General features: G+C 35.3%; 1 protein-coding gene and 1 pseudogene across 2 annotated transcripts; one reads left to right on the plus strand and one right to left on the minus strand.

The window, feature by feature from the left end:
* The first annotated feature begins 12,827 nt into the window (after positions 1 to 12,827).
* Positions 12,828 to 57,673, plus strand: ZC2HC1A (zinc finger C2HC-type containing 1A). 2 transcript variants are annotated; one of them, XM_045186153.2, is made up of 10 exons: positions 12,828 to 12,902; positions 21,301 to 21,374; positions 30,162 to 30,278; positions 34,511 to 34,652; positions 36,620 to 36,768; positions 40,562 to 40,661; positions 41,230 to 41,329; positions 49,255 to 49,371; positions 52,538 to 52,645; positions 54,876 to 57,673. In XM_045186153.2, the coding sequence occupies exons 1-10, from the start codon at positions 12,887 to 12,889 to the stop codon at positions 55,039 to 55,041; spliced, it is 1,089 nt and encodes a 362-aa protein (XP_045042088.1). In that variant the 5' UTR covers positions 12,828 to 12,886; the 3' UTR covers positions 55,042 to 57,673. The 2 variants fall into 2 exon arrangements, with proteins under 2 accessions (XP_045042088.1, XP_024434064.1); XM_024578296.3 differs by lacking the exon at positions 49,255 to 49,371.
* Positions 27,389 to 28,610, minus strand: LOC112320820 (BTB/POZ domain-containing protein KCTD20 pseudogene; annotated as a pseudogene).
* Positions 57,674 to 58,028: the final 355 nt, after the last annotated feature.

Raw genomic sequence — 58,028 nt, forward strand, 5'->3', positions numbered from 1 at the left:
CTATTGACAACTCTACATGTGATCTCCATCTCTATGGTTCTGTTCCTGTTCTAGTTGTTTGCCTAGTTTGCTCTTGTTTTTGTTTTAGGTGTGGTCATTAATAACTGTGAGTTTTCTGTCATTTTTACTGTTCATATTTTTAATCTTCTTTTTCTTAGGTAACTCCCTTTAACATTTCATATAATAAGGGCTTGGTGATGATGAACTCCTTGAACTTGACCTTATCTGAGAAGCACTTTATCTTCCCTTCCATTCTAAATGATAGCTTTGCTGGATACAGTAATCTTGGATGTAGGCCCTTGCCTTTCATGACTTGGAATACTCCTTGCCAGCCCCTTCTTGCCTGTAAGGTCTCCTTTGAGAAATCAGCTGACAGTCTTATGGGAAGACCTTTGTAGGTAACTGTGTCCTTTTCTCTTGCTGCTTCTAAGATTCCCTCCTTCTCTTTCATCTTGGGGAATGTAATTATTATGTGCCTTGGTGTGTTCCTCCTTGGGTCCAGCTTCTTTGGGACTCTCTGAGCTTCCTGGACTTCCTGGAAGTCTATTTCCTTTGCCAGACTGGGGAAGTTCTCCTTCATTATTTGTTCAAATAAGTTTTCAATTTTTTGTTCTTCCTCTCCTCCTTCTGGCACCCCTATAATTCGGATGTTGGAACATTTCAAGATGTCCTGGAGGTTCCTAAGCCTCTCCTCATTTTTCCAAATTCTTGTTTCTTCATTCTTTTCTGGTTGGATGTTTCTTTCTTCCTTCTGGTCCACACCATTGATTTGAGTCCCAGTTTCCTTGACATCACTATTGGTTCCCTGTACATTTTTCTTTGTTTCTCTTGGCATAGGCTTCATTTTTTCATCCAGTTTTTGACCAAATTCAACCAATTCTGTGAGCGTCTTAATAACCAGTGTTTTGAACTGTGCACCCGATAGGTTGGCTATCTCTTCCTTGCTTAGTTGTATTTTTTCTGGAGCTTTGAAGTGTTTTGCCATTTGGGCCTTTTTTTTTTTTTTTTTTTTGTCTTGGCGGGTCTGTTGCTTTAAGGGGTGAAGCCTTAGGTGTTCAGGGGGCTAACGCTGGTTGCTGGGCTGTGACACTGTACGTGGGGGAGGGGCCGAGAAGGAGCACTGGCGCCCGCTCCCCTCTCCACGGGACTCCAATCTTTCACTCTGCTACCCACAATCAAACTGGGCCCCTCTGGTGCTGGTTCCTGAGTGGGTGGGCCTGTGCATGCCCCAGGCCCCTGTGGGTCTCTCCAATGACCTCTCCCATGAGGCTGGGAGTCTCTCCTGCTAGGACCGCAACCCCCACGGGCGCTTTCATTTAGAAGTTTGAGGCTTTATTTCCCCGTGCTGGAGCCTTGGGTTGCCCGGTCTGCTTCACTCCCCGCCGTTTGACCCGTTTATCTGTGGGTGAATGTGGGGTCGCAGGGTGCTACCCGCCGCTCTGCCTGCCCTGCTCTCCACCACTCTGAGTCCGGCCCTCTCGGTTTATCTGTGTGCGAATGTCGGGCCGCAGGGTCTGCCAGCGGTCAGACTGCCTGCCCCATTTGTCCCACACTCCACTAGTCTCTGTCCCACCACCACCATGGAAGGCTTCTCCGCACCCCCCGCCCCCCCCCCCCCCCCGTGCCCATCTCCGCCCCTCTACTGGTCTGGATGAATGTTTATTTTTTATTTCCTTGGTGTCAGACTTCCTTGCTGTTTGATTTTCTGTCAGTTCTGGTTGTGTGAGGAGGCGCAGTGTGTCTACCTACGCTGCCATCTTGGTTCTCAACTCTCAAAGTAGAAATTTCCAATGATTAAGAAATGCTATTGCCTTGGCTGGTGTGGCTCAGTGGACTGAGTGTCCACCTGTACACCAAAGGGTTACCGGTTTGAATCCCAATCAGGGCACATGCCTGGGTTGCAGGCCAGGTCCCCATTAGGAAGGCACACTAGCGGGAGGAAACATTGATGTTTCTCTCTCTCTTCCTCCTTCCCTTCCTTCTCTAAAAAAAATCTTTAATATTTTAGTTTTTAAAGTGACCCACAGTGAGACATATATTTCAAATTGACATCCAGCACACATACACACAGATGTTAGCATGTCTGAAACAGAAGATTTTGGAAGCTTTTTTGTTTTCTACAAGTAATTCAATCTACTATTTTCTATTCTATTTTGTCTATTTCATGAAAAGAAAAATTTGATTCTACCCCACTAAGTTTATGCCTGAATCTACCAGTAGGGTGCAAACTATCATTGAAAAAAATTTAAGGAGGGATTTAGGAAGACAAGATCTTGTGATTTGAGATGTCTGTGCATGAGAATACTCTAGCACTTGCATCTAAATGAAAGTTTTCAGTCATTGTCTACACACTTGCTGAATTCATTAAAGAACTCAGTGCATCAGATAAAATGAGATAGGTAAAATTATAATTATCAACTTATTGCTTTTCTCTTTTTTATTACCTTATAACACATATTAGCCCTTAGGTCAAGTAGCTGAGCATGACTTCCATTTTCTTTCCATAGAGGTAAACAGAACCTCAGAAAGGAAAGGTGAATTGTTTACAATCTCCTAAATATCATAACATGGAAGAATGAAGATTCTACTGTATTGTTAAAATAAAGAACAATCACCATATTTTCTAAATACAGGCCCATCTTATTGGACTTGTTAACCTATCTTATCAGGTGTGTCATGGTCATATGTGCTGGGGAATGTGTGTACCTCTAATTATAAAACAATAAACAGAATAGACCCTAAAAAAAATTTTAGTTTTGAGTATCAAGATCAAAATTCGTGGTTTCAGAGTGTTATTCTTAAAGCTAAGGTTTCAAAAATCTATCCATGCAGATGTTTATGGGAATGACACTCAGGGAATTAAAGAGAAGAATCTCACTTCCACATCAGGGTCATTGAGACCAACCACCTGGGTAAAGTTGATAATTCAGTAGGATTATATCCTTGGAGCCAGATATGACCAAGAGAATTATAAAATCCATAAACTGGCAAAAATCCTAGACTTTCCACAGAAAAGAGTGTTAAATTTAAATAAACTCTCAAAAGATATATTGACTTCAGATAGGTCAATTCGGTTCCAATTTGTGTAAGAGCTCTGATGATGCATATCTGCAGTCAGACATCACAGGGTAATGGGGCCAAGGGCTCATTATTCATTTGGAGCACAAGAAGTAATTCTTTAATTTCACTCTGTTGTCTGTAAGGAAGAACTAGGAAGTGTTTCTTATGCAGATGCTTCACTCTGCATAAAGAAAACAAATAAAAGAAAATCCCAGCAAAAACATAGAGTGTCTCTAAATTTTTCCATCTGTAAGGTCCATTTGTAAAGGATAAATCATTTAAACCTCATAAAGTTTATTTTACTTTATAGTTCTTGGCTTTATTGGTACTAGTAGGATATCTTCATAAATGATAATAGTAGAAAGAATATATGAAACTTTTAACATTTAGATTTCTATGTGTATACTATCCATTCCAGTACAAAACCTCTCATGTTTACTTTTTTACTATGCTAAAATAGAAATTATAAAACCCAGAGTCATTATTTCAACTCTGGATGCAAAAATATATCTGAAGCCAGAATCTATAAGCTTCAGTTAAGAACTTAAGGTCTAATCTTGAAAAAATGAGAAACTACAGCCATAAATGTTTTTGAACAAATAGAGCCTTAAGCTAACCATTACATTATTGAATGTTTATAATTCCCAAATTAAAAACTGAGGTTATTGAAAGAGTCAACCTGCCAGACTGCTCATGTCCCAGTCAAACCATTTTTTCAACCCCTGGACTGCTTATGACTCAGTTACCCCAACTTAACTGGTAGCCTGCAGCTTACTCAAAACTCTCTCCCACCACCCACAATAGACATCTGACACCAGCCATAATGGCCACTGGTCAGACTGATCTTCCTGGACCTGGGAACAGCCCAGCCCTTTACCTCACCCCATTGTCCTGACTCACATCCTGAAACCTTGAGGCAACTGCCCAGAACAAGAGACAAACCCGTCCACCATTCCCCCAACAAATCCTTAACTTTTTCTTTTAAAACCCCCATTTTTTGCCACTCCCACCCCAAGGGTTGCAGTCTGTCCAGACTCGGCCCGCCTGTAAGCACAGCATCAAATAAAGGCACCTAGATTAGATCATCCGGTTCCTCCCCACTCTATTTCTTGTGCATTTCTAACAGTTATATCTATTATCATCTGTATTTCTTTCACTATTAAATTTTAGTCTACTGATCTACCATTTAATTTTTCTGTTTCTTTTGTTAAGAAAGTCAAGATGCTTTAAAAAACAGTGAAAATTTGATGTATAGTTCTAAGAAGTTCTTACTTACAAATTTGAAGCAATGACTGATATAGTAAACTACATTTGTTTTGGAAATGTGTATCTGTTCAGTGGATGTTGAATCCTTTGATATGAAAGGTGGTTAACTTTACGCACCAATCTTCTGAATATTATCTGATTATCATTGTCCCATAATATCCCACATACAGATGGTTTGACTTGTTAATCATCAAAACTTTTACTTCATATCTTGCTACAGAAATTTAGAAATATCTGTTGTATCCCAGAGTCAGTCAGTCACTGACTATGGGCTGCCCTCCTGATGATTAGGGCCATAACCTCAAGGGTTTGGAAGCACTCTTTATAAAAAGGGCAATTCTTTAGAGAAGGAAGTAGCTGTGGGTTATCAGGCAACATTCTCATCAGCTGGGCTGGATGTACCTTCCAGTAAAGGTAATTGGAGAAGGGCAATAGCCCTGTTATTGATATAGTCAATAGTATCAGTGACTACAAAGGGTCATTGATATTAATAACAGGCTCTGCAAAGGTGTTAAGAACTCTGAATAAGCCAGGAGGTGAGGGACAAATACCATATGATCTCACCTTTAACTGGAACGTAATCAACAAAAGAAAAAAGTGAACAAAATATAACCAGAGACATTGAAGTTAAGAACAATCTAACAATAGCCAGAGGGGAGTGGGGAGGGGACAGTGGGGAGAGGGGTTTACAGGAACTACTATAAAGGACACATGGACAAAATCAAGGGGGAGGTGGAGGCGGAGGAGGGAGGTGGGTTTGGCTGGGGTGGGGTGGAGGGATGGCGAGAAAAGGCAGACAATCGTAGTTGAATAACAATAAAAATTTAAAAAAGAACTGAATTTTCAAAGAAAGACTCACTGACATCCACTATAGTCTTTTATTAAAAAATTATTGTATTTTTTCCATTATTCTTTAACCCTCTTTAACTCCTCCCCTGCCCCCAGAGTCAGCACACTGTTGCCCATGTGATGTGGACTCCATCCAACGGAGACCATGTGTTGTGGCTGTGATGAACAAATTCACACAGACAACAGAAGTCCTGTGGAGAAAAGGGATGGCATGGCCACTCTCTAAGTGAGAGAGGGCCCCGACCCCTGCCTGGACAGGCTTGTATTGCTTTTCTGGGTACATTACATAGAGGATGGCCCTCATTTACTATGCACAGGTTTGCTTTAGGTGATTACCTTTTACAGATAACAAAGGAGAGTATGTTGCTAATTACTTCAAAGAAAAGGATGTTTGCAAATACAAGGGGAAAAGTGTTTGAACTGGTTACACTCCATACTTGGGAGGTTTAGCACAGATTTTAGGAAGTTACTTTAAAGATATGCTATAAATATTTGCTGCCTCAATTCAGGGTGAGGGAGTTTTAGCAAAAAGCAAGCCTCAAAGCAGCCTAGGTACTATGCAGGCCTGGTTCCCCATGGGAAAACTGATCCATGGGCCTGGGTCCTGTCTGCTGACTCACTCCTGCCGGTTTTCTGAATTGGAGCTGGGCTACATTGGCCACTGCCATGCGGATAGGTTCCCTATATTATGTCCATGAGTCCTCTTTCCATTCTGCTCAATCCCCCCACTCCTTAAACACCCCCGCCCCAATAGCTGTCATCCTGCTCTGTATCTACGAATCTGTCTCTACTTTGCTTGTAAGTTCAGTTTGTTCACTAGACTCTACATATAAGTGAAATCATATGGTATTTTTCTTTCTCTGACTGGCTTATTTCACTTAGCATAATGTTATCCAGGTTCATCCATGCTGTCACAAAGGGTAAATTTTTCTTTTTTATGGCCGAGCAGTATTCCATTGTGTAAATATGCCATAGTTGTTTTATCTACTTATCTACTGACCAACACTTGGGCTGCTTCAAAAAGAAAAAAGACAAATGGGACTACATCAAACTAAAAAGTTTATGCACAGGAAAGGAGACCAACAACAAAGTAAAAAGACAGCCCATGGAATGGGAGAACATAATTTGCCAACACATCTGATAAGGGGTTAATATCCAAAATTTACAAAGAACTTACAAAACTCAACACCAAAAAATCAAACAAACCAATTAAAAAATGGGCAAAGGACGAATAGGTACTTCTCCCAAGAGGACATACAGATGGCCAATACACATATGAAAAGATGATCCATGTCACTAATCATCAGAGAAATGTAAATTAAAACCACAATGAGATATCACTTCACACCTGTCAGAATGGCCATCATTAATACATTAACAAAAAAGTGCTGGCGAGGATGTGGAGAAAGGGGAACCCTTTTGCACTGTTGATGGGAATGCAGACTGTTATACCCACTGTGGAAAGAACTATGGAGATACCTCAAAAAATTAAAAATGGATTTGCCTTTTGACCCAGCCATCCCAGTTCTGGGAATATACCTGAAGGAATGCAAAACACGAATTCAAAAGAACATGAGCACTCCTATGCTCGTTGCAGTGTTTCTTGAATATATGTAAATTAAGTTTCTATGAATACTAATATTTTATCATCTGAGATTGCTCTTTCTTATAAAAATATAAACTTTATTACATTTGAAAATAGAGCCAGAGCAGACTCGTCTCTATTTTATTGATTATCTGTTAGCTGCTCAGAAACATAAATGTACATAGGCTTAATCAACTCTATGTTTATTGGAAACTGCAGGAAAACAATTGTTAGATTTATATGATAAGATTAGATAGAAATATACCAAATTTGTAATTTTGGTATACACTCTCACTAAGAAGGAAGTAAATAGAATTGTGTACTTTCAATGCAAAACTGCAAACAAGGAACATTTCTAGAAACACAGGTTTGCAAAAGTGGGCATTTGTATAAATAGTTAATGGAAGATAATTCTAAATGCATGTGCATCCACAATAAAAATTAGAGCGTTAATTTTTCACTTCCTATTTGTTGTTAAGGCAAAACCAAGTAATCAATTTTATTAGTAATGAGTGTGTGCTCATAGGATGAATTCTCATATAGCTGTTTCCGTTGAAAAGTAACTGCCAAAAGGTTAGGATTTAATAATTGTTTTTACAAACAGAGCCTTAAACCTTTTAAAATTATAAAAAACTGCCAAGACACTCATTTTAGTGATTTATAATGGGAGAATTTTTCTTCTTTGTCCTTAGTATAAATGCCCTCATGTCATCATCAGCATTGTACAACATTTCCTTGTGATGCTCACAACATGTTAAAGTAAATTCTTTTAAAGCCCTGGGAAGTGGCTGTGATTAATAATAAGGAGAAAGGGGGGAAAGGATTCTTGATTTTTTCTCTTTTTTTTTCTGCTTCTCTTTCTCCTGGGAGGAAATAAGCACCTGAAAACATTTGGCTTTTCTCAATAAAGCTAAAAATTCACAAGTTCTTAAAAAGTTCTGGACATTGGTTTCTATTTGAGTTTTTTAGATTTACCCAATAACATGAAAGAGAAATGTTTTTATTGTGCTTTTTGGTCTGTATCTAAATTATCTCTATTTTCTGAGGATCATGGTTTGGCTATAGTAATAGGAAAATGTGTAAGCAGATACCCTCATAATTTGGAAATGAAGAAAACTTTAAGGAAAGTTTTATTCCTTAAAGAAACAATTTTTTAAGGAAAGTATATTGATGGCTTATTAGAATTAAGTTAAGGATTTCTGTTTAATAAGAGGCATCAAAAACAAAGTTATCAGATATTGAACATACTGGAAAAATTAAATAATCAAAATTAGCAAGAGCCTAACATCTAGAATATACAAGAAATTTATAAACCCATAAAAAAGATGAGAATTCCAATATAAAATATGGATAAAACTATGCAATTCATTGAAAGCCAAATTTCAATTAGCATGTGTATGAAGAGATTCCCAACTCTTGACTTTCAAAAGATTGGCCAAAATTAGAGGTAAGCCAGCTATTAGTGAGATATAAGAAGATGGGCACTCTCGCACAATGTTGATAGGAGTATATGCTAGCACAGCCATTGTAGAGAACAATCTGGGCTTACTTACTGGAAATGAATGTGATCCAGTAATCCATTCCAGGGATACATCCCAAAGAAACTTGAGTCCAGGTTCAGAAGGGGACAGGCACAAAGATGTCCATTGTGGTAGCAGGTTAGAGGCAAGTGCGTGCCCATCACTGTGGGATAGGTAAATAAAATGTGGTGTATGCATACAGTAACATATTATCCAGCATTCAGAAGCAATAAACTAGTATTAGAGCAGCATCAGTGAATCTCTGAATGAATATTTACTTAAAAATTACAAACTGAATGAAGGTCATAGTAAAATGCTGTATATATAAATTAAAAATAGATGCACATATAAAACAGTACCACATATGTTTTAAGGAACTACATATATCCAGAGATAACTGTGAGCTTAGAGCTTAAATGAAATACAATGGTGCTTGCTGTGAGGAGATTGATAGAGTTAAAATGAAGGCTGAAGGGAAAAGTAATAAAATGGAAAAAAAAGAGATGCGTTTGCATGGACAGTTAATGCACTTGCTGTACACTAGAAAGTATGGTTAACTCACAGCAACCTGTACCTGAGATTAAAAATATATAAATTATGTAATTATGCCTGTACAACGTGAAGAAAAATATATATTCATACTCTCCTTATTTCTTTACTGACTGTCCCAGAATTTGCCAGTCTTGCATTATTTTCTTAGGGAGACTTAGGCTATTCTCAGTGATCTATACCTACCCATTGACACCATTCAAGACACAATTTAAATCTACATTTCTATAAAAACTTAAATTTTTTTCTACTCATGTAAATATCTTCCTGAAGCCAATTATTCTGCCTTAATAATGTATCGAATACATTGTTCTGTATTGCTCTGTATTATGTCTTCTCCAGGGGCTTTCACTACTAGCTGTTAACTTCCTAGGGGCTAGACAGACTTCTTTGGAGCTTCCTCTAGTGCCTAGAACATTGCTTGCATACACAGGAGTATCTCAGTTAAGTATTTGGATTCATAGAATTTCAATTGGAATTTGGAAGTGTGGTGGCAAGGTATGGCCAGATGAGATCATAAATGAAGGTTAAAAATCCCCTTTTGCCACTGAGGATTAGTTTTGAAAGTAGAGGAGGATGGATGTCCCTGAAATTCGAGTTCCTTTCCAAACTAGAGGAGAAAGAGATAGGATAATCCCTATCACATTGTGAGTGGAATAGCCCTCCAATCAGTGGAGGAGATGAACTTTGCTTTGGGTTCTGCTATTTTTCCTTCTCTTGGTGTTTCTTGTCTAGGACTATCAATAAATTTTCCTGGAGCATTTAAAAATTTTTGTTTTTACTTCAATTTACAAAATAAAGCTTGTAAGAGCCAACCAAGAATGTGCTTCCTCCATCTAGAATGCTGTTAAATAGCCCCTTCTCCCCATTTTTAAGGGAAAAATGCTTCTTTTATTTTTTGATGAAAATTATCATCTTATTATTATTATTAAATGTATGAACTCATTTTATATACTAAATTCTACTGGGTTATTCCTCTGTAAGCCGTGGAAGGAAGAAATACCCTACATAGCAGAGTTGATACACTTCTGTTAGATTCTCACTGAGATTCAAAATCTCACTTGGCTGCACTTTGCAAACAAGTTGAATAAGAGCCAAAGGTTGCCTCTGAAACGGAAATTGATCTCTGTGTAAGAACAACAGGAGGTTGGAACTTTGAAACAGACGATATATGCAGCTTGCTCAGCTCTTTGGAAGGTGCAGAAAAGATGTGGATTGGTTCCAGGGAGTGGTGACTGAATTGAAAGGAATGCAAAGCGGAAAGAACTGGGAATATGATGTAATAAGAAAAGGGTACAATATATATTTCATCTACTTGCTAGTCTTAGGATCTAGGTTGAGTCAGTAAACATCTCTGAACCTTTGCTTTCTTTTCTGTATAAAGAAAATGGGATGATCTCTGATGCGTATTCATTTATGAATGTTATCATCAGTTAAGATAACCTGGCAGCTAAAAAATATGAACAAACAGCTTAGGAACATAAGAGAAGAGACTGAGCTTCATTCATTTTAGTAACTGGCTAGAATGAAAGGGGTCTGAAACATAAGTATTCAATAAGTTTTTTGAATACATCAGAAAAATAGAATGAATCAGAGAGGAGGTAAAATCAAAAGAAAGTACCAAGACAAGAGAGACTCTCAGACCAGGAGGCAGAAGAAAGAATTTAGGACAGCAGATAAGAAACCATCCTCTTTACCCAGGGGTCAGGACCAGAGAAAAGCTTCAGAAGCCGGTGTAGCTGTACCTTAGAAGTGGTGAGAGCCCAGTCCGTCTAGAGATTAGCAGACATGTTTTAGAGAATTGAGACTGACAGTGGCAATGACTACCCAAATAGTATTCCTTAAAAACATAACTGAACATTTAGCTTTACATTTGAGGCAGGTAGAAGGCCAGGTGAGGAATCCCATGAAGTTGTCATAAGGTAGAATTGGAGAGATCAAAGTTTAAATCCAAGCTACCATTCACTAGCAGTATAAATACTGGTGAAAAATAGTATATAATCTCTCTGAGATATCTAGAAAATGAAATTTGTTATTGTAAAAAATTAAAATTATGGAATCCATTTGTAGTCTATTTTTAATATTAAATAAGAAAAAATATGAAAAAGATCTAAAACATGCCTAATGTAATTTTTAAAACTGTTATCATTATTATTGTTTTGTTGTTACTGTAATGTTTATGCCCAATAAGATGTACATCAGTCAACTCAAACTCTATCTTGACTTCAGTTAAGAACCTGTAATTTGTAAATTGCCTATTTATATTTAGGTTTTTTTCCATGTGTGCATTTTTCTTTAGTGCTCTTTTTAAAGTTGACCCTATCCCAATTCTAACTTTGTCTTAGCAATACTAGGAAAATAGACTTGCCACACGTAGGCCAGGGATAGAGGGTAGGTTACGTGGCAAGTATGACTGTGGTTTGGCCAACAGGACCAGGATCTCAGATCTCAGAAGAGCAGAAGAACCAGAGCAGGACCAAGGGCAGGGGCCCAGACAGGCAAAGAGGAAGTTTTCCCTTATATGACTGCATGTAAGAAATGGACCATGGTGCATTCAAATGCATTTAGAGGACCTTCCCAATAATAGCTGGTGTGCCCCTCAAGTGTGTGTTAATAATGCTTTCATTTGAATGCAGAGCTGGACTCTTGGAAAGGTTTTGTAAGACAAATACTTTTAACAGTAAAGAAGTTAGATATAAAGTCAAAAGTTTGCAACTGAACAGAGTAATGAGAAAACTAATGTAAGATTTGTTATGGAAATTACATTAAAACTTATAACTTGTCAGTAGATATATAAAGTTAACAAACAATATGGTTTGTTTATTACTGCCACATCAAATTTTCAAAGAAATTTAGTCCTGGCAAAATGTGGGAAGCTGTTAAGCAAAGGTTTCAGCTAGTTATGAAGTTATCTTTGTCAATAAAATGTTGCTGCCACCAAGCCATTGCCAAGAGATGTCCCCAATCTGGCATGCGGTAAAAGGAGAAACTTCATTCTCCTTTTTGATGAACAGTTTGCAAACTGAAGAAACACAGCCTCCTCAGCAGGGATACTTGCTAACTATCTCTGGGAACCCAGCTTCAGTGGCCTACCAGGCACAAATGGAAAGCTGTTATACAGAAAAAGTGCCAGCTCTGGTCCCTGATTGGTCCTCATTTATGCGATGAAGAAACTATATTTGCAGTTTGATTGGTCCAAATAACATTATCCTGATAGGTCAGAACCGCACATCCTGGCTGGTGTTATGAAGCCTGAGAGATAGGCTTCTGCACTGTCAGATAAAGTCCTCATCAGGGTCGACACCTTCATTCCCAATTGATTATGGCCGACAGAAACAGGCCTTATTTCGTCAGGTGTACATGATTTTCCCCTTTAACTTAGTATGGAGGTTACATTATTAGTGGGCAGGCCAGCAAGCTAACTGAGCTAAAGGGCAATAAAGTGGAGGGCCATGATGGGCCAAGAGAAGATGCAGGTGAGGAAACTTTTCAGTGCCGCGTTCCGGACAGAAAGTGTGATATCTAGGGGAAGGTGGCTTACTTCACAAAAGCTGTGTGAGAGGTACCATTTAGGGAATGCTCTCAGGTCAAGACTTGTGACCAAAGGGTGTAAAATGGAGATGGTGCCACCTTCAGGACATGCGTCTGGTTTGCCTGTTGGCTGACTCAGAGGGGCAGCCCAGAACACAAAACTGCAGACTGCTTGAGGGACGGGCAATCGGGAGCCCAGGCGGTACAGAGATTGGCTGAACACGGGAATGAGCTGTGAGGGTAACGTTGCTGGAGTGGAACAAAGGCTCACTAGGGAGGCGGAAAACCAGGGAGACAAGTAGGTTTACGGTGGGATCACCAGGACGCCAGCAGCAGGAAACCAGCGCGGCGGCGTCCCCCAGCGGCGCGCCTCTCCAGGCCCCGCCCCTTGCAGGCCCCGCCCCGCCCCAACCAATGGGAACCCGGGATGTTAGCGGGTGGGAGGTGCGGCCGCGTTGCTACTGTCGTAGCTGGACGGCTGTGGGCGCTGCCCGAGGAGTGTCCCGGAGTCGGAGGCGGTGGCGCAATGGAGGGACTGGAAGGTGAGGAGGTAAAGGGACGCAGGACGGGCGGCTGGACCGGGCCCGTAGCAGTTGCAGGGCCCTGGACACTGGTACCGAGGAGGCGAGGGCAGCGTCTGAGCGGCGGACCCCTCGGGTACCACTGGAGGCCCGGGCGGGAGGGTGGGAGCCCAACAGCTCCCAACGCCGTGGGTCTAAGGACCCTTAGACTGCCGCCTCGGATGGTCTTCAGCTGGGGTTCACCACCCGGCGTCTGATCTCCCTCTGGCACACGCCTCCAAGTCCCTTCCTGCAGTTTTCTAGTCTTGCCTGACTCCTGCTGTCCTACTGGTAATCACAGCCTCTGGCCAGATTTTATTTTCCTTGCAAAGTGAACGCTACATGAATGTCCACAGCCTCCCCACCTCCAGCGTCTGCTGGGGCCCTGGGGTGTGTCTCCAGCCTTGAGCTTCTGACACTTTCCTTGGCCAGTTTTCCTAGGTAACCGTTTTACCATTTCTACAGCATCTTCTATGGGAAGGATGCCAAGAGCATCTTCCAAGGAAGTGTCACTGGCCAGCTTTACAGCTAGGACAATAGATTAACAGAAGGATTTAAGGGCTTGTTCACGAGGACTGTGTACGAAGAGCCAGCTTTGATTCTTTATTTTTGGGTTTATCCTTGTGCTGTAACCATGACTTCTGATTTCGCTTTGTTCCCAATTCTTTCTCTTTTTGCTCTATTCCCTTTTACACATTTTATCTTCTGTAATATGGCATTCGCCTAAAAACAACAAAGAAAGAAAACACCCTACTAGCATTGGCAACACCAGTTTCAAGGTTCTTTTTCAAATTGTGGTTAATCCTTCTGATGAAGAATAAGCTTGTGGAATTCAAAGATACTGTTGTTTGGATTTAGCTCTTTTTTCCCCTCCTAATAGATTCAGGTAGAATTAAGAATAAGCGGAGGCATTGAGCCGCTAGGCATTATTGCATGTTGAAGAATAAATTATTTCAGATTGTGTTTTCAAGTGAAAAGTAGTAACTACAGTGACCTAAGCTCACAAAAAAGCAAATGTAATAATGAGCATGATCAATATTTCATGCTTTTGCTCTTAGGTGAAGTTCTTATAGTAAACACCTTAAGGACGATAATTAAGAATTATGATAATTGTCTATTTGTGGGCAACTGTGGTATATTATAAAAAATGAAGGTCTTGTTCTTAATTCATTTTAGTCAGGTCATTCAAGTTTCTATGAACTAGGAATTATAGTGATAGTACTTATTACTTTTAAGATACTTTTGTTTATAGGGTCCTAGGGGCAGCTTTTAAAAAAAAATTTAATGAACTTTAAAACATGATAGTATTATAGCATAATAGGATCTTGGGTTCTGGAATTCTCACAGGTTATAATACACATAATGTCCTTTAGAACACTTTCTCTACATATTTTTAATTTATTCCTTTGTAATTAAGGCAAAGGTCTTCATTTGATTTTTCTCTTATGTACACTAAGCACCTAAAACAGTGTCTGATACAAAGTAGGGATTCAGTAAATATTTGTTAGATAAATGACTTTGACTATGATAAGCATTACTGTAGGCCCTGGGATGCAGCCAAAAGTAAAAAAGTCCTGTTCTCATTAAGCCCACATTTTAGTGAACTTTGTATTTTAGCAGTGCCAAGGCATTATTACTGAAATCTTACTAAGAATGCTTTTAAAATGTAATGAAAACCTATTATATAATATTCAATTACATGAGTGGAGAAATACATGAATTCTGATGTATATAGTGTTGTGATGGACATGTTTAATGGGCCCAGCTTGTGATGTGTCATGTTAAACAGTATTTGCTCTTCCCTCTTTTTTTGATTTTGATTTTTTTTGGTCCTTTTTGTAGGGAAGGACTATTGAATATTCATAATTTCAAATGGTTTAAACTAATTAAAAAAGCTGAGTTTTTTGTTGAAGTTAGGACAGTGCCTTTCTTTCTCTTTTGTTCTTTTTAAAAATCAGTCCCTATTAAGTAACATTTTGCAAAGATCAAAACGTTTGTGTCTTAAGGGTACCATTCTGTAATTCATCTGTGTCTTCGATTAAGAAATGTTGATACAATGATAGATAATTTTTTTACCCTATTGGAAGTTAAAGTCTAACTTGTTGAAGTTATCTAATAAACATCATATTGCTGTATCCATTAGAAAATCTTTAGGAGTTTGTTTCACATGTCATAATAATTGGGCAAGTATTGCAATGTTTGGCATTAGACCCATGTTTCTGGCTGTGATCAGTTACCAGGCTAATCTTGATTGTAAAACCAAGTATATGAACCCCTGAAAAATTCTAATATCATATATTTTTTCTTATAACCTTATTTGCATGTTCATCTTTTACAACTTATATTATTTTTGGCTTTCCTGGACCTATATGTTTTTTAGATTGTCAAGAGATGAGGTATTAAGCTAAAAACACTGTATTTTAAAACCACATATCAACGATTTCTCATGATTTTGTATAAACTGTATCTGAGCACTTTTGCATTGTGTGGGTAATTAGAGCAAAGCCTTTAATGTCTTTTCACCTAAATATTGTGACCTAAGGTATAAGGTATATCTAAAGGCAATAGAGGTAGTTCTAGACTTGAGAGAGTTCCAGTCTCTCATAAGCTTTCATTGGTAAAATGGAGAGATGATGAACTCTATGCAGATTTTGTCCACATATACAGCATTGTCATTCCTTTTGTAGCACATTGATGAGAGGTTATTAACAGTTGTGACAGAGATCAGTCAAGCTGCCCATCCTTTATGGGCAGCTACACTTAGTAGGTCTTAGTGTACTGCCCCTAAAACCCAATGACAGATCTGATTGCTCTTCCCCAGTGTAGCCCTTAATCTACAAAAGACAGCCATCCTGTCCCATTAGAGCTTCTTCTTTGTTTTGTTTCTCCCTAAACACATTAGTTTACTGAGTAATTCTTCATCTTTATTAATGTATCTAGTATTTATTGTATTTGGTACTGAGACAGAGGCCAGGTGTTTTAATAACCAGTGTGCTGGAGAGGATCCTTGCTTTGTTTCTTTTCAGCTCTATGACTTGTGTAGTTAATCTGAATCTCAGTTAGCTATAAACAAATGGAGCAATTAAATACCAATCTGCCTGAAGTATATTAATTATTAACTGATGTAATATATAAAGTATTTAGCAAAGTGCCTAATACATAGGCCCCCTCAAGTTCAGGAAGTACTTTAGGAGCTTAAGAGTGGTTCAGTATAGATAAAACGGAGTGCTTGGAAGGGATTGGGGGGAAATCCCACTAGATAATCATAGCAGCAGGGTATTAGGAGAAGGGAGAGGCTGGAAATACATATGTGATGAGAATTTGAACTAAGGGGAAGGTAGCAGGAACTGAAAAGGGAAGATAGATTAGAAGACGTTTCTGAACTGGAAAGATGGGATGTCACTGCTGGATATGAAAAGGAAAAGGAATCAAAGATAAAGCAGTTTTCTAGCTTGGACTAAGAGGTAATATTAATATCTTTAACCAAGAGGAAGGCTAAGTTGGGGAGATGAGGTCATGAGTTTGGCTTCTGAAATGTGTTTGTGCGGTATTTCAGGGATATCTGGTAGAAAAGTCTCATAGGTACTTGGAAGTACCTCTGGAGCTTTTAGTTTAGTAGTTAGCAACATAGAAATGATAGCAAACGGATGCATTCTCCTGAAAGTTGTATTTAGCAAAATGAGAAAAGAAACTTGGGCAGAACAGATGCTGTAGGTTTGAGCACGACGAAATTGGAGTGTGTGTGTCCGTAGAGGGGATATTTAAGGAGATTTAACCACTGTCAGGAAAAATCAGTTGGAAAGAAACTAATATTTAGTATGTACCTGAAAAATACCCTATGGCCCCTGGTATTCCTAGAAGTTGTACTAACCAGATCAAACTCTGCTTAGCTCGAGATCTGAAAAACTTAGGCTTAGGAGAGACAAACATTGAAGCCAAGAGAGAAAGGATGTTAAAGGTGGAAGGATTGCTCAGCAGTGCCTAATGCTACAGAAAGGTCCGGTAGGATAAGGATTCAAAAGAGGCCTTTGAATTCGGCAATTAGTACACCACATGAATGGTGTTTCTTAAGGTCTCTACTCTAATGTCCACTAAGTAAAGGAGCTTTCCCTGATTCTGCCCTTTTCCCCAAATACAAACATACATAGCATTAAAACTGTCCTCCCTTCCTTTACGTTGCTCTATTTTTCTACATTGTGCTTATTACCACCTGACATTTTTTAGACTTAGTAAAAAAGACACTTTATTTAAAATTATTGCAAGGGAGATAAATAATTTTTATAATTCAATATTTACATATTTTTTCATAATGACATAACAATTTTAATAATTCTTTAATATTCCCTAATAGGTCCCGAGTTGGCATTTATCCGTCTCCCCATTAGTCTCCCCGCCCTACCCACCCCACATTTTTTTTCAATCCTCACCCGAGGACATGTTCTCATTGTGATTGGTTGCCTCCTGCACATACCCAGGCCAGAGATCAAACGCGCAACCTGGGTATGTGCCCTGACGGGGGAATCGAACCTGCAACGTTTTGGTTACAGGATGATGCCTCAACCAACTGAGCTATACCAGCCAGGGCCATTTTTTATATTTAATTGTTTTTGTTTATGTTTTTCCTATTAGAATAGTAGAAGCTTCAGAAGATCTGAGTCTTTGTTTTTATCATCTGAGTCTTTGTTTTTTGCCCACCTCTTAGAACATTTCCCACCTCATTGGTGCTCAGTAAGTAGTACTTGTTGAAGCCACAAATGGATCTATTTTAATACAGTGATTAGACCTAGTAAAGTTTGCCTGCAATTTAGATGGGGAGTGAATGAGAGGTAGTAGAGAGAAGCTAGTTAGTAAATGTATTTTCAAAAATGTCCTATTCGGGACATTGATCCTAAATATCTTGGCGGGGGGTTGGGATGAGGGACAGGGCAGAAAAGGTTTCTGTTGAGGAAATAACAGCTTACTGAATCTGTTTTTAAGACTGAAAAAGTCCTGTTTTAAGAAAACCCTTTTTTTTCATTTAGAATTTTTCATACATTTGATCGTGGAGAAAGGGCTATGAGGATGATTGGTCGAAGTAGTGGAAATGACTAGTCAGGTTCGGACTAGGTAGAAAGGGAAGTACAGCCAGAGGTCAGTTATCAAGAACACGCAATCACCCTGAGATCAAGAAGTAATTTACAGAGAGGTAGAAGTCTGTGATTGGAGACCTATGTATTTTGAGAGTCCAGAGGAGGACCCTTGGGTGTTTTGCTGAACTAAAGTGGAGTGGAGGGTGAAGGTATTGTGTTCAGCAGGCTAAGTGTGAATGTTGAAATCTAGGATGAGCTGACAAAGGGAAATCTTGTGAGATATTAAAGATTGTTGAACTGGAAGTAATTTGATTTTTAAAAGGAGCTGTAGGGAGAAAGTTGATATAACAAATGCCATTTGCTTCAAAAGAGAGGCTTGTTGAGTTTTAAAGGTTACATTCAGATGCTTAGGAAACAGACATGCTACACACAGAGGCCAGCTCAGCTCTTAATTTCCAGGATTTCTTTTCTTTTGTAAATGTTCTCTCCTATTTTTTAAATTTATACATTTTAGAATGTCATAACTATTTTAAATAACAGCATATTATTTCACATCACCTGTGTAATAGTATAAAGATACCATTTCAAGCCTTATTATCATGTAGGTTTCAAGTTGCTAAATACAGAAACTCCTGATGACTCAATAATGTATGCAGGATAAATATTGTAAGGAGACATTGACATCTTGATAGTTTTAGACTATTAAAGTACTTAATTACTTTGTTCTGTACATCAGTTTGAGTGCTTCTTTCCACAGTGTTTGCTCTCTGCTATACTAATCACCTCTCTGAATATGATCTCTGTACTGTATTCTTATAAGATGAAGAATTTGCTAGCTTTTCCTGTTCTGGAGAGATTAGTGGAGTTTGTCTGCATGCCCTGGAGAGCACTGTCTTTTTATATCATTTGTTGTGAAGCATTTTTATATGTAACATCTCAGTTGATCCTCTGAAATGTTAGAGTGAGCTGATGTTTTATCCTCGTTTAACTGAGGCTGCCTATATGATCAGTAATGACTTATAAAGCTATGCCCTAAGATCAGCTAATATGAGGAAATTATAAATTTATGTCTTTATTTTATTTATTTTGAATGGAGTAATTTTTTTTTATTTTTTGAGATAATTGTTTTTAAGTTAATTTTCATTAATACTATAACTCTTATGCCTTTTAGTGATCGTGATTTTCTTTTTCTTTTTCTTTAAAGACAATTTGAACATGTTTGATAATTTGTAGGAATTAATCCCAGGAGTTGTATTTTATTATATTATAGTTTTCTAGTTGCTGTTAAGTTTTGAGTTTTTGAATTAAAAAAAAAAGATGATTTGGTCCTTAGGTATATGAAGACGTGAATCATGTAGACTGTTGGTTTTATGAGAGCAGTGATTCTGTCATTCCAGCCTGTGTCACTGTTACTTGGCAGGCACGCGCCCAAGTACACACTCACATTATTTCCATATGTTGAGCTGATTTTTCTCAACAGCTAATTTTTATAAGATTTTGCCTTCTCTTCAACAAGGAGATACTGAAATGTACTTTGAAGCAAGTAAAATATGGGATACTTTTTGACATTTTGTTTTCATGAATTTTTATATCATGTGCTTAAAATTGAAAGGAATGAATGAAAACTATAAATAAGCAAGCCTAATAGATTATGCAGTATGTGATATCACTTTGACCATAATTTAAAGATGTTTTTATTTTAATGTACCTGATGTATTTCAGCAAGTGGAATTAAGTGATCCAGGTAAGTGGAGTTGTTTTACCAAAATAACTTTGCCTCTGGTATTGGAGAAGGACAAATCAGGCAAATCTTAGCTTTGTTTTTGTAGTGTCCACTCCCTAACTCCACCACAGACATTGCCTCCATCTGAAGTGACACATACTCACTACCTTCTACTAAAATAGGGCAGTAGAGTATTAGGAGAATGAGATGTCAAACAGTTCGTCTGTTACTGTTTGATTGTATTCCCACAAACGTCTGTTTTGATTTTCCTAATTAGTTTTCTGTGAACCTATTAAATAAATGCCTTAGAACAAATTATATGAAGCATAATTGTACTTAATGCACGAGTTTGTTACTTCTAAAAGAAAATGTTTTTCTATTTGTCTTTCATATGATAAAAGAATTGTAACAGTAAAATATTCAGCAGAAAATATGGTAAAGGTATAGGTTCAAGTATCATTTTTAGAAAATTGCAGGTATGGAAATAAATTTAGGTTTGATATTTTGCTTGATAATAAAATGACAAATTGACTCAGTTATGTAGAATCACAAAGAATATAGTTTTTATCATTTCCATAACAAATCTGTTGCATGAAAGTACATGATATACGTATTAATTTTTGATTGAGTAGAAGTTTCAGCTACTTCTAGCTTAATGAATTTGTGTCCATAAGGTCAGAATATCTCAACTTGCTAGACTATGAATGTTAATATAATATATATAAAATAATGAACAATTCACATAATATGTCTGTTTGCATAGTAAATAGATGGATCTTTTCCTTAAAGCATTATACTACCTATTATATGATGTTAAACAGAACAAGATTATTTTCCTTCAATCCATGAACATGGTATGTTTCCATTTGTTTGCGTCTTCCTTAATTTCTTTCTTCAGTGTTGTGGAGTTTTCTGAGTACAGGTCTTTTACCTCCTTGGTTAGGTTTATTCCTAGGTATTTTATTTTTCTTGTTGCTATATCAAATGGGAATTTTTTTCCTGATTTGTGATATTTCATTTTTGGTGTACAAAAATGCCTTTGATTTCTGAATATTGACATTGTATCCCACTGTTTTGCCAAATTCATTTATTAGGTCGAGTAGTTTTTTGGTGGAGTCTATAGGGTTTTCTCTGTACACTATCATGTCATCTTTTCATCCTAGATTATCTCAGGAAGCCACCTCACTGATCACTAGTGTTATTTCTTAGTGCTTTGAATATTAATAATATGTAATATTAACCTTAAGATAAATTTGATTTTTAAAGTTTAGTAATTTACAATAGACATATGCTGTAAATTAAGAGAATAAGATAAATTGATTTGGTTAAAAGTAAATAAGATACTTCCAACAAATCAGTTTGGTTATCTTTAAATCATGACTTCTGTATTTGGCGTGGCCTTTCTGACCACTGATAAACTCTGAGTCTGGTTCCCATTTAAATTGATGATGTCATTTATTTCAAATGAAAGAAGGCATTTTTCACAAGAACTGACAGTTTACATTTTGAAGTTAAGAGAGGACATTAAAAATGGGAAGTTTCACAATTTGAACATAGAATTTATTGACAAAAATCTTTTCTGTTTTAGAAAATGGAAGTGTCCAAGTTGGAGAATTATTACCTTGTAAGATTTGTGGAAGAACATTTTTTCCAGTGGCATTAGTGAGTACTCTTTTTCCTTTCGGTTTTGATAGATCAGTAATTGTTCATTTCTTTTGGACAACTCTCATGGAAAGAACGTCTGGAATAATTGGAAGAGATACTGTTCAGGGGTGTAAGTTCCATCAATGTCTTTCTTCCATGATGGTCTTTTTCCCTTCAGAGTTTGATTGGTCTTCAAAATTTCTCTATTAAAGTGTTAAAGTGTTCCGTTCGTTGTGGGGATAGTAACAAAAACAAACAAAACTATTAGAAATACACACTGTATTTAAAGGTACAGAATGACATATAATGTATGGTATTTGCTTTAAAGTACTTCAGGAAAAATGCCCTGCCTGGTGTTGCTCAGTGGATGGAGCACTGGCCTGCAAACAAAAAGGTCTCTGGTTTGATTCCTGGTCAGGGCACACATTTGGATTGTGGGTCAGGTACCCAGTTGGGGGTGTGCAAGAGGCAACTGGTCAATGTATCTCTCCCACTTTTTCTCCCTCCTTTACCAACTCTCTAAAAATAAATAAATAAAATCTTTAAAAAGTAAAGTACTTCAGGAAAAACTGGGATAGACAAAACAAGATTGCTAAAATGTTTGTAATTATTGAAGCAGAGTGATGAATAACAGGGAGTTCATTGCACTATTTTCTTAATAGTTATATATGTTTGAAATAGTCCAAAGAAAAATTGTTTTCAATTAAAAGTGCACCTGAAATATATTAAGCATTCTCTGGATACTTTTTGATACTTAGTATATACAAATAAAAGCACTTTTAACTGATTTTAATATAAAATGCCCATCTAAATAGAGAATAAGAAAAATGCCTATGTACTTTACATATTTTTTGTACCTTCAAATATAAATGGACATCTATTAACATTTTGATGTAAAGATTTTCTTTGAATATGGATCCTTTGATTAGAATTCTGCTATATAGCACTTTTTATACTCTTAATATTTCCAGTTTTTTTCTTTAAAGCAAAGTGAGGGATTAATGATCCATAACTGTCAATCTGACTACAGAGTCCTCTCTTTTTTCAAATGATAGTATTTTATTATTAAAAAAGCATGCCAAGGATTTTGTAAACACTGTTAGGTGAACATGCGCAACTTTAAATACAAAGTAAAGAGGCAAAACTGAAGACATTTTGCCTTTAAGAGGAAATGTTCTGCAGAGGTGGTCCCAACCAAGGCATGAATGTGGCTCCATCTCCCATGAAAGCATCAGGTTTGCTTTCTGAACTCACTATGTCCACGTTAACAGTTTCAGAGTGATTGCAAGAAGTGGTATTGAATAAATCACTCCCACCCCTTTTTTCTACTTTTACTCGATAAAAAGGGCTCCATATCACACTGACAGTTTGAATTAAAGTTTGTTTTCTGATTGTTTTTACTTACACAAGGACCTCTCGGAACACCATTTGCAAATATCCTTCCTGGTCTTCTTTCTTTCTTTTTTTAAATATATTTTATTGATTATGCTATCACAGTTGTCCAAATTTTTTTCTCCCCTTTATCCCCACTCTGCCCTATACCCCCCCCCCAACATCATTCTGCCTCTCCCTTAGTTCATGTCCATGGGTTGTACATATAAATTGTTTGGCTTCTGTGTTTCCCGTACTATTCTTAACCTCCCCCTGTCTTATTTATGCCTACCAGTTATGCTTCTTATTCCCTGTACCTTTCCCCCTCAACCATTCTTCCCCTCCCCGCTGTTAACCCTTCATGTGAACTTCATTCTGTGGTTCTGTTCCTGTTGTATTTGTTTGCTTAGTTTTTGTTTTTGTTTTTTAGATTCAGTTGTTGATACTTATAAGTTTGTTGTCATTTTACTGTTCATAGTTTTTGATCTTCTTCTAATTCTTAGATAAGTTCCTTTAACATTTCATGTAATAAGGGGTTGGTAATGATGAACTCTGTTAACTTGACCTTATCTGGGAAGCATTTTATCTGCCCTTCCATTCTTAATGATAGCTTTGCTGGATACAGTAATCTTGGATGTAGGTCCTTGTCTTTCATGACTTCGAATATTTCTTTCCAGCCCCTTCTTGCCCACAAGGTTTCTTTTGAGTAATCAGCTGACAGTCTTATGGGAACTCCTTTGTATGTAACTCTCTCCTTTCCTCTTGCTGCTTTTAAGATTCTCTCTTTATCTTTAATCTTGGGTAACTTAATGATGGTGTGCCTTGGTGTGTTCCTCTTTGGGTCCAATTTCTTTGGGACTCTCTGGGCTTCCTGGACTTCCTAGAAGTCTATTTTCTTCTGCAGATTGGGGAAGTTTTCCTTCATTATTTTTTTCAAATAAGTTTCCAATTTCTTGCTCTCGTTCTTCTTCTGGCACCCCTGTGATTCAGATGTTGGAATGTTTATAGTTGTCTCAGGTTCCTAAGCCTCTCCTCATTTTTCTGAATTTTTGTTTCTTCATTCCGTCCTGGTTGGATGTTTATTTCTTCTTTTTGTTCCAAATTGTTGATTTGAGTCCTAGTTTTCTTCCCTTCGCTGTTGGTTCCCTGTATATTTTGCTTTACTTCACTTTGCATAGCCTTCATTTCTTCCTTCATTTTGCGACCAGGCTCTATCAGTTCTGTGAGCATCCTGATTACCAGTGTTTTGAACTCTGCATCAGATAGGTTGTCTATCTCCTAGTCACTTAGCTCTTTTTTTCTGGAGTTTTGATCTGTTTTTCATTTGGGCCATTATTTCTTTGTCTCGGCGCACCTGTTATGTTGTAAGGGGTTGGAGTCTTAGGTATTCACCAGGGTGGGGCAACCCTCTTAGCTGTGTTGTGGCACTCTGTGGGGGAGGGGTCAGAGAGGGAACAATGTTGCTAGCTGGCTCTGCTCTCATCCCACTTTCCAGCGAACTCTCCTGTGAGACTGGGAGTTTACTCTGCCTTTGCAACTCCCACAGGATTCCAGAGCTAGAGGTATTGAGTCTTTATTTGCCATTCAGACAGCCCCACCTCTCCCATATGCCGCCTTGCTATGCATCCTCTCAGCTGGGCTGCCCATCTCCGCCCCTCCTACTGGTCTGGATGAATGTTTCCTTAACTCCTCGGTTGTCGGAGTTCCATGCAGTTTGATTTTCTGGCATTTCTGGTTGTTTATTGTTTTTAAATTGGTTGTTATCCTTCTTTTGGTTGTGCAAAGAAGCACAGTGTTTCTACCCACATGCCTCCATCTTGGCTAGAACTCCTTATTTCTGTATACATTAGATAGCACACCATTCTCTTGGATTTTACTTTAAAATAATATTGGCTATTTCATATTGTGTGTAGTAATCCAGCTACTCTCTAGCTTTGTTACCTTTTGCTGTCATTCTTTCAATACATTGCCTCCACTTTGGAGAAATCATTAAATCATGTCACCAGACACATTTTAACACTGTCTCCTTCCTCACTACTCTCCAAGTCCTCAATAGCAAATGTTCCCTACTCAACTATACTGCATCAACTGATATGATGCAGACAGAAACTTGTATCTAAACTTCAAATTCAGGTTGGTTTTGGCTTGCTAAGATACCTCCGAGTAAATCAATATGGGTAAAACCCTTTCTGCATGAAAATGTTTCTGTATAAACTGCCTGGCTTACTTATTTAGGCACTTAGAAGAAACACCAAACCTGAGTCCCACCTTTTTTATTAAAAATATTTCTTGCTCAAGTGGCCAGTAACTGACTCGGAAGGGAATGACTGCAACCCAGCCCACATCCCTGCGAGGGCTGAGAGGTCCTGAAGAACGTCCTGGCCCTGGCAACAGAGCTGCTATGACTAAGAGGAGCATCCAAATTACAGTGATGTTGAGCTCCAGGATAGGAGAACAGGGGGTGCAGGAGGGACTACCCTCTTCAGCAGGAACCTTAGTTACCACCACTTGGTGACACTGGCAGATTCACCTCCACAGGTGTTCCATGGGGTTGGGGCCAAAAGCACATTAACACAATTTGGGGAAAAAAGATCTAGTTCTTGAAAGCCTGAGTAAATTAATTATATACATAGAAAAAAAGTATTAAGTACATGCCGTCCTTTCATACCTGGCTTTCTACCTAAGCAAGGACTAATTAAATTAGAGTATTAGCTTCAGTGTGTTGACACTTACTAAATGTTAAAAATACATTAGCTGTATAATAGGAGTTATATGTATCACAGACTACACAAACGGTCAAATTTCCTTTGTGATGACATGGAAGTCAACTGAAAAGTGTAAAGAAAGCACCATTAAACAATTACTAGGCTGGTCAACTATTAGTGGGAATGAATGTATATTGGTAAGGTCACAGCCAAACCTGACCTCAAGTATGAGCCAGTAGGTTCACGGAAATAAAACCTACCCTCTGGCTGCAAAGTAACCCTAACCCTAAACCTTAACCCTGGCCATCAGCCTTACAAGTGGATGCCAGTAGTAATCCAAAATCTATAGAGGGCGGATGGTTCAGTGTGACCCCTATTACTTTTTACAGAGGAAGGAACAGTGCATTGATTTCCACTATGATTCTAACCACATGCACAGAGTTAAGACATTCTTGTTCTTTAAGCCTGGAAAGTGTATCTTTCAACACCCATCTGACTTCACCTTTGGAGTCTGTGACTAGTGCAATCATAAACAGAATCAATAGCTAGCCCTGTAGTATCTTACAGGAATAGAATTTAAGAACACCAGTCCTGCTCTTACCTTAAAGAACTTGAAGGAAACTGTGTGCCTCTTCATAATTTATGATGAGTAAATGCTCTGGGTAGGTGATTGGAAGGCCAGCCTGTACCACAAAATGGGAGGTAATCCCATGACACATCTGGCTCTAGCCATGGGGACATCGGAGAGGGTGGTTCAGTGCTGGGGAGAGAGTGATCTGGGTTGTCATACACTATGCATTAACACGTAGCTGACAGATCAAACCCTATTACTAGTTTTCGTTTCCCCTCAACTCATCCTTTCTTTGGGGATGACATTAGTATGGTTTCTTACCCAGTATGAGCAGCTGATAGGCTATTTAAAATATTCTGGTATCCAAAAAAAATTCCATAAATATGAAAAGAAAAATCCTGTACTGGGGCCAGTCCTGGACAGGTGATATTTCCCCATCTGCTTTACCCCAAATGCTCCCTCACTGGAGCTGTTTTAAGTCTCCCTATTGAGAAACTGAGCCCTTGTGAGAATTTTGCCCACATCTTAAAGACCTTTAAATCATATCTGAGGTCTCCCAGCCACACCTATAGCAACATGCTGCTCTAGGGTGAAGACCTGTGGCTTCACACCAGATTCTAAGCCAGGATAATTAAAGTGGCCTGATTTGGAGAGGTTCTTCTACTTGAGTTGAGTTTCCTTCAAAATTAATAATCAATTTATTTAGGCTCAAACACCATGAAGCCAAGGTTTCATAAACATTGTTATGCCATTATCCTTCCTGTCACAGAATCTGTGTGGTTTTGCATTATTCATTGAATTAATGAAAAAACAAAACTGAATTTAAGCACCTAAGAATTTCCTTTTGGACATTTTGAATGAGAGCCTAGTTCTTCCCTGATGCAGTCTGGGCATAGATGTCACCAAGAATGGCATCTTTATTAACCTCTAATGAGTATGCTGTAAGTGCCTATTTGTAGAAGATAGAGATGGTCTCCTTTTAAGTTTGGTCCCTTTACTGCTAAGTAATGTGCCTGATGTAAAACAAAACACACAAAAGCCAAGAACAAAGCATAAAGGATGAGAACTATTTTGCTGAATATGGGGCAACAAGAGTCTTGACTTTCTTCTCTGCTTTTGCAGTTATGCAAAGATTCAGTGAACAGTAGCAGGCGTAAATTTTTAAGTTACCAGGGCTGCTGCAAAGCTTGTACCTTAATTACCAGTAAGTGTTTTTTTATCCCCTGCCAGAGATGCAGATATACTGAAAAGGATGCACATTAATTATGGGAGAAAGGGAAAGGATAGTGGGAAAGCATGCCGGTTACTCATGGGTAAGATTGGCTTTGGGCAGCCCAGACAGAGAAAAGCTTCAAAGAAGGGTGGACCCATAGCTGGCCCTAATCCTAAAAGTTGTTAGAAGCCATCTGAGCAAGTGGGGCATTGAGCTAGTCAAGTTTATCCACTTGGGGGCAGGCGATGCTTTAATATCCCCTGCAAGACATCTTTTCTGGCAGCTACCAGATTAGTGAGGGATTTGCTCCAAACACACTGGAGAGCCACTTGGCAACTGTTTCCTTCTTGCTTTTCCCATGACATCTGGATAAAGGTGCACTGCACATAATTATAGATTACTTCAGATCAGCCACTTGGTCGTCTCTTAATTTTTTCTTTACAAGTAGGGTAATTGTCAATTCCAATGTGGATGGTTTTCAGGCCCTGTTTTTGCAACATTCTGATTCTCAATATATTTGAAGAATCTGTAGAGTGTGAAGCTATAAAGAATTTGGGAATTTTCCTCCCTAATGGGAGGGGGGTGGGTGGTCTTCATCCCAGTCTACAGAATCCTCATTCATCACACAGTGTGGCACTCTCTCTCCCCTTTCTTGGCACAGCCCACCCTGATGGGCAGGATCAGTTCTTCAAGGAAGTGACCAAACTGCTTGAGAGCATTCTCATTTGTCAGTTAATTCAGTAAACCACTCAGACCTTCGTTTCAGATAGTGTTGAAGCGCTTATGCAGAGGTAATCATCTCTATCCCAGACCGTAGGTATCTCTGGGATAGAGATGTCATCAGGACAAGTGGTGATACCAGTTTTGTAATCCAGCACAGTTTGAAAGACAATTGCACTAATTCCTTCAGCAATCTCACTCCCCCTTCTCATTGGGCCACGTGAAGTTGTTCTCTCTTCCTTGTCGAAATGTCCTTCCCAACTGGTATACAGATGAGCCGTGGAAATTTGTGGATTCCTCACAAAACGTGCGCCATCTACAAAAGGTATCACTGTCTCTGGTACTGGGAATGAACATTACTGCTAAAGCCAGTTTCCAGATCGTTCTGGAGCAATAAAGCGTTGGTTCATGGTTTCATTTACTCCTACTTTGGAAGAAGCAAGAGTCTTTGATGTGTTTGGAAATTGGCATTATGTGAGGGAACTGAAGACGTGCTAGCTCAGAGGCATAGTCAAGTGAAAGGTCACTATTCCTGGGACCCAGAGGATAAGATTTTGAAGACCAGAAATCAGGCTATTTGTTTCTTTTTCTTGGGCTGCAGCTGAGGTTTCATCCACCAGGCAGCTGGTCTGCTGCAGTAACCTGTCCGTCTCACTGCCACAGTGAACATTCATTCTTGGACTATAAGCTGACCTTTCTTCTTGATCAGAAAAAAATCCTGCTGCTCCCTGCCCTGCTTTTGTGCCAGGGGTGAATCTGCCCAGGGGGCACGTGCACCGCACCCACAGAAGCTGCCTGAGGATAGCAGTGCCCAGGCAACTCCAATTCCTCTGAAATGACAACGCTTTCTCAATTTTTTTTTAAACAAAAATAGCTTTCTCACCCTTAATTTGGCAATTTTTAAAATCAATTCAGTATTTTTCAAGTCATTTTCAAAGCATTCAGCTGGGTTTTCATAGAAAAAATTCTTTTTTGCCCTCATTTACTTATGTAATAGATTTAATGACATGATGTAATCACTGTAACAACTCCAGCTTGTGTAATACCTCAGTTTGGGGGACAAGCGCTACATACTTTTGACATAGACAACTCAATATGAAAACAGGCATCCATTAGAAAGTCACCTGCTAGCCACACTTTTAATATTTAGAAGATTTTATTCTAATAGCTATAATTACAGTGCTTGTTTGTCACAATGAAAACAAGTATGTAAAACAATTGATTACTGATTGTGTATTGAAAAATATAAGAGGCCCCATGACACCGAACCTACCAGTTCTGACGTTTCCTCTTGTCCCAAGAGAAGTTTAAGAGCTCCAGCTTATTCAGTTAGTGTTTATCAGAATACAGAAGAAAACAGGTGCATTTAGTGCACTGATGTCATCAGTCAACATGTTTTATTTAGTGGAGGGAGAAGTATTATTTATCTGGGAGATTAACTGGAGGTCAGTTAAGAGAGCTTCCATTGTAATGTTTTTAAAATGAATAAATAAGTGAATGATTGAATGAGTAAGTTGTCAACCATGTTAAGAAGAAAAATACCTGTAGGAGTGCACCACTAGATAGCGCAAGGAAAGTCCTGGGTAAAGAATGGTAGAAAACTTGAGTTCCAGAGGGAGGAAAGGAGTGATTGTGGAGGAAGGGCACAAGGATACAAATCTGACCACTTTGTCCTATTATTTTATGTTCACTTTATGTTAACATAATCTTGTTAACTTTAGTAATCTAAACTACTATATTAACTATTGTAATCCGAACACAAATGCATTCTCTATATACATTATTTTGGGGCATTTAAAATACAGTACAGTATTTTATTACTGCACTGTATTTTATTACTGTATATGTATATGTATTTAATACATATACAATATTTATTTTCAGGTATTTAATAATGAAAATAACTTTTTCCCCACTCAAACAGCTTGACTTGTTGAAATTATTACCTTTATTCTAAGCATTGTGAAACAAGAATATTAAATAACTCAATACAATTTTGAAAGAGTATTTAGCTCTACTTTATTGCTGTGACAAATATAACTAGTAGCATGCATTATATATACATTTTAACAATTTTAGTGAAAGCAAGGTATGTCTTATTTATGAATTATTATTTACTATTCTTTATTTTATCATCAGATTTTTAAACTGGTCTAAAATAACAATTTAAAATCTTCCCTTGTATAGAAATGAAAATGATACATTGCTTTTATTCATCTTAACAGAAAAAACATGGACCCATTTGCCAGAAAACTGCCACTAAAAAACGGAAGACTTTTGATTCGAGCAGACAAAGAGCTGAAGGAACTGATATTCCAACAGTAAAACCTCTTAAACCTAGGGTAATTGTATACCTTTGAACAGTGTGAACCTTGATGTTATATATATATATGTGTGTGTGTGTGTGTGTATATATAGAGAGAGAAAAGAATTATAATTATCTGTTATACTAAGATTGAAGAATAAGCAGGATTTTGTGTAGTGTTCTCAGTTTGGCTGCAAAGGAGAAGCTTAATTACTGTCTCCAACTCTCACTATTACAGTGAGGTTTTTGTAGCATTGGAGAATCACTTGCTTAGCTGTAGGCTGGAAATAATTAGAAGTCCTCTTCACATGTTCCTTTTAAGTAAGTCATTGTTAATTATCTCAGATAAAATTTAAGTATGTTAAAGTCTCTCTTACCAGTAGTGTAATAACTATTTATAAAAGTAAAGATATTATTTATAGATATCTTAGCATAATAAATATTGATTATCTTGGTTGATTCATTGTCATTATTTGTGATCTTACTATGCTTTCCTCAGGAGAATTTTATCAGTTGCTCAACTGTCTATACAGAGCCATTTTCAGTTTTTGTTCTTTCTTGTAATCAAAGCACTGAATCTCCTATGATAATGTCTCTTTAAAATCACTGTGATATGTTATATTGCTAAGAATAAGTCATGTAAATACTTTGTCCAACAAAGTTTTAAAGAGTTTTTTCAGTGAAATAGTCAAATTTGAGTACCCCATTGAATAGGATTTTGAAACAGATCCCTGCTTTCAGTGGTAATACCTTCTCCCAGTAGCGCAGGAAAGCATTTCTCTATGGAGCAATTAATCTTACTAATAAAATCATTTGGTAAAAGAAAAATCATGTTCATTTTTGTATTTTCATCTATTTATCTAAGAGAATACTTGTGAAGTTTGAATAAGGTAAAACATTATTTGAAGCTTTCCTTAGTCACCTGCCAGGTGTATAACTGTATTCACTTTAATTAGCTTAGAAGAAATACTACTGAAATCTTTGGGAGTAGTACAACATAGTGGGTATAAACAAGGGCTCAAGAGTTAAGACTGCCTGCTCTTCACTCTGTCTCTGCTGTTTACTATGTTGTGATGAGTTACTTAATCCATACTTTTACTTATCTGTAAAATGGTGATAGGAGTGGTAGTATCTGTTTTGTGGGGCTATTAGGGGGATTACATAAATTTATCCATGGCGATCTCTTGATAAATATTGTCCTATATCTTTCTTATGAGTTCATAACTTAAAAAATTCATCTTCAGAAAAAAATAAAAGCCATAGATTTACATTAAGTAGCTTATATTCTTGCTACTTAAATGATGATCCATATAGTAATAATATCAGCCCTATTTGGGAACTTGTTAGAAATGCAGAGTCTCAGGTCCCAACCAGACATACTCAATTAGGACCTGCATTTTAACTTCATCCTTATTTGAGTCATATGCATATTAAAGTTTGAGAAGCAGTATGTTAAAAGATTTTGAACATCATAGTGTAGTTCTTCGTATCTATCTGTATCGAGGAAATCCTACAAAATCACAAGCACAGTGGAGCAAAGCAAATAACAAACTTCATTTTTTGAGAAAGCAAAGGTAGTCATAATCCACAGAACACAAAATGTAAGGGCTTCCCATAGCAACTAAGATCTGGGAGAAGTTACCTATTAAGGAGACACTAGAGGTTGCTGGGGGGGGGGGTTGCTGCGGGGAGGGGTTATGGCCAAGAATCTGGGAACCTGGCATCTTAGAACCTGGTCTCCTCAGCTTACAGGTGACTTTGATGGTGAGGGGTCTTATCAGGAAGTACATCCCTTGTTTACTACAGCCAGGGCAGGAACTGAGAAGAGCTGTAGGGCCTTGGATAGCCAGGAACCAGAATGATCCTGGCTGAAATGGAATAAAGCCAGGAAGGAGGAAGTGAAGAAAAGAGGCAAAGAAAGTTAAATGGCCCAGCCTGAGGCAAAGGCTCTCAGAAAGCACCAAAAGGAAAATAACCTTTCTCAGGGTTTGGGGCCCACTCTACAGGGCTATGTCTTGTTCGAAGTAAGTGTGGCCGGCAGTAGTAACCCTCTTGACCCATATTGTTTTAGAGAAGTAAAAGGGGTGTGTCTACGCACACAGAACAGCCTTATTTGCATCTGTATCTGATGCAACAGAGAAGAGAGCCATTGGTGTGTGTTGCTTGGAAGGCTACCCTGGGCCTCTCCTTCTCCCTAAAACCTCTTGTAAATAGCTGTACCAGGAAAACCTAACTCATTCAGTGACAAGTAATGAAAAACCATTACCTCAGCATTGATACAGATACTGTAAGAAAAAGGAAGAAGAGGGCAGGCAGCAAGACTGGCCAGTAGATGACTAATACTCATTGTGGAGTAGATGAATGTGATCAGACATTTATGACTATAAAGTACAAAACTTCAAAGTGTCAGTCATCTCAAACATGGAAATGTGCTTATACTTGTTTAGATTTTTGCATCTATATTAATAAGAAGTGAGTCTATAATTTTTGTTTTTATCAGTTTTGTTACTCTCATAAGACTAGTGAGAATGTTGTTCATTTTCTCTTTTTTTAAAGATGATGCTATTTTTAAAAAATGACTGTAAGAACTCAACAGGAAAGGCATCTGGGCCAAGAATTTTCTTTTGTGGGTATTTTAAATAACAGATTCATTTTAAATACATATATAAGAATATAAGATTATTGTGATTTTCTATTTCTTATCTGATTTATAGAGTGTGCTAAGGATATTGTTCCTTTCTTAATTATCAATTTATTAACGTATGTTTATAATGTCTTCTTTCTTGTGTTGGTGAGAACTGGATCATGTACTATTTTCTGTTCTTGGTAATTTGTATTTTTCTCTCTCTCTTGATTAGTCTTGCCTCATTATTGTTTTTGAAGAACTATCTTTTGACTGTGTTGACCCAACCTATATTCCTGATTTAAAAAATAAAGACATAATAGGAATACTTGGATACTTCAATAATATAATAAAATAAGTCTCTTGTAGCACAAAAACCAGCATCGTGTTTAGTGGAAAGATACTTAGAAGTAGTTCCATTAAAGTCGGGAGCAAAATTAAGCTCTAACCACTATAGTAAGTGCCAGCTGATAGTTAGATAATAACAAGAGATAAGGTGTCTAAGGATTGGAAAAGAGGAGGTAAAACTGCCAGAGATGAAACCCCAGAGGAATCTGATAAATTACTGCCAATAATAAAAGAAGTCAGTGAAGAAATGAAGTAAAGACCCTTTATAAACGAGTAACACCAAATATATAATATTTAGGAATAAATCTTATAATAATAAAAATATAAGACTTTTATTATTATCTTTATAATAACCAAACAAAATAAAAAAAGAAAAGAAAAAGTTCAGAAATAAGCCCAAATACAAAAGAGAATATGGTAAAGGTATTACCCCAGTTCATCGGGGAGAAAAGTCAATCAACGATGGGGAGACAGCTGCATAGCCGTGTTAGTGAACAAAAAATGAAGTGAAATCCATATGCCACACCATCCATCAGGATAAATTCCAAATGAATAAGAGATTTAAACATTTTTTACATGAAACCATGAAAGTTCTGCGTGGAAACATGGAAGATTTTCATTTTACTTCACTGTGAGATTGGGCCTTACTAACTGTGACTACAAACCCAGTGACCACAAAGAAAAGATTTGTAAATTAAACTACATTAAAAAAATAAATCTTTATATCAGAAGACCCTTAGACAATGCCAAAAGACAGACATAATTGTTCGGGAAGGTAGGGGCTAGTCTCTAAAGAGTTACTGGAAATGGTTTAAGGAAAAAAAAAGACCAATAACCTAACATAAGTTGACCAGGCATATATAAACAGTTCCACAGAAAAGTCAATTCAAATGATTCTTAATGATATGAACAGATGCTCAATGTTATTCATTATAAGAGAAAAGCCAGTTAAAACCATAGAGAGAACTAATTTTCACCTCTAATAGTTAACCCAAATACCTCAATTGGAGAAACTATGGAAAACAGGGAAATACACTTTTAGTTGTAATTTTAATGCATGTCACACCTACAGAAGTCAATTTAGCAGTGTCTTATCAAAATTACAATTGTATTTTAAAAATTACATATAAGATAGTTGCATAAAATTCTTTTTTGTAATTGTAAATTTGAGAAGGAAACCATTTAAGGACTCCTGGTACAAGAATTTTTTAAAGTAATATGGCATTTCTTCAAGTTTTACCTTAATTTATTGTTTAAAAAAAAATGTTTCAAAAGGTTTTTCTTTTTTTTTTTTTAAGCCGGAACCTCCAAAGAAACCATCTAATTGGAGAAGAAAACATGAGGAATTCATTGCCACCATAAGAGCAGCGAAAGGCCTTGATCAGGCCCTTAAGGAAGGGGGCAAGCTTCCTCCTCCTCCTCCACCTTCTTATGATCCGGGTATATGAACTGTTGTGGACAGTAATGTTCATGTGGGGAGAAAATAGTGATAGAATTTTTATAAATTTTAAGGTGCTATTAAACTTAATTCATTATAATGGAGCATGATGAAGCATGATCTTTAAATTTTTTGTTACAAAATAATGGTGATAATAAGCATCAGTGTTGAACATAGAAATGCATTATCTTTTTATCTCAATACTTTTGTTTAAACATAAAATGTTATAATATTTTTAAAACTATTATAATTACTATTAAATGTTAGTATTCTAGGAAAGATTTTAATGATGCTCACTGTAAATTGAAACTTAGTCATTCAGTTAGATGTAGATAATGTTGCCTAGTTCTTTGGAATCTTCTCATCTGGGAAGGAAAACAATTCATAATATTGCTTCAGAAATGTACAGCTCATGTGAGGAAATTACCGTATAAACTGATATACCTAAAGTATGCCCTAAGCTCATGTCTTATGTTTTCTTCATTGAGTGGGTAAAAGTCATTTGTTATGGTTAACAAAAGCAAGGCAGGATGTTGGCAACCCCTTTTGAAATATTAAGATAGTAAAAGATTTAAAATAGCACAGTTGACATTTTAACATTGGTTATTAGAGTAGCCTGAAGAGGTAGTTATTTTAATGTAACAAGTTAACTGCATGGAAATCATGTTAGTATTTTAGATTGGGATTTATTTCTTAGTAAAGAGAAATTTCTTTAGAAAATCTAGATATGATCAATTTTCATGTTTAGTTGTAGAGAAGAACTCAACAAATTATAGGCTTTACAGGCCTCAAGGTCTCTCTTTTGCAACTACTCAGCTCTGTTGCACCTGTTACAGGAAAGCAGCCACAGACAATATGTAAATAAATGGGCATGGTTGTGTTCTAATATTTTATTTAACAAAACAGGCAGCAGGCAGTCTGGATTTGGCCCAGGGGCCCTAGCTTGCCAACCTCTGTTCTAGAGTAATTAACTTTAAGGCTAGGAGTGTTTCTGGGATGACCTAACTATGTTTGGATCTCTTCTAATTCTTCCTAATTTTCCCCATGAAGTTGAATTTTCTCTCTGTTTTGGTGGTATTTGTGTATTGATTTGGGCTTTAGAAATTTTGAAATCTCTTAGTCTTGACAAAAAAACTTATTTGTTTTTAGAAGTTTTAGACTTACTCTCTAAATAGTGGTACAAATTTTTGAGCTTCAGATGCATGTAAATTCTGAACAGTAAACTCCCTCTCAAAGTTGAAATAAATTGAGATTTTTTGGACACTGTTAAATTTTAATATCATGTCTTCTTAGTGTCTCAGTTGAGATCTTTTACAGTGCTACAAAATTTGGTTCATTTTGGAATAATTTAGAGATTTAATTTTAAAAGAAATTTTATTTATAGTGTACCTTGCATTTTAGACTGTCAAGGAAGGGTTTACTGTTAATTTTGAATTAATTATGTTAATGAGGTATATTATTTTCACTGCTTGCATTTGTTGGGATCTCTAAAAGAAAATAAAACTGTATAAAGTCAATTAAATGATTTTATGACAGTTTTCTTCTAATAGAAATAAAAGATTTTAACAGATCTAAAATTTATAATATATTTTGAAAATAATATGTTATTACTGTTTAACTATTCTACCATATACAAATATGTATATATGATAAAAATATTGCATTATAGAAATGAAAAAGAAATAACATTTTTCATCTACTTACTCATATTTTTTATCAGCGATTTTTTCCCTCAAATATGATTCTAAGCTGGAAGAACATTGGAATTTATCGTATACTAGCAGACTTCATGCTTAAATATCTTTTACTAAATTTGGATAAGTCAGGTTGTGTAGTTATAAGGAAATAAGGGATTTTGTGTATCAAATGTCTTTATATATGTATTTATGCTTGTCTTTGTATAAACTCATAATTCTTTACGTCTCATTTCAAGTATTATGTTATTAAGTTGTTTCTTTTTTTGTTTTAGATTATATTCAGTGTCCATATTGCCAGAGGAGGTTTAATGAAAATGCAGCTGACAGACATATAAATTTCTGTAAAGAACAAGCAGCACGTATTAGTAATAAAGGCAAATTTTCATCTGATGCCAAAGGAAAAGCTACGTCTCGGACCCAGGTGAAATGCAGTACTTAATCATTTCTACAAACAAATGAGAAAATGACTTTTTCAAGTTTACTGTTTTGTGGTTATGTTTTATAGAACATTTAAGTAGTTTTCTCAACTGTTAAAATTTAGACATTACTGTTCAAGGATTTAGTAAGAAATTTGAATAGCTAATTGAAAACATAATTAAAAATAGTTTGAAATGGACTTCAGTTAGTAGAGACTTGAAAATATACAGATTTTAAAGAGGTATTAGGGAAAAGTAAGAAAATAATTAAAAATAGGTGAAGCAGATGCACAGGAAACCAGAGGTGACAGAGGGATAAGAAAATGACAGGAAAATCCTCTTTTGAAAATTATGTAAGTACTAAATATTTCCATGCTCTATACAAGTAATGCACCTGAGGGAATGGATGTAAGGTCAAATCCAAAATGCTACTTTTAGTCTTTATTTCTTCATCTGTGAAGTGGTAATCTACATGAGTATTGTGAGACACAAGTGAATTAATGTCTGTGAAAGCACTTAGCACACCATTAACCATATAAGGATTTTTGTTATATGAAATTGATTTCTATAATACTGTTGTTTTTCTTAAAGCATATTGTTATACAAAAACACCGATAATGTCATACTTCCAGCAAATATCATTTTTTACAAAGCTTTCATTTGTAAACAATTTTTCAGTACTGTAAATCTAGCATACAGTAAATAAATCAATTTCTCTTTATTACTTACTAATGAGATACTGCCTTAAAGGACTCCATTAAATTTGGGACCTCCTTGAGAGAATATTTTAATTGAGTTTTTGTTAATATTATTGGAAACAGAGCATGTCAGTATCATCATCGTTGTGCACAAAGAACAGTGACTCTTTTCGAATAATTTCCACACCAGAGGTCGAACAACATATATCTTTTATACAAATAGTTAATAACAGTAATCTGATTTTTTGTATTATTTTGTTTCAAGAATAAGTAGAGCAGAGAATATACAATAAAATGTGTATATTCCAACAATTTGTTGACAAATGATTGATAAATGTAAAATCCAGGTAGTTGATTCCATGTCCAGTCATATATGTTCATTTGAGTCTAACCCCATAATTTCTCATCTCTGTCCGTTCAAGAAGTTTTTATTGGGTACTCTTTGAATCAGACACTATAGCAAGTACTGGGTCTATTAGTAAACTAAATACAATACTTTTCTAAAGATGCTTAAATGCATCCGTGTCATATTTGGCAACTGTACTTTCACCAGCACTCAGTATTATCAGTTCTGAGCGTTTTTAGTGCTTAGCTGAACAGTCGGTTCAAATAGCAATTTCTGCCAATTTATAAGAAATGAATGGCCTCCATGTTCTTTGAGCTTTTCTAATTTCAATAAAAAGTCTTGGCCAATATAAATATTTTGCTAAGGAAATATTAGATTTGTGATCTTCATAAAAACACATGAAATAATTAGCATCTAATACAGAAATGAAAGAAATGTACATTGACTATAATTGTACTAAAATAAAAGTATTTTGTTATTCTGAATGAACTTAAACGAAATTGTTGGTAGCTAAAGTCATCCTGAAAGCCTTTATAATTCTGCTAGAATCTCAGCTAGATGTTTTAGAATAGATAAAATACAACTGAGTAAGGAGAAGTCAGAGTATCCAGGTCAGGGGAACAATGACTTACTGAGAGGCAGGTGAATATGTTTTAAACAAGAGGCATTCATAGTACAAGGATTCAGAAAGGAAACTAACCTGACTAGTTCTTGTTGAAAGTAATAGGAAATATTATAGGAGATAGGTAAGGTTGGGCTAGGTTCTAGGTACCTCAGAAAACCTGACAATAAAATTGAGTAAAATGATAGGAGGTCTAATATAGAAAGTGGAAAAATGAAGGACCTTTTGAAAGGAATATTCTGCTTTTTTCTATTTGTAAGCCATTAACTTATTAATAATAAATTCTAATATGTACATAAAAATCTATAGTCCCTGATATATACTGTTATGAGAGCTCTTCCTACCTATGCTCCGCCTAAAGATTTGACCTCTCAATCAATATATAATATGCCACCCTTCATTCATGCCAATCATTTTGCTCTTTTTTAGTAATTAGCAAAATATGAGCATTGCCAGTTCTGTTTCTTAATTCAGTTTTATGGACCCTATTTTTAGTAGACATGTCTCTGATATGTTGACAAGTCTTTGTTAGGTCTTGTTTTCCATATTGTTGTTTATTTTAAAATCTTTCCTTATGTCTTCATTGGTATTTTAATGAGAGAGACATATTAACAGATGTCCTTATAAACCAGAAACATCTGTTAGGTTTTTAAAGAAACTTTGATATGGCTTATCTCCAACGTCTTCTAGTCATTTGTTCATCTAACAGATAATTATTGAAGCTTTTCTATTTGCTATGTGCTTAAGAAATTTCAGTTTGGGGCAAAGATGCAAATAGTTCCACAGATGCATGGTATTCAAGTGTGTGTGTGAGACCCTTGTATCAAGATTTATTTTTTTAAAAGGATACATACTTAATTTCAAAGAGTTATAATGTTTGACTTTAAAATTTGTGTTTAGCCAGCAGCGTTTTAGTAGTAGTGCTGCTACTGATTATTGGCTGTGAAATATGATTTGATTTTTGAAAATCAGGTTTAAAACCATTTTCACAAAGTGCTAAGCAGTCTAAATGCATTGGGCTAAATCCCAAGTGTGTACGCAAGCACAGCAGTCACCTTATAGTTGAAGCACTGGCCTGGAACTAAGGTGGCATGAGTCTTAAATTCTGTTCAGTTGTTAAGTTGGAGTATAACCCTGAGCAAGTGCATTTCTTTCTATCAGAGCAGGTGATAAGGTATTTTTTATTTAGTATATGAGCAAAATTTGGCTCATATGAGATGGTAAAATAAAATTAATAGTGATATCCTTCTAGAGAATGGAGCAAAAATAAAAATAAGATAAGCTGATGTACTCTGCCTTTCCTCGACCCATATCTCATTCGTCTGACATGGTCCGGTGAGGACGGTGAAGCCAGACTTGGCTCTGTCTCTTCACATTGGTGATATCCAAAAGGCAGCTATTGTAAAACTTGTCCTTATTGATATGTAATCTTAGAAATTTTTACCAGGAAATTTGACAGGATTATACATATGAAATAAAAAACCACACCAGGAACATGCAAAATCTTCACCTTTAAGATGCACTACCTAGTGAGCATCATTATGTGTCTCTAAGTTTTTCTGTTAGTACTTGCTTGGCATTTAAAATCTAACATTGAGGAAATATTTTCCACTAAACCTTTCCCCCCTCTCTGAACCGGGAAAAGCTGCTCTGTGTTCATTTTAGCAGTGGAACATCTGAGCCAAACTTTTAGTACACCAGTTTTGAGAAGAAACATATTTTGGGGAACCTCTCTGAGGTGACACTTTTTTTTTTGAAAGATTAATCCTCACCTGAGGATATGTTTATAGATTTTTTTTTTTTTGAGAGAGAGAAAGAAGGGACAGAGAAGGAACAATCAGTTGCCTCACATACGCCTCCTGACCAGGGATCAAACCTGCAACCTATGTATGCACCCCAATCAGCAATCGAATCCAGAACCTTTTGGTGTATGTGATGATGCTCCAGCTAACTGAGCCACCTCGCCAGGCTGAAATGACCCTTTTTAATCTATACTTTCTCATTTTGAATAACAGTAGCTAATACAAAGATTGCTCATTGAAGGGAATGAAAAATAACTAGCTTTGAAATACTAGTTAAAAATAGATATTCAAAAATGGTGCTGATAACATATTTTATTTTCATTATTTTAGTATAAGCCGCCTGCTCTTAAAAAGTCAAATTCTCCTGGGACCATATCATCAGGATCTTCACGATTACCACAACCAAGTGGAACTAGCAAGACTGTTGTAGGTAATGAGATCTATGAAATAACTTGTTTTATTTTTGTTATTAACAGTAGTGGTAGAAAAGGAAATGAAGATAGTGTTCTATTTTGGATTACTAAAATAGATTTATAATTAGCAAGATATAGGGAGTTTAAATAATTATTTCTGAGTAAAAATAAAGTAACTTTCAATAGCTTCCTCTTTAGATATTTTATAGTCCTTTTTTTTTTTTTTAGCTTCAGTGCATATCCTTGATGTTGTTGATGAAACATTTGTTCAGTATAGTCAACCAAGTTCTTTTCTTGATTCTTTACGACTACTTTTTCCCTCATTTCTACCTGTACCACTCTGAACTTGACAAGTGTCCTTAAACAGACAAATGTTTAATGGTTTGAAGAAGATATTGACTGCTGACGTGTACCTTTATTTGTATGTGTATTATAAGAAATATAGAAGTAAGAAATGAAGGATATTATATGTGGAATTCTTCTTAGTTGATAACTTGTTCAGATATATTGTTTTCCTTGTCAGATGCTATTTTATGTGATTTTTATTTCATAGTGTCATTAAAACTAATACCTTTTTATTATAAGGTGTACCTTCAGGTAAAGTGTCTTCAGTTAGCAGTTCTTTGGGAAACAAACTTCAGACCTTATCTCCCTCACACAAAGGCATAGCAGCCCCTCATGTAGGGTAAGTTTACATTGAATTTAATTTATTAGTGATGCGCGCACACACACACACATACGTGTATATATATATGTATGTATATATATGCATAAATAATACTAAGACTTTATTTTGTTTAGATAATTGGCCTTTTAATTATCCTTAATTTTCTTTCTAAGTTCATTTGTCCTTTAATATTGCTGGTCAGATCCACACCCACTGCCTTTGGGGATCTAAATTAGCATAACTGTATTGAAAAAATACCTGGTGGCATTTATCAAGAGTCTTAAAACATTTATATTTTTGATTGAATAATTTTACTCTGGGAATCTAAGGAAATCATTTTAAATACAAAAGATTTTTGTAATAATTATTAAGCATTATGTATCAGGCACTGTGCTAGACATTTACATATATTTTTATCAAAACCACCTGACTACCATATGATGAGAGGGTCAGAGAAGCAAAATGATTTGCTCAAAGCCACACAGCTGCTTAGAGTTGGAAGTAGAATACAAATTAGGGTCTCTTTAGCTCTAAACATTGTTCTCTTTTCATATGCCTTTATTATAATGTATAAAATTATCTAAATATGTCTAGCTTTGTTTGAAGAGCAAATATTGAAAATCTATAGTGGTATATTATACAACCATAAAAATATATATAAATTTTAATAAACTACTTCTGTGATAACACAAATGGAATGTAGAATACAAACCCCATGTTAGCTGTGATAGAAACGAGAAAAATAGGTGTAGACAAAAACACCTAATATGCTAAAATAGTAATAGTGGGTGGTTCTTTTCCTTTCATTTAGTACTTTCTAAATACTTTTTATTTTTCTACAGTTTTATATACATAACGTTCAATAAGGTAGAATAATTAGCTTTCAACAATTATGTTTCTATGGGAAAATTATTGATAACACTGGAGATTTTAATAGAAGGCCTCATATTCCAATAGAAACTCACTTTTTCTTCCATTTCAATGTAAGAAAATTAAGAGTTACTATATCACCACTGGAATGAAGGCTATGTCTATGTCTTCAGAAATACTGATAAAGTCGATATAGGAAATATAGCACACATTACTTTCAAAGTTATCACTTAATTTTATATAGGAAATATATATGAAAGTATATATCAAATGAGAGTAATTGCCATTTTCTCATTTTGACTGTGTTGAAAGTACAAGAACTAAAAGGAATTTAATTTTTTTATGGAAAAAGAAAAATGATCAACTAATGACATCTAATTAGTTTAAATGTTTTTTTTTTTCTTTTTGTTGTGCTTCCAAAAAGAGTAGACAGGCTGTCCTTTATAAAGAGAGAGGTTATCAGTCAAACTGGTGATTGAAAAGTAAAAGGTTCTCATCTTCCAGTGGTAAAAACTGATTTGATTTTTTTTCTTCTCTACTGATTTGACTTGACCTTATTTATTTAATTAATTTATTTAATTTATTTATTTTTATTTATTTAGTTTTATTTTTTATCCTTACCCGAGGACATGCTGATTGATTTGAGAGAGAGAGGGGAAGAAAGGGAGAGAGAGAGGTAGACAAACATTGACGTGAGAGAGAAACATCAGTCGGTTGCCTTTCAAATGCACCCCTACCAAGAACCAAACCCGGGCATGTGCCCTGACAAGGAATCAAACTCAAGACCTTTTGGTGTGCTGAATGACGCCCAACCAACTGAGCCACAAGGACCACAGCTCTACTGATTTGACTTTAATAACTAAAGTATAGACATAGCCATTTGTGTTTTAATTTACAAAGCCTCTCTAACTGTATCACAAAGAATTGCCTTCCATGTTAGTTAGTATTTGTTTGAATTGTTATTTATAGTTTGATTTACAATTGATTATGAATTAAAAGCTAGTATTTTTCAGTATCTCTCCTATCATGCTAGTAATTTTGTCAGTTGGCTCTACTGAGTTGTACTGACACCCAGTATTCTTTAAGTAGGGCATGTGAAGCTGGCTGGTATAATTGAAAGGGGCCCTGACTTTGAGTTAGAAAACTAGACTTCAGGCCCTACTTTGCCACTAAAGAGCTTTATGACTTTGACTTTGTGCCTAACTCTAACAACATCTGTGACTCTGCTTGGACCTTGACAGCTGACATAACAAAATCTGATCAACATTTACATGATCCCTTGGAGAAAATATGTTTTTTCTACAAGCAAAGATGATGAGTACATAATTTTATGTTATGTACTACTTATAATATGATGAAGAGTTAAAATTTCTGGTTCTCTTACATCATATTAAACTGTCAGACATAACTACTCAAACCCCGATTGTGTATTTACATATGATCCTTACATGGTAAAGGAGTGTTTTAGATACAGGGAAGAGATCAGTGGTGTTTGCTTCTGGCTAATATATTACGGTATTAACTAGAACATCACTATATTAAACAGAACCATTCATGGCTATTTAGTGTCAGACTTCATTAGTTTTTTAGAATTATTGAGGTAATGATCTGACTTTTTCCCTTGCTAGAGTATAACCTCTGTGATCATAAAGCTCGGAGTATCTGCCTTGCTTACAGATAGATATAACTGCAAAGCGTTGTATAATACACAGCATATAGGCACTCAATAAATTTTTGATGAATAAATGAGAAAAAGTAATGAATTAATAAATTAAATTTCTTACTTGTCAATCTGTTGGCACATCACAGAATCATGATCGTTGTAGTGATGGAATAATTACATGAAGTTTGTATGGCAACTATTACTTCAATTGACACAGGTGATTCAGGATAGAGTAAAGGAATTAAGACATCTGGTTAGCTGAAATGTTCAAGAAATTGATTAGTAAATTGTGATTAGTAAAATGAAATAATTTCAGTAATTTGGAATTGTTTAAAACCTGTATGTACACAATCTGTATTGTGTTCAGCTTTAATCATGCATACCAATGATTCTGTAATATTTAGCATATATTGGAAACATAGCACAGAAAAATTTATCCTTGTACTTTGAAAAATTCTCATGTTTGCTAATTAACTTCTAAACAACATGTGGGTCAACCAATTTTAACAATTTTTTTAAGTGAAGCGTACACCCAGTGGAAATTGTTCCCTCATTCTAAAAGATGGCTATCTTTAACCCTAGGGGATTTAGAAGCATTATGAACCACAGAGCTTTTAAATAAATATTGCCACATTTGAATTCTGTCACATGCCTTGAGAACTGTGTTTTCTTAATGGTTAATTACCAGCTTAAGTGGATGTTTCAGCTGATAATTTTCAATAGCTAAAAAATCAAATTTCAAAGCTTTACTTCTGTTCGGTTACTGTGAAAAACAGGAGTTTGAAGCAACAGAATGCATGTAAGGAACATTTCTTAATATAAAAATTGAATTTGGTTCTTCATACTTTATATTAACAGTAGTATAAATAACTGGTTTTTAAGTACATTTTATATTTAAATTTTTATGAACTGTTCTTTTTTATTGATCTAGAAATGCCCAAAACAACCTAGAATTGCAGAGTTTGGCTTCTCATGTGGACAACAATGATTGAGATTATTGGATTTGGAAAGATAAGTTTGTCATGGAATTATATACCAAATTATCTGTATAAGATAAATTTGGGATCAAAAATAGGAGGACACACTTCAGAACTTTTAATGCCTCAGATATTATAACAATGGAGGTCTATAATCATACAGACAGAATACCATGTGGCATTATTAAATTTTTTCCAATATTAATTCAGAAGTCATATTTTAATTATATCACAATCTACTGTGCTTGCTATAGTTTTATAAGACTGGGTGGCTTATTTCTTAAGAGAATTCATTTTCATAATGTCAACAGTAAACCTGGACCTCCTATAGGTTAAAGTTTATTTCAGATTAGAAATACATTGTTGATATCATTGTCAAATATTTCTAAAACTGCTCATTCAGCTATGAATATTTTGAAAGCTTGCCAAAATATCATTTTTTTCTAGATACACTATTCATACCATGGCAGTTATATGTAGCTACAGATAATCATTTTAAATTTATAAGTCGTGGTCAAAATAGAACAGTTTATCATCTGTAGAAATGTGTTAGCTTGACAAAAATAATGTATTTTTGTTGGGGAACAAGGCGATGTAATGATGTTTATCATAACCTTTTAATATATGGTAAAGTTTTTTAAAATGGTCATTGAAATTTGCTTTTTATTTAGATTTTCAAAATCTTACAATACTGGCATTGTCTCATATATGAAATTTTGGTATTTTGGAGATAATCTTCTTCAGTTATGGCTTGAGAGCCAAATCCTAGCACCTGTTTTTATTGGAACATGGCCGTGCCCAATGCTTTGCATTGCCTGTGGCTTTCTTCAAGCTCTGATGGCAGTTAAGTGTTCACGACAGAGAGAGTACAGTCCTCAAAGCCTAAACTGCTTGCTGGGTAGCCCTTTACGGGAAAAGCTTGCCACTCCTTATTTTAGAATAACTAAGTTATTGTAGTAGGCACTAGATATTTATAATTTGAAGGTAGGGTTTTTAAGGATTTTTCATTTATACCCAAAGATGGAACTGGTATTTTTTTTGTCATTTGGGCTCTCTAGGAACTTTTGCTACAGATTAGTATCCTGTGGAGCCAAAGTATTTTATAATTTATTAATCCAACACTATTCAATGATTAAATTCAAACAATAGTGAGGGATTGAAAATGTACTTTCATGTTGACTATGCCCAAATCTAGGTATCAATTAAAGGGCATATTATATGAGAGTGAAATTCTGTGTTGTCTTATGGGATCGGATTGCTCAGTCTGCACCAAAATGCCTGCGATGTACAAGTGCTTGGTTGGCATCAAAGCACCCTCCTTTGTTTTCCTTAGCAGCAGCAAGATTACTCTTACTGATGATGGATTTGTTGATTCCTGCCTTAATTTCTCTCAGACCTTGGGTGTATAATAATTGCCATTACTGAATCGGAGCCTTTAAACAATGGCATTGAAGGACTCTATAAAAACATTGATTTTATTAGTTCCATAATTGGGTACTATCAGATTGAATTTATATTCCTCGAACTTTGTGAATAATTAAAAATACATAATAAAATGGAATTATCATTGTATTTTCCAACATTTACTAATTTTCAAAGTAACCCCAGAAGTAGATGATGTGTGAATTCTGTATGAAAATCAACAAAAGTGCATTTTTTTCATAATTTGAAACATCTAAGCCCTTGAGATTAAGGCAAAACATGTGGTAGAAACAGACTTCCTGGGTTTTTTTAATTGTTTTTTTTGTTTGTTTCTTTTTTAAATTTTATTTATTTATTTTTAGAGAGAGAGGAAGGGAGAGAGAGAGGGAGAGAAACATCACTGTGTGGTTGCCTCTTACACGCCCCTCAACTAGAAACCTGGTCCACAACCCAGGCATGTGCCCTGACTGGGAATCAAACCTGCGATCCTTTGGTTCACAGGCCAGCACTCAGTCCACTGAGCCACACCAGCTGGGGCTGGTTTCTATACTCATGTTACTCATTCCCTTAACTGATAGTTTACAAGAGCAAGGAAGACAGAGAAGAAACTTCAACCCGAGAATGATCAGCTGGATTGATGCCTTTAAGTTCCCTTTGATGATATAACCGCTTGTGCAAAACTTTCCATTTCTTTTCACATTTCCCTTCATCTTGTTGCTGCTTTAAATTATCCTTAGTGCTACTGGAGGTAAAGGCACAGAAGTAATGGTTTGGGTTTTTTTTAATTTTAATTTTTTATAGAAAAGAAGACATGAGCAAGGACCTGTCTATGTATACCAAAATAAATATGATGATGACACATGAGAAAAGCCTGTTACATCTTAGATCTGGGTAGCTTAGGGAAGGATTTAAATATTTGAAAGTTGTTTTATAAATGAGTCTTTTAAAATTTTTATTTAATTACCCCAACATTGGCTTTTATTATTTAAAAACATGTGTAATTAAGATTTTATATGTATATATTTTATATGTTACATATAGTATATTTATATGTATAAATGTTTATATATGTAAATTTTTATTTATATTGTTTAACTTTATAAATTAATTTTTATATGGTTATACCTTGATAGGAACAGAGTAGCAGATTTTAGCAGAACATAAGTTTAAGTGATTTTTAGTTTAAGATTAACATTTACTTAGAGTTAGCCTAAATACCATTTGAATTGTGTGTATGTTTATTTATATACACTTATATACATATATAGGTAGATAAATAGGTCAGCTGAGTTTAATTTATAACACAGGTATGTGGCATGATGATAAGGCATCATTGGACAGGCCTTTCAGTTAGGTTTTCAAAATCTGAAAATACTGGCAATCCTCTCACATATGGAGTATGTGAAATATTTTCATTAGATGATTACCTTCAGATTTTTATTAGATTTTACAGTCCTCTTTCCAAAGTTGAACTTTGTTATATCATATGTAAGATCTGAGTAGTTCTTATATTAGAGGGATCTGTCTTAAAAATGTAGTTTAAGATTTTCTAAATTTTAAGTTTTATAACTTTTTTTCTGAGAAAGAAAATAAAATCTTTTATTCCTTATTCCAAATCCAAATTAATGTTGTTAAGCTAGAGTTGGAACAATGTTTTAATAGTTGTTAATTCAAAGAAAATTCTTATTTGTTAGTTTAAATTCCAAATAGGTAACTTTTTTAGTAATCTTCCACAAATAAAATAAACCATCAAATTTAATCTCAAATATTTTAGAGATTATGTTTAATATGTATTTAATTAAGGCATTTTTAAAAACTTTAAAATGTCTTAAGTAATATAAACATCACCACCTGCAAATTGTTAATACGAACCTGTTAATTACAACAAAATGCCTGTTATGTATACAGGATAGTACAGAATACTAAAAGAACATAAAAATGGATGAAATGTTTCTCCTTAGAATCTAGATAAATGAACAGATTCTTTTTGAACAGTAAACTCCATAAGAACAAGCATCAAGTCTCTCACTTATCACAATATCCCCAGAATGTAGCACAGTGCCTGACACATAGTAGGTGCTCAGGATCTGTAAGGTCAGCAAATGCATGGAAGCATGAATGAGCAAACAGTCATCCCTCTAAAAGAGTACACTTTAAAAGATAGCAAGCAGTGAGGTGTTATTCAATAGGCATTTAAGGTAGTTCTCCTAATTTCATAATTTAATTTTCCCTGTTCCCTACTTTGAATGCATATTGGTTGGTGATAATATATATGATTCATTTATTTGGTTGATACAAAAAAATGAAATACCTGAAGACCATCAATTCTTCTATTATCCTCTAAATAGATATACTTGATACTTTCGGCATGGCCATCCCACATTTTACTTGTGATTTTTCACATTGCTATCCATGTTTTTTCACATAGGATTATTTTTACTTTTCCCTTCATAAACATCTAAAATAGTCATTCCTTGTTAGAAGGTTAAATTGGGTAAAGATATAAATACTTATTTGATTTCCTATTTTATACTTGGAATTTTAAGATGCAGGAAAAATGAAAAATAAAAATATAAAGAAAAAAAAGAGAAAGGTTCTATGAACTTAGGGAGGGGAAAATGTGAGATTATTTGGCAACAAACATCTCATCTGTCTTCTAGAATAACAACTTTCAGTTTGCTTCCAGCTTCACAAATTTTACTGGAAACAATGGTTGTCTGAAGTGTCTTCGTTAATTTTATTGCACTGCTATGCGAAAATATGGCATTTCTTTGTCTAGTCATCCAAATTGGCAAGATGGCCTGCCTAGTCACAATTGTTATACTTAATAATGGCCATTGTATGAACTTTCTGGAGATTCCTTTTGACATTAGTCCTGACTCTGGAAGTGAGATAATTAAGAGCTTGGGGAGTGGATTTCTGATGAACCGGAATAATGTCTTTAAAAAAATTGATAAAAAGAAACAAATGTAGCAATCTCCTTATGGGTACACCTTTATATATTTTAATAGTAAGATGGACAAGTTAGGCCCTCCACTTCGAACTGGAAGATATGTGCAAAGGTTCTATGACAGTGATACAAAATCAGACAGTGCCATCAAAAGATATGAGTTATTACCCATTTACAAGTAAGTATTTGTAACTCAGTTTGGTTAATCTTTTTCAGATATTTCCTTAAAAGCTTTATATACTGTAATACTGTATACTTGTACATTCCTATACTTAAAAAATCTCATTTTAATCATTTTTTAAGCCAAGAAGTGCTAAATAATCTTCTAGGACTTACAACAGCTTGACTTTTGCTGAACATTTCCATTGTCCTAAAGCTGCTTTATAGCATACATTTTATTCCATTAAATTTTAATTTTTAGAGGGTTGGCATAGCAGTCACCTTCAATAATTATTCATTTTAAGAAGCTCTTTTAAGAGTAATGTTTTTGAAGAGTATGGGAAGTATTATGCCATATATTAAGAGTAATGTTTTTGAAGAGTATGGGAAGTATTATGCCATATACAGGAGTACTATATAATATTGCTAGATTATCTTTTAGTTAAGCAGACGATGAATTGTTAAAAAGAGGCAGAAAAAATGATCTTAGAAAACATTTAATGTAGGGATCCTCAGTCTTTTTGTTAGATGGTTTTAAATTCTACCTTAAGCAGGGAAAAGATATGAAAGTCCCTTTGGAACTCGTCTACATAAGTCTTCAAATTTGCTCATTTGGGCTCCAATACAAGCCTAGCCCTCTCGTTTTAAAATGATGAAATTAGGGCCTAATTAAATTACTTATTAAAGTTGAGAAATATATTATTTGATAGAGTTCAGTTAGGTACCTTTTAAACCAAGGTCTACTATGCAACATTCTCTTACTGTGTGTGAAAAGTAATAATATATTTAACTAGATATACAATAAAATAAAGATGGGAGAAGTCTCAAACTTGTTAGTAGCCAGCAGCCATGAGTTATTGTTAAGTAGTTAATGATAAGTCCTGGAAGGAAGAATGTGCCCTGAACCATTTTTATTTGTATTACTACTGCTGTCTGTAGGCACTGAAGCAGATCTCAAAGAAACACCAACCAGCAGTATAGTAAGTTAGATTGAGTTCAGCTCCAAAATTAAACCTTCTTTTATAACTGCCTGAACTACATATAGCAGGCAGACTTGACCGTGGGAGACTGGGACATCAGGCGTCAGGTACTGATCAAGACAGATCCTCACAATCTCTGAGAATGCTCTTAACATTCAGTTTCTGCCTTGTAGAAGATATCACTAAAAATATGTGATCGACATTTAATAATGGCGGTTATTGTTTATAATCTTACTCCCTCCTAATTCTTTTTATTTCTAATTATTTAAACAATTTTAAATTATTCATTTCGTGAAATTGTGTGTGTGTGTATACATGGGTGTGTTGGTGTTATCTGTATATCTCATGTACATATTATATGAAAGTGATAGGATTTCTAATAAGTCTTGCTTCCAGAGCCAAAAAATAAAAAATGTGTCCTTTCTGTTCCTCTAATGATTTTCACTGGAGGAATTGCCATTCACTGGCATGATTTTTGAGAGATTGAATTCCTAAAAAGACATAGTAGCAGTTCTGCAACATCCCTAGAGGGTAGAGTAGAATACACCTCATTGATGGACTGGCAGTGACTGTTTGAAGGCCATTTGAGGTACAGGGGTAACCTATACATGCACCAATGTGAAAGATGATTCTTGTCGAAGTTTAGCAGTAACTTAGAGTCACTATTCAAAGCAGTCTCTCTGAATGCCAACATTGCACATTAAACATAAGATTTGTAATGTGACCCACCCAAATCCAATTTCAAGTACTCTGGCCGTGTAATAGCTTTGCAGATTACTTAATCTCTCTGAATATGAGTGTTTATTCATATTCAACTTTAAAATGGGAATAAATAATACTTTTGGAGATTTTTGTGAAGATTAAACGAAGTTATATATGTATCGTATTTGGCATATAGTAGTATTTAAGAAATAATAGATATTGTATTAGCTACACTGTTTTCAAGGTAGCTGTTTGAAATTTTAGGAAATTCCCTCCAACCTTGGTGTGTAAGTAGACAAAAAAGAATTTTAGTCATTCAATTTAAAGGAAATATGAAAAGCATTCAGCTTGCTTATTACATAACATTGCTTATCTCTGAAATGAAAAGATTCAAGTAAATCTCTAAAGGCCAGGGGGGAGGGAACTGATGCTTTATTGAACATCTAACCACTGGTTTAGCACCATATGGGCTGTGTCACCTTGGTAAGTGACTTCGCCACTCTTCACCTCACACGCCACATTTGTAAAGTGGAGTTATTAATTCTACCTACTACATAAATTAAATAAGTTTATACATGAAGGCAATTAGAAAGGTAGCTATACCAAGTATAATAAGCACGATAATATAAATGTGAACTTGTGGTAGTAGCAGTAGTCACAGTAATAACTACATAGTAGAATTGCTGAATGTTCATATAAATTGCAGTTTATGTCTTAAACTTCCTTTATTAAGTGAGGATAGTCCCATTTTATAAATGAGGGAACTTGGTCTCAGAGAGGTTGACCACTGTCACAGAGTTGGTCCATAGTACCTGGGATTTGAGTGCAGATTCATCTGTGTCTCCAAAACCTATACATTCACAGTTAACTGTCACATAACCATCCAGTTTTCCTTGATTCGTGGGTCTCACTAAGGCAATTAGTGATTACCCAGCCAAAACTTTCCCTCTACAGAAAGTGATAGCCCAGGCCATGCAGTCAGTGAAACTAAATTTTTAAAGGGAAATTATATTAACCCATTTATTTGAGTTGATGTTTCTCACAACAGACTTTCATAAGTTGAATTATTACTTTTTATAGTGGTTAGCTAATATTTAAAGTGATTAGCTAATTTTTTTACCATATCTCATATGCTTATTATATTATTTAGCAGTGATTTGTAGGCATTTAACAAACCACATCTTTATTTTGAGGGTACTATCAATTTTAAACTTTAAAAAACTTGAAGCTTTTCAGAATGATTAACTTAAATATTTCATGTAAAGCATATATACATATTTTAATTTATATACCATCAAGATGTTAGTAAATTGGTTTACCTTTGCTTTGGTTTATCTTTAGTTTTTACTGTTGTTTTCAGTTTTCAAATAATTGTTTGGATTTTAATCTTTTGACTTAGCTCTTTACAGCTTCTAATTATTTTTCTAATCACACAAGTAGCAATTTAAGAAATAAATGGTTACTATTCAATACTTTTTCACAGCCACTTCTTTCTCTCTCTAGAGCTAATATCAAACCTCGAAACTCCACACCACCTAGTTTGGCACGAAATCCTGCCTCAGGTGTTCTTACAAGCAAAAGAAAAACATATGGTGAGAGCTACATAGTCAGGTATGTTTAGTTCTGATATTTTAACAGCCATAATAAAAATGAATATATGTAGTTTTCCAAGGACCATATACAAAAATATATATCAGGCTTTGAAAGAAAATCTGTTATTTCCTTTGTTTCTTATTTAATCTGGCTTTTAATTTGTAGACTAAAGAAGTAGTTTGGACATAAGTAATACAGTCCTATACTTTGTAGTTAGAATTATAATACTTTTATAAATGTTCAAGGACAGTTTGTTTGGTTCCACTGGATTAATTTGTTAAGTCTTTGTTTTTAACTTTGTAGTTAGAATTACTGTTGTAAATGCTCAAGGATAGTTTGTTCGGCTGCACTGGATTAATGTTTTTTATGTCTGTGTTTTTAACTACACATTGAATAATAGATTCTTTAAACCACTGTTGTTGTCATTTTCACCATTTTCATACATTTAAACTCCCTGCCATGTTGTGATTATTCATATACTTCCCTTTCTAAACTCTCACAATATTTATGTAACTTTCTCATTCACTCTTTTTAAACATATAATGAAATTGTCCCAGTCATAGATATTTTTTATATACATCTCAACTTAGTCCAGAAAGTTTTAAGGCAAGGTGCATAAATTCATGCTGTACAGTGAGATATAATAATTTTTAACTGAAAGAATAGTAGAGGAACAATAAGAATTAACAGTGAAAAAGGGGGTGGAGTTAGTCCACAAAATGTTCCAGAAACTTTTAAGACAAGGTATAGAAAGTTACCATCAGAGCAAGGTACTTAGCTTTCAAAAGTAAGGGACACAAATATAAAGGAAGCTAGAGGTCAGATTGGTAAATTAACCCTGATACTGCAGCTCCATTGAGGTTTTGACTGATCTTCACCACTTAGACTTGGGTTTTAATGTCATCATGGGAGGGAGGAGTTGACTTCTAGGACTTATACAACGGGTAACAGTAGAGACTCAGCTTCTCTTCCCACCCTGCATTCCTCTTTTCTAAGCCAGGACTTTTAAAATGCCCACCAAGGGCACTTAGGCTCAGCTAGAGCTACTTACATGACAATATGTTCACTTGGCATTAGAGTAAATTACAGGAAATAAGGAATGATAGCAAGGTTCTCTGAGCCAGTGACCGAGTGACAGCTCAGGTGTGAACAAGATCTCATATATGGGTATATGGACAGTTTAATTAGACATTCTATGTCCCAAAAGGAACAATATCTCTTGTAACAATCCCATATCCATGGCTTCCAGGTTTTCCTGAGCATATGGTTATGTCCAGTTTCAGTGGACGACGTGTAAGCACTGTTGCCTGGGAAAACAGTTGGCATTCCATCCATCCTTATTAGGTTTTCATTAAACAGCCAGGAAGTTATCCCAAGGTCAAATATGTCCACTTAAAATGAGAAAGCTCTGTTAACCTTTTCTCATGATACTCAAAGGATATATTAGGAAAAAAAATTCTGCCAGCCAGGAGGAGGGGACCCCAGAGAAACCTGTGTGTCTTGGCCGTGGTTCAGAGGAAAGCAAGAGTTTCCACTGATTTTTCGTAACTGCAGGCTTACCTTCACGTGAGGTTAGGGTTTGCAAGTATGATATCTGCATATTCTAAGAAATTCTTAACTGGAAATAACTTAGTTTGGTTGAGTAGCTCCCTTTCCAGTTCTCACAGATAAGCAAACATGAGCTCAGGGTTCTGACCTAAAAGACACACAGGCAAATTCCAAACTATACAGAGAAACTAACAATCTGTCACCAGTGAAAACAAGCAAACAAACAAAAAAACCCCTCAATATCTAAGATGTTGAAATCATCAAACATTGACTTATTAATTTGTTTAAAGTATGTAAAGAAATGGGGGATTTGGAATCATTAACAAACAATATTTTCTCACAGGTATTTGAACATCTGTGCAAAAGAACCAAACAGAAAAGAACCATTCTTACGCAATGTAAGAAAAAACACTAAAAGACTTAAGAGATGATTTAAATTATAGATTAGACACAGTGAAAGAAAAGAGAAGTGAACTGGAGGATAGATGTAAAGATATTACTTAGGAACAAATACAATGCTAAAAAAACATTTAGCATTTCATTATTTACTAAAAGAGGTCTTTTTTTTCCTTAATCTGAACTGCAAGAATATTAAACATGAGATTAAGCAAGCTATTATTCATGCTTAGCGTTATGCCCTGTTTCCAAGTGTATGGGGGGTTGAAACAACTAATGTGAACTTTTTTCTGTACTTCTCCAGGCCAGATGGAGACTGTGTATCCTCACTCAATGGTGGAAACATTAAAGGCATTGAAGGAAATTCATCTGGACACTTACCAAAATTCTGCCATGAGTGCGGGACTAAATACCCTGTAGAATGGGCAAAGTTCTGCTGTGAATGTGGCATTCGAAGAATGGTTCTGTGAACAAAATCTCAAATGAAAAAGAGCGAAGTCCAGAGTTTTATGGCTGTTGCTGCTTCCTGCTAGAACACTTCCCCTAGTTATTTTGTCCTAAAATGGTGACACTTTTTTCAGGAATTTTTGGAGCAGAATTCCTCTGGCTATGTAATGTGTGTGGCTGCATGTGTATATATGTGTACATATACTGTATATAATAAATTCCTGATACCCCAAACTGTCCATTCAAGGAAATACTCATATGTTAGAAAATAATTTCAAGTGGAATCATTAACTTACGTATTATATTCTTCTGTTGTTAAAACACATTAAGTATTCTACAAACCCTCAAACTCCAGTGTTTAGTCCTTCAAGTTTAAGATAATCATTACTTTGAGTAAAAAATCAGAATAAATGTTTTCTTATTGGTGCCTATTTTCAGGTAGTATCTATGATGGTAGATTAGGATGCTTGGAATTGAAGAGAATATTTTTAGTTAAATTGGGTTGTTTTGATATAGAGCTCTTCAACAATTAATTTTATAAATATTTTTTAAAAAGAAAAAAAACTAAGTTCTGTGTTACCCTTTACTTAGTGTATGATTAATGATATAATTTAAATATTTTCACTCATTCTCTGAAAATATAATCATGCAATTTTCTTTCCAGAGACACAAGGCTGAAAATACAAATTTATCTATTCTTGTTGTTACTGAATATTTTACCTCTGTGTGTATTAGTTGAAAGTATATTCCTTTTTACTTCCAGCTGCATCTTCAAATTTCACTTCTTTTCTTCTTTTTTCCATAACTTCACGTCTAAAGAGTAGTTTTAATTTACTTCATTTTTACAAAGTTTGAAAATGTAATTAAGTTGCAAAACTTTTCTTCAAAATCTTTGTTTATGTCTGTGTATCTGAACGTAGAAGAAATTAATGAATTTTAAAACCGACCACCTCACCTAATAAATAATAATTTTGGTAAATAATTAGTAGTAGAGGGCATACATGTAAACGTTTTGAATTTTAGCCCCTTGAAGTATAGTTAGGTGTAGTTATTAGTAGGGTAAGAGAATATCTAATTTTTCCTACTTATATTTTCTTTTTAGTTTTTCATGTTGAATCACCATTTACATCACAAAAGCCACTGAAAATGCATTGCTTTACTGCATATCTGACTTTCATAATTAAACATTCACAAAAATGTAATTACACTCTTTAGCTAAAATATAGCATTTAATTATTGTCACACTCAATGTAACATAGTATTTAGTAGTAAATCTCTTTGCTTGCACCATATTCAGTAATTCAGTAGTAATTTCTGTTGAGTGAAACCTAATAGCTCTGATTGTCTTGATATCATAAAGGTACAAACAGATCTTTTATTGGCAATTTCTAGCTTATGATTCTGCTTAATTTTAAGGATCAATGTAGAAATTTGTGGCTGACAATTTTCTTTGAAATTCATTTATTCTTATACTTAATAATTTTACTCATTTTTTTCCATTCAGACAAGAGATAGAAACTTAATGTAATGGGAATTGTAATTTTACTTACATTATAGTTTCTATCCTGACTTTTTATTAACTTGCTCTGGTTGCCTTTATTCAGTTGTATTGGTCAGAAAAGAGTTCACCAACTCGATTAAGCTGTAATAAATCTGGGGGGATAATGTGCAATTAGATTTCCATTTCAATAATTTATGTTCTTCTGTCCTGATCTTATAAATCATATGAAGAACTTCAACTCTTATTTTATCTAGAACTGGGCTCTGTTTCCTTTCAAGTATTTTTATTGAATTTATTGGAGGTGACATTGGTTAATAAAATTATGTTAGGTTTCAGGTGCACAGTTCTATAACACATCATCTGTATATTGTACTGTGTGTTCATCACCCCAAGTCAAACCTCCCTCCACCACCATATGATTGATCTCTGCCTTTTACCCTCTTCCACCTTCGCCCACCCTCCTTGCTGTTCTCTGTGTTTATGAAGTGTTTTTTTCTTATTATTCCTTCACCTTTTCACCCAGCCCTGAACCCTGTTACCTCTGGCAGCTGTCAGTCTGTTCTCTATGTGTCTATTTCTATTTTGTTTATTTTGTTCATTAGATTCCATATATGAGTGACATCATATGGTATCACATAATTTTTTGTCTGCCCAAGAAAAGAGTAGAAAAATGGGCCCAAATAAAGTGGTACATTTTTGTTTCTCACTGAATTTTATAGTAGCAAGTAAATGTTATAGTGTACCACATGGAAAATAAGTTTGTAAAATATCCAATCCCAGAGCACAGAGATTATTATAAATAGTAAGTGAAATGTATTCATGAATTATGAAACATGTTATGACAATGCATTTAAATGCACTTTTATATTACTTGCATATATCATTCTCACATTGATTTGTTGTGCAATAGTTTGGTTTTTAAGAAATTTTTCTAGATCTATGCATCACTTATTTTTATTTATTTTTACCAGTTTTTCCAGTGTGGTAGAATTTAAGAGATTGTAAGCTTAAATTAAAATGTAAAAGTTGCTCCCATATTATCCTGAAAGTTACTAGCTTGAAAAGGCAAGATTATTATAACTGCTGTTGTTTCCTGTTCACTGTTTTTTTTATTACAAATAAGTTTTCATTTTTGGACATATTCAATAAAGACATGAAGGAAAAAAATGCCAGTTGGTTTTCATTGATATCATCTTTTAGCCAAACATAGATAGGAATATACTGAACTTATAAAGAAAATGTTTGAAATCAAAATATATTTTGAAATGATACTAGCTTTTATTGAGGTTTTTTTTATGTATCATCACCTGTCAAAGAAATTATTACTATTTTATTGAAGTGTTTTTGACCTCAGAGTGTTGTAAATATGTTTTATCACAGATTTTTAAGGCATAGAAACATTCTCTTCATAGCCAATAAAATTTAGCAATTGAAAACAGTGTGAAGACAAGGTTGATAATAAATATTATGGGTGTTTCTAATTAGGTAACATACAATTTAATGGCAAAA

Source organism: Desmodus rotundus, chromosome 8, assembly GCF_022682495.2.
Source record: "Desmodus rotundus isolate HL8 chromosome 8, HLdesRot8A.1, whole genome shotgun sequence".
Classification (NCBI taxonomy): domain Eukaryota; kingdom Metazoa; phylum Chordata; class Mammalia; order Chiroptera; family Phyllostomidae; genus Desmodus; species Desmodus rotundus.

Bases quoted from the DNA above. Each gene is read 5' to 3' on its own strand.
- ZC2HC1A (XM_045186153.2), top strand. The intron at 40,662-41,229 runs GTAATGAGATCT...TTTTATTATAAG, and splicing joins AACTAGCAAGACTGTTGTAG to GTGTACCTTCAGGTAAAGTG. The intron at 49,372-52,537 runs GTAAGTATTTGT...TTCTCTCTCTAG, and splicing joins GAGTTATTACCCATTTACAA to AGCTAATATCAAACCTCGAA.